Source organism: Ricinus communis, chromosome 2 (genome assembly GCF_019578655.1).
Source record: "Ricinus communis isolate WT05 ecotype wild-type chromosome 2, ASM1957865v1, whole genome shotgun sequence".
NCBI lineage: Eukaryota > Viridiplantae > Streptophyta > Magnoliopsida > Malpighiales > Euphorbiaceae > Ricinus > Ricinus communis.
In genome coordinates, this window is record NC_063257.1 from 12,355,392 (window position 1) to 12,424,425 (window position 69,034).

The 69,034-nt window shown below is 31.3% G+C and overlaps 5 protein-coding genes and 2 pseudogenes across 5 annotated transcripts; 5 read left to right on the plus strand and 2 right to left on the minus strand.

Annotated features, from left to right (window-relative positions):
* The first annotated feature begins 3,671 nt into the window (after positions 1-3,671).
* LOC8263240 (GDSL esterase/lipase At1g71691) lies at positions 3,672-6,963 on the plus strand. The gene is made up of 5 exons (XM_015723700.2): positions 3,672-4,055; positions 4,970-5,091; positions 5,645-5,884; positions 6,025-6,274; positions 6,476-6,963. The coding sequence occupies exons 1-5, from the start codon at positions 3,770-3,772 to the stop codon at positions 6,709-6,711; spliced, it is 1,134 nt and encodes a 377-aa protein (XP_015579186.1). The 5' UTR covers positions 3,672-3,769; the 3' UTR covers positions 6,712-6,963.
* Positions 6,964-11,176: 4,213 nt separating this feature from the next.
* LOC8263239 (GDSL esterase/lipase At1g33811) lies at positions 11,177-13,975 on the minus strand. The gene is made up of 5 exons (XM_002526365.3): positions 13,368-13,975; positions 12,840-12,964; positions 12,295-12,543; positions 11,939-12,197; positions 11,177-11,544 (listed from the first exon to the last, which is right to left on the minus strand). Exons 1-5 carry the CDS (start codon positions 13,615-13,617, stop codon positions 11,327-11,329), a joined length of 1,101 nt encoding a protein of 366 aa, XP_002526411.2. The 5' UTR covers positions 13,618-13,975; the 3' UTR covers positions 11,177-11,326.
* Positions 13,976-23,555: 9,580 nt separating this feature from the next.
* Positions 23,556-27,947, minus strand: LOC8263236 (protein ACCELERATED CELL DEATH 6-like). Its single transcript, XM_048371128.1, has 6 exons — positions 26,926-27,947; positions 26,643-26,792; positions 25,965-26,081; positions 24,833-24,877; positions 24,209-24,738; positions 23,556-24,129 (listed from the first exon to the last, which is right to left on the minus strand). Exons 1-6 carry the CDS (start codon positions 27,572-27,574, stop codon positions 23,653-23,655), a joined length of 1,968 nt encoding a protein of 655 aa, XP_048227085.1. The 5' UTR covers positions 27,575-27,947; the 3' UTR covers positions 23,556-23,652.
* A 6,171-nt stretch (positions 27,948-34,118) lies between these two features.
* Positions 34,119-35,882, plus strand: LOC112533710 (annotated as a pseudogene).
* Positions 35,883-36,627: 745 nt separating this feature from the next.
* Positions 36,628-38,368, plus strand: LOC8263235 (annotated as a pseudogene).
* A 21,623-nt stretch (positions 38,369-59,991) lies between these two features.
* LOC8263231 (glucuronoxylan 4-O-methyltransferase 3) lies at positions 59,992-61,295 on the plus strand. The gene has a single exon (XM_002526357.4). The coding sequence runs from the start codon at positions 60,185-60,187 to the stop codon at positions 61,088-61,090; it is 906 nt and encodes a 301-aa protein (XP_002526403.1). The 5' UTR covers positions 59,992-60,184; the 3' UTR covers positions 61,091-61,295.
* Positions 61,296-65,128: 3,833 nt separating this feature from the next.
* Positions 65,129-67,524, plus strand: LOC8263230. Its single transcript, XM_002526356.4, has 3 exons — positions 65,129-65,467; positions 65,557-65,671; positions 67,204-67,524. The coding sequence occupies exons 1-3, from the start codon at positions 65,234-65,236 to the stop codon at positions 67,275-67,277; spliced, it is 423 nt and encodes a 140-aa protein (XP_002526402.1). The 5' UTR covers positions 65,129-65,233; the 3' UTR covers positions 67,278-67,524.
* The last annotated feature ends 1,510 nt before the right edge of the window (positions 67,525-69,034 follow it).

The window sequence follows — 69,034 nt, forward strand, 5'->3', positions numbered from 1 at the left end:
CTAATTAATATAAAGCGTGGACAGATGGTAAAGCATTACATTAAGAATTTTAAATATAGTTGCATATTCAAGAATCGAATTGGAGATCTTAGTTAAGCTAGAAAAAATCCTTATCATCATGATTTTTAAAAATAATTTTATCAAAAAGATTACATGCAAAAATCATCATAATTTAAATTTTTTAGTTGCTGAATAATATTAAAAAAATTAAAATATATACTTATGAAAAATACGAAAGAATTAGATAAAATCATGTTTAGTGCAAGCTTAAAATTTTTTCAAGTAATTAAGCCTAAAAAAGAAAAAGAAATACATAGTTTGCCTTTTCTTTAATAGTCATGAGAATAAGACTTAACTTCTCTGCTTGTAGTATAGAATTTCTAGTATTAATGCCTGTCTAGCTATGCAGTCTGGACAAAAGTAACATTCCAAATTGTTAAACCTTCCCCACTTCTCCTCTTTCACAACGCCCATAGCTTCAAAGGGATTGAAGTGCTGTTTCTTCTCCCTTACAACAAGTTGGGCAGAGGGTAGAGTCAACAGAAGGTGCATCCATGGTGATTCATATTTGTCTTTAACTTGGTATAGCATCCTACCCATACTCAGATTAAGATTATGATTAACACCCTACCCATTATGTTCTAATAGTTAATTATAGATTGGCCACTACAAGAAAAACCAGTATTTAGCGACAGACAAATCCATAGGTATTCAGTCGCTAAATTAAAATAGCGACGAATTCCATTCGCTGCTATTTTACTTGTCGTTATTTCTTTTATGACGAAAAAATTGTCCGTCCCTAAGTTTAGCTACGATAAATCTGTAGCTAAATTTAGCGACAAATATTAATCCGTCGCTAAATTAATGAAATTATTTTATTTTTATTTTAAAAATTCATTGCTAAAAATTAATATATTTTCTAGATATTATTAATTAAATTTTTTTGTATAAATTTTGTTTTAATGTCTAATTATTTTATAAATTAATTTTCTATATTTTAAATTTTAATGTCCAATTAATTTATAATAATAACAATAATAATAATACGAAAGAAGAAGAAAAAATGAAAAAGAGATAAATTAGAAGAGAAGAAATAATTAAATAGAAGTAAGAATCAATATAATGGTGAATGAAAAAAATTAAATGAAGAGAGAAATCAATACAAAAGAGAGAAGAATAATAAAGAAAGAAAAGATAATAAAAAAATGATTAAAAAAAGAAAAAGAGAATAAAGCAATTTGAAGGAGAAACATCAAAGAAGAAAGATAGAGGAAAAAATAAAAAGAGAAAAAAGATATAGAAAAAGGTAAGAAATGGAAGAAATGAAAAAAAGAAAAATAGTGAAAGAAAATGTACATAAAGTAAGAATGAAAAAAAAAAAAAAGAAAAAAAAGTGGTAGTGAAAAAAATACGTAGATAGAGAATAAGAAAGAAAAAAAAAGAAAGAAGAAAAAATGACAGTGATAATAAGTAAGGAGAGATGGAAGGAAATAAAGGATATGTAGTAAAGATAAAATGAGGGGATAAAAAGAAAATTAAAATTCATAATGGCTTAAAATTAGCGACGAAAAAATCCATCGCTAAATTTAAAAAAATACGGTAATTAAAAAAATTTAAAAATTCGTCGCTGATCCATCGTTAAAGTTAAGAAAAATAAGCAAGAAAATTAAAAAAAGAGCAGAAAATAGCAAAAGTGCAAGCAATAAAAAAAATTTAAAAACCTGTCAGTAAATTCGTAGCTAAAGTCGCTAAATCCATAGCTAAATCCGTCGCTAAAATTGACTAAAAAGTAAAGTATCCATATTTTAGTTATAGATTTCAAATCCAACGGTAAAACCTGCCGTAAATCTGTTGCAAATCTAGCGCCAAAATATAGCTTCAAACTTAATGTTAATTTAGCTACGGATTTTGGCCGTTGCTAAATGTCGTCATTATTCCGTTGTTAAAGCTTAGATGTCTTTTGTTTGCTTTTTCTATCACTATGTTGTCGTTATTCCGTCGGTATTTAATGACGGATGCTATCCGTCCCTAAACGCAGAATTTCTTGTAGTGGGCCAAATGCATATCTATGCTCTAAACTTTGACCATTTATGAATTTAATACTTTAATTTTTGATATAACTTAATAGACATCTGAAGCTATTTTTTACGATATCTTAATGTTTATTGATATGTACATCTTTATTTGATACATACATATGTATTACACAGAAGTGTGTAAACATTAATTAAAGGTAAATTTCAGATTTATGTTAAGTTAAATTTAAAATTAAAAGTATTAAATATTAAAAAAATAAAATTTAAATACCTATTAAGTTAAATCAAAAGTTATTAAAGTATTGAACCAATAAGTCTTATAAATTCGAAGCAACAAAATATTTCAACACAATATTTTTCCTTACGAAATACAATTAAATATCAAAACTAGGAGAAGAAGAAGAAATTGTAATAAAAATGCTAAAGATCGAATGCTGGGATATGCTGATTAAAGTCTTAGAATAATAATGAAAAGATGGCGTTTTAAGGGCACACCAAAACTGCAGAGATGCTGCATAAATTCATATGATCTTTGCATTGAATGGATATCACCTACTGCAGCAATATGCCCAACTGAAATTTATTTTATTTTATTTCCTAAGTTTACTTAGAATTTCTATCTTCTACCATTGAAATTTTAAAGTTTGAAGACATTAAATATTGTAATGTATGATCTCTAAGTGTTTCTTGCGCTGACCTTTAGCTAGCAGCCTTGGAAACAGTACCCTCCAAATAATACTAATGGGGATTTCTTTCAGTAGCAGCAGTGCAACTGAAGTATAAAGTTCTTTTATTTTTGCTTTTAGGAGATGACTTGCGATTCAGCTCACAATGCTAAGAATTGAAGGGTTATAAAAACTTATAATTTTGATAATAAAAGAAAGACTGATGTATAGATGTTGTTTTATTTCTTGAGAACAAGTTACTGTAATTGGTGTGTTTTTTCGTGGGGTATTTTTATTTATTTTTTGAAAACTGAATTTGTTTTTATTTTTTTATAAAAATAGTGACGAAATAAAGTTGATATGCAACTTAATGTGTATTTCTCGCATAATTATAATTTATCGCTATGTAATTTGGTTAAGAATCATTAAAAATAAATCTTTTTCATGAAACTTATTTTAATTCTTTTGGTATGTTTCTCCTAAAAAGATTATGAATATTCAAAAATTTAGCTCATATCAACATTAAAAATAGAAAATTCACAATTACCTCAAGAGTACTTAACAATTTTCCTTATATATTATATCATCCATTATTGTTTAGAAGAGGAAAAGAAGTTAGAAGATAACATTAACATGTGTCCGCCGACTAAACAAGAAATGGAATTAATTCAAGATTGGCTAGAGAGTTCCCCATCTTCACTAAGACCCATTAATGGTGGCATTGGCGGGCTAAAAATGGGAAAAGAATGAAAGTCTGGAAAATTTCAAGAGATCATGCAAATTCAATGTTTATTTAATGTTTTTGCAAGAAAAATAAGGCTTTTTTATTTTATCTTTGCCTTGTTCTTGGGTTAGCACAAGTGCATACAACAGATGATCAGTGTAATTACTGCAATGGAGAGAACAGATGACTGCATTTACTTCAACTCAACTACCCACCTTAACCTCTCCTCTCTATTAAAACCCTAATTCCCCTTTTTCACAGTCACACACCACAACTTGATCCTCCTCCTCCACATCATCATCATTATTTATCTTCACTACCCCATTTCTCTCTTTTGGTTTCCAATGGCTGCCTTGATGAAGTTTTCATGGCTGGTGGTGTCGTTGGTGATGGTTTTGATCATGGAAGTAGGGTTAGGGCAAAATGTAGATCCATTTGGGCCAGTAGGAGGATTTAGAAGAAGAGAAATGGTGCCTGCTATGTTTATATTTGGAGATTCTCTTATCGATAATGGGAATAATAACAATCTTCCTTCTTTTGCTAAGGCTAATTATTTTCCTTATGGTATTGATTTCAATGGTGGCCCTACTGGTCGTTTCTCTAATGGTTACACCATGGTTGATCAAATAGGTTTATCTCTCTCTCCCTCTCTCTCTCTCTCTCTCAATCTTTGTTTTTGGCCCTCTATTTATTTATATCATTATTATTATTATTATTATTCTATGCATTTTAGTTTGCATGCAAGCTTTGAACAAAGAGTTAGCAACTAGGAAACCTTGATTTAACATCTTGTCTATGTCCTTTTCATGGACCCTGAAAGAAATCTATTTGAAAGGGAATTTTGCCACCTAAACCTGCACTTTTCTTTTCTTAATTTTATTACCAATTCCTTTTTAGGTGGTTCAGTATCTAATGAAATAGAACATCTTTGTCCTACCTTTATTTTTCCCCCTTAAAACATCAACTAGGAGACTCCACTTTGAAATTTTATTTATTTATTGCCAAATAAATTTATTTTCTTAAATTAAAAAGACAGAAAAGAAAATGTTTTTTTCATTTATAATCTAATTTTAAAAATAATAAAAATTATCAACAAATCTAAAGTATAACTACTTGTGTCAACTAAGAGCTTTTTTTTCTATTTTTATGCAGGAAAGTTCACTTTTTACCTCAGTTTTATTTCATCTTTGCATCTGATGTAGCTTTTTGGGTCCTTTTTGTTTTTTTCCCCTATATTTTCTATTTTTTTCCCAATACTTTGATTCCTTTTTAAAGCTTAAATAAAGGCATCCATAGGAGGCTTTTAGATAAAAAAACTAAGCAAAAAACTAAAAAGAAATTCTTATTTGTTAGTGCATGTGATCTGCAATGATGACAGGCAACCTTCAACGCAAAGTTACATTTTTAAGAAGGAAGAACAAACATTATGGATTCATATGATAGGAATTGCGCACTTAATATTTTGATCTGAAATCTTTGTTAATATATGGCAATAGTAGATTTATCTTTATTTGGGTTTAAAAACTGTGCATGCATATATGCAGCTGAAATGCTAGGACTTCCTCTGATTCCTGCATATTCTGAGGCATCCGGAGATGATGTGCTTCATGGAGTGAACTATGCCTCTGCTGCTGCTGGAATCCTTGATATCACTGGCAGAAATTTTGTAAGCACCAAACCATTCTCTTATTAAAACTTTGTAATCGATCAGACTTATATATGTTACCTCAGCTTTGGCTCGATTGACTTAGAAGTCGTTTTCAGGACTAATTAAGTCTCGAATTCGAACCTTTATCAGAGCCTATTTAACTCAAAAAACTATAAATTTGATGGGCCTATCCTTTCCCTAGGTTGCACTTGGAACAGGATTAAAGAAATTTTATGCTCCATTATTGTATTTATGTAATTTAATCCTCCCAATTAAGTAGTAGCATTTCTCTTGATCTACTGCAACAACTTCATGTGCACTTACAGCAGTTGTTGTCTTAAATGCAATTCAACATTGTGTACTGTGGCAGACAGGCGTAATTAATATTTGAATGACCCTTTTACATTCATTCCCATCACAAGAAGAAGAAGCAAATGAAGATGTCTAGCTGGCCACAACCTAAGGCCAAGAAAATGACCAAAGTAACTGTGCATTCATTACTATGCATTTATTATTGGCTAATACATATATATATATATATATATATTTTTTTTTTTTTTGCATTAATCAGGTGGGTCGCATACCATTCAACCAACAGATACGCAACTTCCAGAACACACTTGATCAGATCACAGATAATCTTGGGGCAGTTGATGTAGCTAGGGCTATTGGAAAGAGCATGTTCTTTGTGGGTATGGGTAGCAATGACTACCTTAATAACTATCTCATGCCCAACTACCCTACCAAGAATCAATACAATGGACCGCAATATGCCAATCTTTTGGTGCAACAATACACTCAGCAACTCAACGTAATTTTCCATTCCTACCTTTTCTTCTGTCTGTGTTGGGTCAAAATATTGTTGACCTTTATAGAGCATGCACATTATGCAATCTCTAAATAATTAAAACCAAGTCTTATTTTTTGTTTATGTGATGAAAATATGGACAGACCCTTTACAATCTTGGAGCAAGGAAATTCATACTAGCAGGATTAGGAGTAATGGGGTGCATTCCAAGCATCCTTGCTCAAAGCCCTGCAGGACTTTGCTCTGAAGAGGTTAATCAACTAGTCATGCCTTTCAATGAAAATGTTAAGACAATGATGAACAACTTCAACAACAATCTACCAGGTGCAAAATTCATCTTCCTTGATGTTGCTCGAATGTTTCGAGATATCCTCACCAACGCTCCAGCATATGGTATGTAACTGCTTTGTTATAGTACCTGTCAGTAATTAAGAAATCCATACATCAAGTTTGTTACAGGGGCAATTTGTATTCCAGTTGAACACCGTCTGACCTTAGATTCTTTGGCTTTACCGGGTCGATGGTCAGGCTGGGTTTCAGGAGTTGTGAAAAAACTTGTAATTAACCATTGGCTGCATTATGAAATATATGCAGGATTTAGTGTAATAAATCGAGGATGCTGTGGCATAGGCAGGAATAGAGGACAGGTAACATGCCTACCATTCCAAACACCCTGTCCGAACAGGGAACAATACATCTTCTGGGATGCATTCCACCCAACTGAAGCTGTTAACATCCTGATGGGAAAAAGGGCATTCAATGGAGATACCAGCATTGTGTATCCTATGAACATAGAGCAGCTTGCCAATCTTGATTTAGAGACAAACTAATAATGGAAATTGAAACTTAGCCAATCATGCCAATCTGTACTTTGTTACAGCTGATCTTCAGCTAACTAGAGGAAAAAGACCAGAGAGTAGTACTATATATATATATATATATGATTATATGGAAATCAAAGAGCAGTTGTTTTGGTGTATTGCTACCTTTGCTGCAACTATACTTTGATTTAGTTTTGATGATTGAGTGATGAAAGGTATTGCTATTTTAAAGCCTGATTTTAATCTGTTGTTTGGATGCTTCATCAATTTTATAGTTTTAATTATCAGATTCTGAGTGAGGTAAGGTAAGAACAGGGGAATGCTAACCCCGTTTCGCTGGTAAAAGCTTGTTGACCTGTCAATATTGGCAAATGGAAAGTTCTTGGCTACTTCCTGTGTATTGCAACCAAACCATAAATATGGAAGTCTAAACCTGTCAATGTGGAAAGATGAAAAATACTTAAGAAAATCATGCTTTCTAAATATTAAAAGAATGGAATGGAATGGAATGAAATAATGCTATTTTCTAAATCCTGAACAAAAGTAAATCTGATCAAAAATTTCTATGTAATGTTAATATTAGGAACATGTGACTGACAGTTGCTATTGACTGACGGAATTCAGTTTTTACTGATAAACAGGATTCATAGTTTAGAAATTTTAGGACTTGATTATATATAAAGGGACTTTAAGAACTTAATTGTAAAAAGACTTAATTGCTAAAAAAATCCTGAATTTTACATTTATTATCAGATCTAGCACGTAGTTTTAATTTTTTAATTTCAACACCATACTTTGACAGTGATTTCAATTATAGCATTTAATAAAATTATCTGTCAAATATGCTAGCTTGGCATGACCTCCGACAATAATAAAAAAGAACTGAGTCAACGTAGAGTTGTTGATTCGTTCCATTACTAAAATATTATTATTTAAGTATATAAATTATATTTTTTTCTTTTATTAACTTTAAAGTTTTATTAATTTTTATGTGTTTAAATGATAATATTTTAATAGTGAGGGTGCTGACTCAATTCCTCATTTTTATTGTTATTGCCGGAGTTCATGCCACGTCAACAAATTTTGTTGATAACTTCACCGGATGTTAAAATCGAAATCAATGTTAAAGTTTGATGCTAAAATTGAATATTTGAATAGTACATACTAGATTTGATAACAAGTGTAAAGTATATGATTCTTTTGACATTAATTGTACTTTTAGAATTACTTATACCACTATTGGCAAAATTCATTATTAAGCTCCTGAACCTTTCTATTTTATTTTATTAAGAGCTTAAAATCTTAATTTATTTTATTAAGCTCTTGCAGTTTTGTTTTAGTTTTATTAAAGACTTTTTATATATATTGTATAAGGCATTTATTTGTTTTATTGAGCTATTGTAAATTTATTTTTTCTTTGATTAAGAAATAAAAGTAAAAATAAAAGTATAAAAGCTTAATGAAAAAAATAAAAATTAAAAGACTCAATAAAATAAAAAAAATTTAAAAATTAGTGGAATTTAAATTCAAACTCAATCCGTTACTCCTTATAAAGTGATTATAACAAGAAGGATTAAAAGAAAAGATGAATTGTCCCAAACTCTAAATGTTTTGTCTTAATTACCAAAGGTAGGCTTGTTGAATGTTCCCACCTATACACCAAACTGATAGATAATTGACACATATTTATTATTTTTAAATGATGGAGTATGGATCAATCATCAAATATCAAAGTATAAAACATCCATACATACATATCATCTTTCTATTATTTGTGGTGTATACACCAAGCTTAGGTAAGAACATCTTATTATTAAATTATTTTTCTTAATCCTAGGGATGAAATTGTCATTTATTAATCCTTAAAATAGTAGAGGCAAAAAGAAAATTAATTTTTTTAAAAAACATTCTACAATTAAAAACACTAAACTTTTTTTATTAATTCTTTGAAATAATATATATATATATATATATATATATATATTTTAAGAGATAAAAATATTTTGATATGTGCTATTATATTTTAACATATAAAATTTTTGTATTAATTTATCTAATTATTTTTTATATATGAGATTTAAGCTTATATAAAGATGGTAGAGTCTTATCCGAATCCAGAAATTTGACCCAACTCACCTAAAACTCGATCCGCCTAAATCTAAATTTTAATACAAAATTAAAGACTCAAACTCAAAATAATCAGAAACTGAAATGACTCGGACCCGAAGAATCCGAGACCGAAATGATCTAAAATTGGAGTGATCCAAGTCCAAAACAGTAAAAAGACTGAAAAAAAAAATCCGAACCCAAAATGATCCAAGATACCTTTTAATTAAAATAAAAATAGTATTTTGGTAGCATTTAATTATTATGTAAAACTAGTTTTAATACTTATTTTTTTATTTCTAATTAGAATCTTAAAAATATTTTTTCTAATATTATCTCTAAATTTTTAATCTCTTAAAATTATTGCTTATAAATTGTTAATCATTAAATAAAATAATTAACTTGAAATTTATATATATAATATCAAAAATTAAAAATATTAAGAAGTGATCCGATAAAGTAATTGAAGTTAAGAATCTTGTAACTTAGTTTAATTTTCATTTAAATTTTTTTATAAAAAGATGAAATTATTTTATGTTATATTTATAAGAAAAATAATATTTGAGACTGAAAATAAAATTATACTTTGAGTAAAAAAATTACATTATTAATATTAGGTTAAAAGTTAAGAAACTGAATTGATAATTAAATAATTTTAATATTGATACCATATTAAAATTAAATTATTTTAATTTACATTACTTTCATAAATAAATTAAATAATTAAGTTAATTATTTTTAAAATTAATAAAACGTGTCTTCTCTTTTTTTTTTTTAATTTTTAAAGAAAAATACAAGAAAAATAAAAATAATAGTTCAACAAAGAGGCGATCATGCAGATATAAGGTAGAAGATGGTCCACCATAATATAGAAACTTAAACTTCAAATCTTCAACTAGAAAACTTTAAGGAAATTAAATATAAAGAAATTTATTGGATAAGATTCTAGAGATCAAAAAATAAAATCAAATAAATTAATCCAAAAATTAACCTAAACTCGATAAACTAATATGAAAACTGACTTGAAATTCGAAGTAATTCGAACTAGATTTTATCTAAACCTGACTTGAATCAAATTCGTAATGATCCCTATGCAAAAAAAAAAAACCAGGGCTAAAAAGATCCGAACTCAAACCAATCTAAACTGGACTCAACCCAAACTTGGAACTAACAAAACCCGAAATTATCTGGATCCATGAAGATATGGATCCGAAATAATTTTAAACCCAAAACAATCTTACCCGAACCCGACTCTATCCACCCGTTTGCCATCTCTAAGCTTATGTATAGTTTTATCACTTTTTTATTAATTTATTAACTAATAAATTATATTTATAATTAAAGAATAATTCTAATTCTAAAAATAATATTTTAATTAAATCTATAATATTATATTAACTAATAAATTAGTTTTATAATTAGACAATGATTCTAATTTCAAATAGTAATATTTTTAATTTTTTAATTAATAAGTTAGTTTTCTAATTATACAATAATTTATAATCCTAAAATGATAATAACATTGATTATATTTATAATACTAATTTACATAATACTAAAAACCAATTAATAAATATTTTTAAAATATTCTTATATTAAAACACTAATAAAATCCTTTTCTTGAAACCAATATAATCTTAAAGTATTAAAAAATTAATAAAAAAATTTAAAATATTTAATTTATTATTATTTTTTAGAAATATCATAAATAATTATAAACTAATAATAAAAGTCCAAATCTTCTTTTTTTCATATCTCAATAACTATTAAAAAGTAATAAGTCGAAATCTATTTTTCTTTTCCATCTAATTCATTCGTGTCCTGCATAAATATAAGGTAGCTGTAACGACCCGGAATCAAATCACAGGAAATATTGTTTGTTTTGGCCCTCACTAGTCTCATATTTTTGTCCCCTTGGCGGATTCGAGAACTTTCAAGAAGTCACCCATCCTGGAATTTCCTCGAACCAAACACGTTTAGTTTTAGAGTTCCTAAAACCTCCACAGCCAAACAACCAAATGACATCTCATTTGATTAGTTCCAACTCTTTACATATATTTTATCAATCATTCTTCACCCTATTTTGATATGTAATTCAATTCATTCATGTAACTCCGTACCCTAGGTTGCTACTATTCTAAAAGCCTGCCAGAAGACACTCATTGTCTAGGCATTTTATCGTTGCCCCGACGTCCACTTCCCGCCTTCATCGAACCGTCCTCTAGGTCAGGCTATCACAATAGATATTTTTCTTGTTCATAAAATCTAACTTTCTTCTCATCTAACTTATTCACGCAGTATTTTGTTTAAAATTAACTCCGTGATATAATATTATTCATGATACTAATAAGAATACATCATCTCCATATATAAAATAACGAATCGAACCCCACACATTACATTAGAAATAATAGCTCATACAAAGATCAAAGTAAACAAATTACAAGAAATAAGGACTAATCAAAACCCTCCTCTTGCAGAAACAATCATAATTAGATTAAGGAGTTGAATTTCCCCTTCATAACATTGCCAGTTGTTGTATGTTAATGGGATAGGTGTATGATTGTGTTGTGTAGGTTGATTTAGCGAGCAATACATTTGCTAATTCAGTTGGATGAAAGGCATCCCAAAATAAGTATTTCCTTCGATCTTGGCAAGGCTGCTGAAGAGGAAGACATGTTATCTGGCCATTGTTCCTTCCCACTCCACAGCATCCTTTGTCTATCACTTCAAATCCTGTGCATACACAAAATATCTCATCACTTTCCAATGCATCTTAATGATAAATTTAATTAAGTTTAAATTAATTCATACTATAATTTGTTAAACAAATAGATAGTATCGTAGCATTTAATCAACTTGTTTTCTTTTACTAGAAATTAACTTTAAAATCTACTAATCAGGCCGAGCCTGATTGGTCTCGTCCCATTTGTGTAAAACGTGAAGAGTTGGGTATTTTTGTAACCGAGTAATTCATTGGCAGGAGTTATCACCCTTATAGTGAGTGATTTATAGAGAAAGAGGTACCCTATTATGTAATCTACAGATTTTTCTGACTATGTTTTAGAAAGACACAGCTAGAAAAGATAAAAAGAAAAACAAAATTGTAGAAAGTTGCATAGATAATTACCATAAGAGGAGCCATTGAGATATAGATCATTGGTACTTGTATAGGAATCAAGGTAAACAAACTTAGCTCCAGGAAGTTGGCCATTATTGAAACTTTGAACCAACTTGAAGAGTCCTGAATTGAAAAGTGAGATGGCCTTGTTTATATTTTCATTACATCTACTACTGTTGCCATTGTACCTTGCCAGCTGATAGGGTATGCACCCAATTGGCCCTACTGCTGTTACTATCACCTTGCGAGCCCCCAAAGCGTACAGTTGCTGAAAAATATTCATTAAAAACACTAAATCAGGTCTTCCAGGTAAACATGAATTAAGGACATGAAAATAGTTGATGGGTAAGTGGAAGTAATATTACCATTAGCTGACGATTGTAATCCTTAAGAAGTGCAGCAGCAAAAGCTTTGGTAGTGAAATCAGAGCTAGTGGTGTAGAAATTGGGCATGAAATAGTTGTTTAGGTAGTCATTACTTCCCATTCCAGAGTAGAAAATGCATTTGCTGAGATAGGTATTGAGTGAATTGGGATCCCTTCTGAAGAATCTCCTCATGTCTTGCACTGTATTAGCAAAGTTGGATACTTGTTGGTTCATGGATGTGTGATCTCCCTGCCAAAATAAAAACATGTATAAATATCTATAGGATGTGACCCTACATAATTAAATTTATTAGAATCACATTAGTAATTTACGAGTCCAGTGATATTTAAATTCGGACACTCACTTTTAAAATAGTTTCATCTCAACACTAAATTAAGCACAAAATTAATATTGTTATAATTGTGACAAAAAAAGAACATTTTTTTTCTAAATATATTTATCAATTTCGAATCACCTTACTTAATTATATAAAATCATACATAGGGCATTTCCAATTATATGATAGTGTTAAGATGAACTAGTACCAGATTGTTTCCAGTTTCATCCCTAATGCCAGCTGCTCCAGATGCATAATTCACTCCCCTCAGAATTGCAGGGCCTCTTGTTCTTGCAGATGGTGGAATGAAATTCCGAAATCCCAGAAGTTCAGCTGCAAAAAACAATTGTAATTTGTTAGTTGATATCTTCTTTCTCTGTATGTTATTATCATGAAGGCAAAAGAAGTAAAGTTCAATAATATGTTTGGTTGAAATTCATTAAAGAGTTCGTTTCATTTGAGAAAAAAAAATAAAAATAAAAAAGTAAAATGTAAATGATAAAATTGAAAGAATTCATTTAGAAATTCTACTTATTTTATTAGAATTTAGTTTAGCTATAATCAATTCCACACAAATTTGATTATGTAGAATTTTAAACTAACTTTCACTTCATTTAAAGCATATAAACTTTAGATCTGCAAATAAATTTCGTAATTTTATAAATTTCAACTTAACATAATGTATTTGCTTTATTCAACAAATATTCAATAATAATGATTTTAATTGTATTATTACCTAATGCATCGACATAGGTTCGACCATTAGTAAACCTGCCGGTGGTGCCTTGAGGAAAGTCTATACCGTAAGGCCTGTAATTTGCCCTAGCAAGTGTAACAATCCTGTTATTGTTACCATTGTCCACCAATGAGTCACCAAAGATGAAGAAACAGGGCACCTGTGACTCTTGTGGCTGTGTGTTAGCCCTATGGGTTACCCACATTATAACTAAAAAAACTAATAAAATCAACTCACTCTTGCTCCTCATTTTGTTTTAGCAAGAACCTTCACCCCTCCTTTTCGAAGTGTTTTTTTTTTTTTTTTGGTTATGGACTGAAGGTACCCTTGGGTCGTGATGCATTTTTATAGTCCTCTTCTTCACCATTAATTGGGTTGGTTTTGCTATTATTGGGTTCATGTGCTATACAGGTTTTAAGCCATTGGACATTATGATAAAGAGTTCACAAAAAAAGAAAGTGGGGAAATACTTTTATTTGTGGGTCATGTGTTCCTTTGGCACTGCAGTTAAGATGAGAGGAACAATCTTGTGACGTATATTCGTATGTATAATAGGCCAACGTCCTTCCAACTCTCAACTGCTGTGCCTCTACATGTATATCCATAGAATTAATGGCTGCTCCCAACGCAAATTGTAAAGATGCCTAAAACAAACTCACCTTCTCCTTCAACTAAAATTAAGCAGAAAAAGAATTTGGACAAATATATATTTGGATATTTTGAACTTTACTCATTTAGTCATTTTGACATCTTAACTTTCGATTTAACTTGATATATACTTCAATTTTCTTTTTGTTATATTTAAATACTTTTTGACATGACTCATTATTCAATGTTTCGATATGTATTATGAGTAGATACTTTAATGAAACAATGCATAGCTAAACACTTGTACTTGTACCAAATAATCAACTAGCACCTCATACTTCACTATTTATATATTATATATACCTCTACTTGCTAAATTAACTATATACAAACACCGGAGTGCTGACTTGGCACATATATAATTCACAGTAGACTCAAAAAGTTAAAAAAAAAATAGAGGCACGTCATCGTTATTGTAATAAAAATTCATCTAATCCTCATTTTTTCTACAATGTATCTTTTGATCTCTCTAAATATATTTTTTATTCCATGACCCCTATAATTGTTTTCTAATATTTTTATATTTTTATAAAATAACATTTTTCCTTTTAATTTTTTTTTAAAGTATATTTATTTAGGTGTAGGATTTTGAATAATAAGTTTATTTGTAGAAAACTAAATAGGATAACAAAATATTTCTTACTTGTTTGTTTACTTGTTTAATAATAAACACATTTTATTCAAATTTATACGTAAACAAATATAATATTGGAAAGTTCAAAGTGTTAAGAAAATAATTTAGAAAATATAAAATATTAAAAAACATTATAAGGATTAAAATTTTTTTTTATGTAAATTATAAAATAGTAAAAGATATTAAAAGGACCAAAAAAGATTTTGAAAAACTATTAGGATAAAATTAGATTCTTATTATAATAAAGCTGACTACGTCAGCTTTTTATTTATGATCTTTTGAGTATGCGTGAGTTACACGTATGTCAAGTCAGCACTCAAGTGTTTACATGTTACAAATTTAGCAAGTATAAATGTCTAATAGGTAAATTATAAAGTATGATGCGCTAGTTGATTATTTCATAGAAGTACATATGTTTGGTGATGCATTTTGCCTACTTTAATATTATCATAAAATAAAGTTCAGATGTCTGTTAGGTTAAATCGAAATTAAAAATATGTAAGAGATTATAAAATAGAGTTTTAATGTTTATTAGGTTCAATCAAAAGATAACATGTTAAAGTGACTAAATAATCAAAGTTCAAGTGTCTAAATATGCATTATGGATTTATTGATGGTTAAAGTAACTAAGGGTGTGTTTGGAATTGTTGTTTGGTGTTTCTAATTTCTTATAAATTATTTTTTCAAACCTGATTTTTGGAAAAATATAAATTTACCTACTTGTAAAAATAATTTTCAAAATTTAAGAAATAATATAAAATAAAAATTTAAGTTGGAAAAGCACTTTTCCAACCTTAATGCCAAATAGAGCTTAAATGCATTATGGATTAGTTGATGGTTTATATAACTCTACATTAAATTTGAGGATTTTCTTTGGTTCAACTAATTCTAATAAAGCTAAGATGTTATATCAGATTTTACGGAAAATTGAAGTGTTCGTTAAGATAAATTAATCGTCAAAATATTAAAATGGCTAAAAGACTAAAATTTAGATATCTAAATATTCATTTTACTTATATTTTATTAATAACTTTTTCATTTAAGTTTAATTTTATCCATCACTTTATTTTTTTTATTTATAAAAAGAAACTAAGAAATGATTAATGCTTTTTAGTTTTTTTTTTAAATAATTTCTTATTTAATTTCATGTAGAAATGTAATGAGAGAGAAAAAATAGAAAAGAGATAAATTGTGGATATTGAAAAGTGAAAAGCCAATAAGAATGAAAAACATTAAGGAAAAAAATAGAAAAAATATAAAACAAACATTTAGTGGTTTATTGAAAATAGATTCTATTTTTTAAATATTGTTTAAATAATTTTTTTAAAAAAAAAAGCAATTTTAACAAACACATTTTATTTTTTTATTTGAAAAAATAAATAAAAAACATAAAAAAAACAAACACCTTAAATGCTACGTTTTCAATTTTAGCCATTAAAATTCATTAGATGAACTAAAATTAATAAATGAATAAAAATAAAAAAATAGAAAATAATGTATCAAATTAATAATTAAATTTTAAATAATATTTTATAGCATATATATATGATGATTACATAGCCCAATAACATGCTTACAATTATGATTCCAAATTGCAAAGTGAAAAGAGCATATGTATTAAAAAATGGTTGCAAACTAGTATTATAAATAGGATTAATTTGTTTGTACTCTAACAAAGAGGAGGGGCAATCAGGGATTGGCTGGTGGAGAAGCTTGCTGAGAGATAGTGCAGGTAAACTTGTTCTTTTGTTATTGCAGAACCTTGGGCCGTCTTGCAAGTGAAATTCAGCAGCTGGTACTGGAAGTGGACTCTCTGGTTGTTTCATGTCCTGTGGCTGTTGCTTAAGCAAGGAGCATCTCAACGACTCCATGGTGCTCTCCTTGAGGAAATGCTGGTGTTTGAACTGAAGGTGAAGCACGTGAGGGTAATAAATAGTAAACAAGCTTGCAGATTTAAGCTTTACTCTTGATTTGGGATGACCCGCCTCTGCAAATTAGAGGATGAACAATTAGGTAAACATGAAAGGACCTTAATTCTCTAGGTATTGGCCGGTCAAGATTGATTTCTGTGTAAAAAGGACAAAAAAGGATAAAAACAAAGTCATGACTCGAACATTGGTACATTCCCTTCTATTAAGTGTCATTTGCCTTTGGACAAAATGACACAATCCATCTTAACTTTAATACATACTAGTAGTGATCCGTGCGATGCACGGTGCTATTATTATTTCGATTATAACATTAAATTGATAAATATAATTTAAATTTTTTTAATATTTGATAATAATCTATCATATTTTAAAAAGTAATAACAAACTAACTATATTTAAATTTTTTAAAAAGATTTTAATTTTATTAATACAATAATATAAAATTATTTTAAAAATATTTATGAATTAATTTTAATATTCTATAAATTAATACTATCAATATAATTGATATTATTATTTTTTAAAATTAAATTTATTATATAATTAAAAATAAATTTATTATTGAATATAATATTAAAAATATGATTTAATAGGTTATTTTCTAAAATTAAAATTGTTATCTAATTACAAAACTAATATATTAGTTAATATAATATTAAAATATAATTAATATGTTATTTCTTAAAATAGAATTAGTAGTATTATCTTATTAGAAAACTATTTATCAGTTGATATAATATTAAAATATAATTAATTATATTATTTTTTAGGATTAGAGTCAGTGTTTAAGTAGGAAGATAACTTATGAATCAATGAATTAATAAATAAATTATAAAATTGCACATAAATTTGAATCCCATGCATAAAGAATAAATACACATGTCAAAACAAAAATTTATATGTTAAAAATTAAATATACATATTAAAAAATTTAGATATAAAAAATTAACATATATATATATATAGATTCAACAGGTGGTTATATATCAAGTTACTTTGATTTGATACAACATGTAGACAATAAGTCATATATATCAGGTCATAAATTTAATTTTTTGAAAAAAAATAATTAAATTCTTTCCATATTATACATGCTAACTGTATAATTATTGTATTTATAATACTCAAGTAATTTTATAATTATAATTTCTCAAATTAAATAATTGATATTTACTAAAAAGAGTATTTCTTTAATATGTATTGTTTATATTATAATAAGTTATTTAATTTATTATACTAATTTATATTTAAAAAATTAATTTCAAATTTAATAATAATATATTAATATTCTATATCACAAAATGATAAAATTAACATATACCATTTACATATTCTCCTGAATAAAGCCAATAAACTACTGTAATACTATTGTTTTTGAAAAAATAAAAAAGTACCTATATTTTTTATAAGATTTATAGTTTTTTTTAATTTCCATTTTTATTGTGTTAAAATTTTTAAAAAAATTAATATAGTAAAAATAATATTTTTTTATTGATTTTAATATATTAATTTTCATTTTTTTTTATTGTTAGAGCCCAATATGGCTTGTAAGCTTAGTCCAACTTTTGTTTTATTTTACCTGATCTATAGCATATGTGCATTGTTATAAAGCTTTTGTGCATTAACTTTTTGATTTAGTTACCAAATAATTCCTGAACTTTCAATTTCTCATTTTTAACTAATCGTTTCAAAAGTTGTATTTAAATACCCAAGCTTCTAATTTATCCAATTTCACTACTCTGGCGGTATTTCAAATTAACCAGTGAGAGTTGCTTATGGGGCAGTCGAACCTAAAAAAGAGAATTGCTTTTATGAGTCAGCAAATAACTAAGTTGACTCATTAAAACGGTGTATTTTGAACTGAAAACATAAACAAATTACATGATTTCTATTGAACCCTAACTTCAACAAATACATAGAAAAGTTGAAACTGAAAAGTGGGAGCTTATTTGCACTCGAGTGAAAATGTTGTTATGGTTCCCTAAGGTAACATTAGTCGTTCGATTGAAGCTTAGGGTTTTGTTGGTATAGTGGTAATTGTTGGATCAAAAGCTAGGGTTTATGTAGGTATTGTGGTAGTTGTTGGATTCAAATCTGACATTCCATTGCTGACAACCACAGGTACGATCCATGTTACTTGCATTTTTAAATTTATTTTCTATTAATGAAACCAAGTAACTGGATTTTTGAAATTCTGGATTAAAAATATTTTAATAAAATTATTTGTAAAATAATAGTTAGTTGCATGCCTTAATATAGTTTATGTGATAATGCAACATGGATCAGTTCGATATTGAAATTCACCATGGAAGGGTTTTTACTCAGAATGACATGGATATTGAATATGTTAGGAGAGAGATTGAAAATATGAAGGGTTTAGACATAGATAGGATGGGCTATTTTGATATTAAGTTTTATTTGCAAGATTTAGACTATGCTAAGATATTAAAGATTGCTTATATGGACACAAATGGTGTTGGGTATTGTTTCTTTCATGATGATAGGGGTGTTATGAATATGCTAAGTTGTATTAGGAATGGTTATTTGTCAGTGTACTGTGAAGCTGAGTTAGTAGTTCAGTATATTGGTAATAATACAGTTGATGTGGAAAGAGATAAAATTAAGAATAAAGGGGATGGTGAAGTTATGAAAGCAAGTTTTATTAAGAATAATGATGGAGTTCACTTAGAGGATATTATTAAGGCTTCTAGAATAAGGGGTGATTTGCATGTGAATATAGAGAATGATATGCAAGAAGGGCATGGCAATGAAAGTAAAGAAGACCTAAACTATCATCGTGTTAAAGTATTTGATATTGATGATGGCAATGGATGATGGTGTTTTCAGCTCTGATGATGAAGAGCACATTTAAGTTAGAAGGAATTTGAGATGGGCAAGGATACACGAAGTTAAATCTGATAATGATGGCAACCAAACAACCAGTATATGGAAAAGGATCCTAGCTACCAGAAAAAAGAAGGTTAGAGCTAGTAAAAGAAGAATTAATAAGGGAGTTGCAGTAATTACAAAACCTCCACAACCTAAGTTAGCAACTCCAATTTAGGAGATAAAGCAAGAAGAAAGTGGGTATAAAAGTGAATATGCTAGCTCTGATGATTCAATGATTTCTATAGTGTCTAGTAAAGAAGGAGATCTAAGTCCATATAGGTTTAGAAAAGTGAAAGTAAATGTGTATATGCCCCTAACTGTGACTATAAGAATTCAATACCGGGAATAGAGTTAAGATTCAAAGATGCCAATAAGTGCAAATATACCAATCGAACTTAGATCATTTTCAATGGACATAACATTACATAAAATAGAAGTGATAGAGAGAAACTGGATGGAAGGTGTATTGATGGTTTTAATTAGAGGATGTATGGAAGTAAGCTATAAGATGAAGACACCTTTGTGATTAAAACCTATATTGATGAGCATAACTATCCTAGAGCACCAACCAATAGACAAGCAACAAGTGAATGGCTGATTAAGGAGTCCCTAGGTATATTTAAGAGGAACTCAAACTATTCTGCTAAGCTGATGAAGGAGGATGTACAATTAACTTATGATGTCTCGGTATCCCTCATGACCTATTATAGAGCCAAGTGGAAGTCTCTAAACAAACTCAGAGAATCATTTGAATAACATTATGCAAAGTTGAAGTCCTATTAAGCTGAGCTGAAAAAATGGACAAAGATAAAGATTTGGGTTGAAGACCGAATTAGATGTTGCTAGTAAACCATGTTTCTAGAGGTTCTACATTATGTTTAGTTCCTTTAGGAAGGGGATACTTAGCTGGGTGTAGAATTCTCTTAGGTTTTGAAGGGCAAATGCACATGAATGACCAACCATCAGCTAGCAGAAATAATAGATAATTGTTTTCTACACAAGTTAATGAAGTGAACCTGGGAAGTCAAAGATTAGTGGCTACAAAATAGTGTAATCTAGGAGGACCAAATATCCAATGATCAATGGCCTACATAAGATTTACCCATGACTAACTTCATTTTGAAAAACATTTAATGACTTCATTTTACTATATTAGCCTAGGTCATATGGATGGAAAGCAAATACTGTGATTTTGTGCAATTCTATATGCTTTTTTTTGGTAGGCCTAGCTTAAAGCATTGTAATTAGACAATCCTTATCAAAGCGATATTCCAAGTATTGGCTTTTTGTATAAATCATTAATAATTGAACAATTCTGGTAAAGAATTTAGCAACAGATTTACATGAGAAACACCAACTTTTTATTACTCATAAGAATGCATTAATACATTGTTCACATTTCTTTATTTCCTTCCAACTAGCAAATATATGAATACAAATAATAATGTCAAAATCAAGAATCTTCCCATACAAAGGATCCTTTTTAGTTCCTTCTTTTTCCACCATTAATTTATTTTTATCCACCTCCAAAGCCGCTTTCACCTCATTCATACTATACAATTCACTTGACAATCCATGAATTTCAGCTTATCTATATCTTCTGTTGAAGAACACCATTGATAGCATCTTCAGTTTTCAGTTTTTCCTTTAACAATAGTTTCTAGTTTATTATCTTGAGCAAGACTTCCCTCACTTTCCCATAATAAGGTTCTTTGATCCATTCAAAGTGTTTGCAATCTCCAAGCTAGATAAAAAGGACAAGAAAATCATACAAAGAATTATATATTGCAAATTCACATGTCAAGATTTGCATAAGTAATTAGTAAACCTTTTGCCTCAATCGACAACAATGAAACCTTTGACCTGGGTTTTTAAGCGTAAATGATGTCATCATCAAACAGTGTTCATGTCTGCAAAACTCCCTAGGCATCGAAGATACAGTGTCCTTACTCGACTCATCTTTACCTCGCGTTCGATGGAATTCCCACAACCTAAAACTGTTCCTAGCAGCGACAAAAGGATTTCAATTTTGGAGTTGTTGTCTGCCTCAATTTATCTTTTTCCTTCTCATAATTAGTAAAACACATCATTTTTTATGAGTCAGCTTAGTTATTTGTTGACTCATCGAAGCAATTCTTCTTTTTAGCTTAGTTATTTGTTGACTCATCGAAGTAATTCTTTGTCTTAAGATCCGACTGCCACATAAGCAATTCTCACTAGTGGATTTGAAAAAACACTGTCGGAATAGTGAAACTGAAAAAAACAAATGAAAAGCTTGGGTGTTTAAATGCAACTTTTGAAACAATTAGTTAAAAGTGAAAAAAAAGTTGAAAGTTCACTAATTATTTAGTATTTAGTCCTAATTTTATCTTATAAGATATAGTTTTATCTTTAAGTGGGTATATAAATTTTTTGCAGAAATTCTCTCATGTGGACCATCCATTTATAATCACACCCGATTAATTTTTTATGAAAAATATTATATTGTTTTAGAAAAGAATATTTAAGTCAATTTATTATTAAAAATAGTCATATAAATATTTTAATATGTAAAATCTGCTAGTGATACTATGATGAATATTTTAATAGATTTAAACATTTAATTGAATAAAAATTATTTTAGATAATAAATTAGAAAAATAAAAAAGTTAAAACACTAAGTTTATAAATTTTTCCTATTTTCAAAGAACATTGATTTATCTATTTTTCTTTAAATTTAGTTTTCTCAAAAATTTATTTTTTTAAAAATGCTTTTGTGGAACAATCCCAAACACACAACAAAAAATTACACTAATGGTGTTTGCACTTTTTAATTTTAGTTATTTTAGTGGTTGAACCTTTTTTTTTTTTTTATCAAAACGGTTACTAGTCTCTAAAAAAATATCTAAATCAGTTATGTCCGATTTGTCTTCACCAAACTGTTGAGTTGGCTTGAGTGGGCCTTATTTTCACTTACATGTCTTGCTAAGTTAACTTTCTATGTTTTCAAATAAATGAAATTGATAAAATTACCCCCTTGGTTTTCTTACTAACAATTGGGTGTTTAGAAATTTGGAGATTTTTGAAAGAAGCAAAAAACCCAAAAGAAGAGGAAGACAAAACAAAAAAAAGAAGAAATAAAAAAAAAAAAAAGAAATTTGATCTAGAGTATAGAGGCAAATCAAGAAAAAAAGAAACTCTAAACACTTAATTATTAAATAAAAAAGCCAATGAGTAATTTTGTCAATCTCATTTATTGGAACTCGTAGGAAATTAATGTGGCGAGAAATGTAAGCGAAAACAAAACCTATTAAAACCAACTATATAGTCCGGTGAAGCAAATCAAACAAAAAATTGATTTAAATATTCTTTTAAAATCTAATAATTGTTTTGAACAAAAAAATATTCGTTAGTAATTTTTATGAAAAGTTGAAACACCACTAGTGTAATTTTTCCAACACACAACAGAGTTAAATTCGTTAGTAAAGAATGAGTATAATAACACAATATTTTGTGAAATCGGGTCAGATTTGGATTAAAAAAAACATAAATTAAAATCTAATTTTAGGAGTATATTTTATTATAAGTAGGGTGAGAAAAAAATTTAAGACTATATATCACATATAAATCTTTATATAAGTTATTATACCTCTTAATAATTAAAAAAAATTATCAACATTAAATACATTACTGCGAAATAAGTAAATAATTTATCTATATATAAGTATTTAATATTTTAATATTAAATGTTTGATAAATATATAATTTATAATTAACAAAATTTATTGTATAAATAAAAGAATTATAACCGGAAGAGATAAAAGAAATAAAAAATAAATAAGAAATTTTCTTTATTATATTACTGAAAGTTATTATATGAACTTGATCTATTCCGTCGTTAAAACATTCATCCAATAAAATAATTACATTATATTTATTTTTTTATATCAGACTCTAAATAACTTTCTATTTAATATGTATTTGTCAAGATGAAGAAAAAAAGCAAGAACTCTTGTACTTCTAATGATCCATCTTCTTAAATAATTTAGTTCGGCTCCACAAACCAGAAATGAAACTCCAGGGGAGAGCTTTCCTGAAGACTTTGAGTGAGCTCTTGATAGCACCAGTAAAAGCCAAATATAAAGGAAATTGCATCAGTGCAAACGCAGTGACCGGAAGGAAAGCAACAGTGTAAATGAGACTTCTAGACCACTGTTCCTTCAAATGAATTTCCAGCATAATTGTTACAGCAAATGCAAGCATGGTAGCTGCCGGAGAAGAAGAGAAACGTAAACCCAAGTGTTAGTTTTCGAGGGAGAGAGATGCGGAAATCCTGAAGCTGAAATGGAGAGGTGAGGATCGAGAGGAACATCACAACTGAAGTTAAAGAACTGGCGAGGGAAATTATATCCAAAATTGTGAAAACAGAGAAGAATGGGTAGCGGAGAAGAACAGGAAGACCAGTCTTGTCATCATTGCCTCCTGGAACAGTGTAGATGGCAGTGAAAGCAACAGTGGCAATTAGAACAGCAATGACAGAACATGATTCAGACGTCCGCTTTAGCCATTCTTGTGCATCCTTGTGCAGCTTCGAATGTGTCTCCTCAAATAATTCAAGGGCAGTCTGACCATATCCGTTGTGGTGCATTATATAGTGAGAAGGTATTATCTTCTTCACCCGCTGCAGAGGTATTTACTGTAATTAGACATGTCAACTAACATGTAACCTAAACATAAGAGAAGATGATCTTCAGACGTACCTCGTACCACCGTAGCTCCTCCTGTAATTGCAGAACAGGACTAGGTTTGTATCCTCCAAAATAATTATGCATGTCAGCAGCATGGTGCAACAAGGTGTAGCCGTTAATATCCATTTTGCGGACTAAAATAGCCATTGGAATCTTCATCTTCTTTACGCGACGAAAGATCTCCTTTTTGCGATGTTTGACAGCCACATGTAATATGTTTTGGCCCTGATCGCTGACATGCTCAACAGCCTGCGGATACTCTTGAAGTATCTCCTCGACGATCTCAATTATACCATTGCTGGAGGCAATCAGCAATGGAGTAAGAGGTGGTACAATTGTCTTTCCTGCTGATGTATTCTGCACTGTGCCTCTCTCTGTTGCTCTTGCTCTTTCAGCTACTTCTCCAAAAGAAATTGTACCAATATCAGGGTTTGCAGAACTCGCCTCCCATGAAGTATCTTTACTCACTAGCAACTTTGTGAATTTCATAACTGATTCATGCCTTCTCTTTTCTTTCCAGACTCTATCCAAAACTGGCCATCCTGTTTATAAGGTTATCAAATTTCAGATACAAATACGTATGCCATATTGAAATATGAATAGTAAATGAATTGTGTAGTTAAAATCAGGGAAGACCTTGAGCCAGGCATCTCCAAATGATAAAACACGTCCTTGCGAATGCTGCAGTTCATGTGACTTTGTTAGATGTAGCACAATTGATATAGAATACTAATTGTTAAATCAGAAATGGCATTATCTTAAGAAGAAGAAATGGCATTATTTGGTAGACTTGGACATATTACAATTATACCATGTACCATATTTTACGATGTGTTGCATTTAGTGGTTAATGCTAACTACCAATTATTCTAAAAAGGGAATAATTACCCCTTTAATGTCTGAACTTGTCAAAAAATGACAATCGAGTAGTTAAATTACTAAAATTAATAAATGAGTACGGCAACCTGTAGCAAAATAATAAAATAGTATTTTTACCAGGTAATTTTTAGAATCAGATCCTTTTTAGAATAGAGTTGGACTACTTTAATTGGGAAAAATGGACACTAGTTTTAATTTGATTTATTTATTATAAAAATTAGACAATTTTAAAAAAAAATACTCCTTTTAAACACTAAATATAAAAAGTTTACACTTCCTATAACCTAAATAGAAGAAATCCTTCTACTAAAAGAAAAATCATTCTCTCCAAATATAATTTTAAAAGAAAAGTAAGAGTTAAGTAAGAGTTTTTCTTTCGGAATCTGAAGGTTTTGAGAGCTTAGATTTCTTTATTTTCTTTCTTTATTTTCATAAATATTTATTTTACACTTGATTTGAAAGGTTATATTTTTATTGTTGAATATAATATTTAACCATTTTATGGTGCTGATAATTTAAATCGGAAAAATTAACGTATATGTATATATTTTAAAATTTAGTTTTGTTGTAAAATTTTAATTTTTTTTTTTAATTTATTTCTGATTCCGCACAATAGATCGCTTCCGCTCTCTAACATTTTATTAAAAAAATAAAGTCATAGATAGCCCAATGTGGGCAAATAAAGCAACCAAAAAGAAGGGAAAAAGAAGTAAAAAAGAACACAAGAACCAGAATAAGTCTTAAAACAATGATAAGGAAGGCCAGAAGGATAATATGGTCTACTTATGTAGATGTTTAGCTTTTTGAGTAAGCGTAGCATTTTCCATAAAAGCTGGAAAAGAGTAATATGTTTATGCTGATGAACATAAAGATTGAACACATTGAGTACCTTTACGAATCCTTGAATAGCTTGACAAATAATTCCCATAAACTCCACTCTCCAAGTCACCCTTTCTATTGCAAGATACCACATGCTTGTCATGGCAACGGTCGCCATCCGGAAGACCTGAATCAATCAGGCTTCAATTTTAATTATACTAATTGTTTATTCGTACATTACACTATTGTTATTATTGTTCTGATTATAAAATTAAATTGACAGATATAATTTAATAAAATTTTTAATATTTAATTTTAATTTATAAAATTTTAAAAAATGATAGCAAACTAATTATTTTTAATTTTTTTAAAATTCTTCAGTAATATAAAAATTATTTATTAATTAATTTTAATATTATATAAATTAATTTATCAATTATATTGATATTACTATTTTTAAGATTAAAAATTTTAAAAAAATTAAAGTTGAAATGTTTTTCACCCTTAATGTCAAACTATCGTGAATTGTTACAAAAGTCGGATTTTCTTTGTTCTTTTTTATTTTAGTATTTGATATTTATAGAGAAATTTTTTATTTAAATTTGATATATAAACTATAATAAATAGAAGAGTGACACATATATATAAATTATGATATTAAATAATTAACACATATTATATTATTTAGAACTAATAAAATACAAATTGATATTTGGTTGAAAAATACATTAGTAGATTTTCCACTTACAGTTGTAGAAAAGTCCCATTAACTTTCCCATGGGCTGGCCGCTTTTATAAGCTGAGCGCATGTTTGCTAGCAGATGAAGGCAAGTCCTCCCGTTTTCATCCTTCAACTCTCCAAGTGCTTCGTCTGTTCTCTGCAGGTACAAAGCTGTTTCTGTTGTACCAGGAAAACAATTCATCGTGACATAAATTTCTAAAGTACAAAAAATGGAGAAGCATTTTAAATGGATTTGCAATGTGTATAGTAAATTCATATCCGTTAATTTAACCGAGTAAGAAAAGACTACCAAAATGTTCGGCATGAACAGAAATATGAAGAATTGAGGTTGCATCATTTCTCAGGCCATGGATGCTCATAAAAGGACCCTTCTGCCTGTGAGTTCGGACAACTACTTCTGTGTCCTTCATAACTTCGCCAGCCAGGAACTTGACCATTTCAGTCATGCCAAATGCTGCAGCTCTGTAAATCGGGGTTTCGCCTAACTTGTTCTTAATCTCTAGCAATGACCTTTCACAGGCCAACAATTGCTTTGCTGCTCTAAGATTTCCTGAGGCAGCTGCCTCATGGAGAGCAGTATTCCCATACTCATTGTCAATCAGAAAGGGACTCCGAGTCAGGTTTCGTGCTACTTGCTTTGTAATTTCGATCATACTCTCGATCAGCCTGGTGCTTCCGCTGTAAATTGCAATATGGAGGGCGGTATCCTTGTTAACTGTCAATGGAGACACCACTGCATCTGGGTTTTCTTCAAAGTACATTTTCAACCTTTCCCAGTCTCCTCGTATGAATGCTTGATAAGGCACCGCCATACCTGCAATGCTCACATCTCGAACGGCTGCATCAATTCCTTGCACCACCTTACCTGCAACACTCACCTTCTCTGTAGGTGATTGGACTGCCTGCATGATAGCTGTTGCCCCATTATCAATTAACATGTTCCAAGATTATATACAGTTAGAAAGAGAAGAAAAAATTAAAATGAAAAAAAATAAAAGAAAATAAAAGCAATCTATCTTCTTTGCTTAATTAAGGTTAAAAAAAGCTGCCTTGATTGTCACAAGAAGAATTAAGCATCACAACTAAATTCATCTAGAAAGTGTTAAAGATTCTTTCCCCTGAACATGAAGTATCCGAAGGAATTGTTTTGCTAAATAATCAACTTGACAACCGAAATAGCAAAGTGCTGTGAATTATGGTATAAAAGACATTAGCATAATAATTGGTGGAATTGCTTTTATAAGTATTGATCCATGGTACTACTTACTAGGAAAAACAGATACAAGACATGTAAAAGGAGTAAACTTTCATTCTGGGCATGCCTATTAAGTCTTAGCACAACATATATATATATATATATATATAAATAAAGAAAACCAAATTTTCTTTCCCGGTAACATTTTATAAAACCATATTATATAAAATTTCAATAAAAAATATATATAGCTTTGATGTCGTTATATAATAATTTATTATAATGTTAAATACCAATCAAATAAAATGATCTAACTAAGTGCTTATTAAAATAAAATATAGCTAAATACAATGATTTTCTTATAATATGATTTATTTATTATTAAAATGAGATACTTTATACTAAAAATTTAAATCGTAAGATTATTAATAATTGTGCATTTGCACAAATAAATAAATTGATATTACTAAATACTTATTAAAATAATATAGTAGCTAAATATAATAAAATATTAACAATTACATAATAACACTAATTTACTATATATCTATTATGAATTCTCTAATTATCTTTTATAACTACTAAATTTTAGAGTTATATAAGTAAAATAATAATATTAAGTGCTATTAAAATAAAATAGTAACTAAATAAGATTATTTTTTAAAATGTGATATTTTTTAATTAAAATAAGATATTTCAGATTAAAAATTTATATCATGAATTTTCAATAATTGTACATTAGTGCAAACATATTGCTAGTATATATATATAACCATATCACTTACTAGATTTAATGTAATAATTTACAATTATTATTAATGATGTGGAACTAAAGAATGACTAGTCATTTTCCAATGTCATATTTTAATGTCATATTATTTAAATGTGCCGAAAAAATTCACTAGTATTATTAAATTAAAATTTACTAACCGTTTTAGCTAAAATAAAAATTTTGCTATCTTTTTAATTACAAAGTATAAAATGTAGTAATTATTTATGTAATTGATTCTCATATTTGCAAAAAAGAAAATTCATTGAAATTTTTAAAACTAAAACTCAGTAACTATTTAGTTATAAATTAAAAAATTAACCTGTAAGAATGATAAAAAATTTTTATAATGTAGATCTAATTATATTTCTTATTCTAATAATAAACTATAAATTTAATTAGAATGATACAACTTGATTTCAATTTATTTAAATTAAAATTCTAATTTATTAGACTAAATAGTTATATTAATTAAGATATTAATAAAAATAAGAGATGAACTAATAGGAAAGAGATATGAGCTATCTATAAAGAGATAGTTATAAAAATAATTCTAATTATCAGAAATAATAAAAGATAAGATAAACTATATATATATATCAGTAACAACTTATTAATCATAGAAATATTCATTAGGATGTTAGTCAAATTATATATTTTATAGGTAGAATTCAAATCTTAATATATATATATTAAAGCTCAAAATAAAGAGAATGATTTAACTATAACTTGCCATAATTACTGAAAAATAACATTTGTCACTTTTTTTATAAATACTAATTTATAAAAGGTTTTTTTTTTTTTATCTTTGAATCTATAATTGTGATAATAATAACTTCTTTTAAATTCTAATTCTTATATTTACTGTTTTTGTTATTATTTTTATTTATTTTATTTTCATATGGTATTTTTTTCTATATATGTTATTAGATTTGATATATTTTTTATTTTTTATTTTTCTTTATTTACTTATATACTCTCTTTTCTTTTCTGTACTTTAGTTATTCTTCTCATTTCTACTTTTACTCATTTTAATCTATTTTTCTTTTTTCTTTTTTCTTTTTCAATGGTTTGTCTTTTCTTTTTCTTTTTTTTTTATTGTAGAAAAAGTCTAACAATGGTATAATTTTGTAATATTTTATGATTTCTACCTACAACAGCCTTATAAAATAAAATAAAAATTTTATTTTAATAAAAAATATTAAAATCATTTACATTTTTCTTAAACTGCATCAACTTCTTTTCTCTCTATGCTTCTACACTTCAATTTTAATTTTTTTATTTTATTTCTAAGTAATAATAAATTTAAAATTTAAGTATGATTTTATTTTACTTCTGATACATTTCATAGATTCTAACATTATTTATATTAATTTTTAACATTCAGATCAAGAATTTATAAGTTAGATAAATAGAATTGGACTGGCAAAAAGAAAATAACCAAATTAAGAATTTTAGTTAACCACATTTTAAAATTCAGATAAAGAATTTACCCACATTTTAATTAATTTTTATTTCTTAAAAATTGGTTGGAACCGACTGAACTGAAACCAGCTGGCTCCATTGCCATAACATCTATTTTTATATATAATAGGATGGTTATTATATTTATATTTGATATACAAATTAACATCAATAAAAAATATTTAATCTAACTCTATTGACTATTTGAGTTATATTATAACTCATAAAAATTTGAATAAAAATTACTACTATAATTATTATATAAAGTATAATAATTTTAGCCATAAAATATAAATATAAAATTAATTTATAAATACAATATGTATAATTTATTAATAAAATATTTATTTAAATTCCGCATAAAGGAATGTATTAAAACTAATTTAATTACACAAAGCATGTGAACTTAAAGCTTCCTTGTGTACTAAGTAAGGGTTAAGGGTTTATAAAAACACTTAAACTTTATTATTCTTTATTTGTTTTTTGAAATTTGGCACCTGATTACTTTAAAAATAAATTAATACAGAATTCTCTTCAGGGAAATTGAATCCCGATTAAAAAGGACTCAAAACTAATCAGTCATTTAGTTCATTGTCTGTGGCAGGTTTGATTTGTAATAACGAAAGAATATATGAGAAAGATGTAAATGGTACTTTCAAGCAAGGATTATTCTGCCTGAAAAACATCAAGAATCGATAAAGCCTGGAGTTCTTGCTTTTCCTAAACTGCCAATTAAAATAACTCCTCTATTGCATGCACTTTAATTTACTATTTCGATAAATTATTTTATTTTATCGTCTCATCCGTAAAATAATAATATTTAATTCTATTTTTACATATATATTTAGTTAAAATTAATAAAACAGTTAAAAATTAATAAAATAATTTATTTTTAAAAATAAGACCGATATAAAAAGATGAATAAAATATTATAATTTCATTATATGAGTTTTTTAATAATATGATAAATCAAATTTAGAAAATAATATCTCTACTACTTAAAGGTTGATTTTTCCTCCTTTCAATAATAATAATAATAGATACTTATTCGGAGAAAATAATAAAATAACAAAATAACAAATTATAGGATAGATTGCTCGGTTAGTCACTTAATTTTGATCTTTGTTTCAAGGTTGATGATATGTATATTCTAGTATATTCTCGTATATTCTAGTATATTCTCCTATTATCTAATTAGGCATTAATTAGGCACTATTCTCCTATTGCCTAATTAGGCACTAATTAGGTACTAATTTAGTTTTCCTATTTTAACTAAAGATTTGTATATAAATAGACACTAGCACCCTCATTGTAAAATACATTTTAGAATATAAATTCAGTCTTATTATTATCTTCGACATGGTATCAGAGCCTCCCTTTTAAGGGTGGTTATATTTTCTGCCTATTCAGCTGCCTGCAGTTTTTGATTCCTGGTTTGTAGCTGTCCGGTTCAATCAAACCAGTTCACTTTGGTTAGTCCGGTTCATCCATTTTCTGGTCAATTTGTTTTCCAACTCGGAACGGTTCCTAAGGTTTTTGACCCTTCTGAATCCTTTTTTGAGGTCTGTCTTGTCAAAATCAAACTTTCTATCTCCGTCGTCTTCATCGGATACACCAACAACCTCGTCAGACTATTCAGTTACATTTCATAGTTACAGATTGTATGGGATCAATTGGCAGTTTGTGATCCTGTTTGGCCCGATATAGCTTCTGCAGCAATTTATGATGCTCTTCGTGATCGTCAACGTGTATGGCATTTTCTTATGACTCTTCGTATTGAGTTTGAGTCTGTTTCTATCTCTCTACTACATCGGAGTCCACTACCAAAACTTGATATAATCATTCGAGAGGTACTTTTTGAAGAAACTCGAATTAATACCATTCGTGCTAAACAATCTATCCTTTCCACAGATACTATTCTTGCTGTCTCATCATCTAAAAAGGGATCTTGCAAATACTGCAAATTATCCGAGCATCATATTTCTGCTTGTCCAAAACTTGATGCCAAACATAAGAATTATGGTCAAGGGACTTCAGTTAAATCTCACACCTCCAGGTCATTTCATACTTTTGTCACTACTGCTGCAACCGAGGGTTCTTTTTCTAAGGATATTTCTCCTCGTTACTCTTTAAAGGAGATACAAGGTCTGCTTCAACAATTTCAGCCTAACTTTGGTATTTCAACTTCTCATTTCTTGTCTATTACTCCAGGTAAATCATCTTCTTGGTTTTTTTATTTTACTTGTTGTAATCATATGACCTCTGACTCTACATTGTTCCATATTATTTCTACTCCCTCACATACACCAGTTGTTCACACGGCTAATAATTCTATTTTATAAATTAAGAATGTCAGAAATATTTCCAATTCTTCTTTATCTCTGGTCAATGCCTTTCATGTTCCAAAATTATCACTTAATCTTATTTCCGTTGGTCAACTATGTGAAGTTGGTGCTGATGTAACTTTTCGAGTTGTGGTTGTATTGTACAGGATACACAGGCGGGGAAGGTTCTTAGGACAGGGCGTAAAGTTGGACAACTGTTTGAGCTTGTTCGCTTCAACTGCTATCTAATGTTGTTGCTGTTGTTACCTCTTCCATTTGGCATTCACATCTTGGTCATATTTCCTCCTCTAGATTAGGATCTTTAATTTCCAATGGATGTTTAGGCTCTATTAAAAATGATCATTTTAATTGTGTCCCATGTCAACTTTCTAAACATCATGCCTTGCCGTTTAATCTTAGTAATTCTGTTTCTTCTGCACCATTTGATCTTATTCATTCTGATATTTGGGGACCTACTCTTACTGCTACTATGGGTGGTTCTAGATATTTTGTTATATTTGTTGATGATTACTCTCGTTATACATGGATTTATCTTATGAAAAATCATTTTGAATTGCCTCAAATTTATATCAAGTTTGCTAATATGATTAAAACTCAGTTTTCTTGTAATATCAAAGTTTTTCGTACAGATAATACTATGGAATACAAAGACACTATCTTTTGTTAATTTTTTGCCAGTTGTGGCATAATTGTACAACGTTCTTGTCCTGGTACCTCTCAACAGAATGGTCATGCAGAAAGAAAACATCGGCATATTTTAGACATTGTTCGATCTTTTTTGTTGTCATATTCTTGTCCTGAATCCTTATAGGGAGAAGCATCTCTTACTGTTTTACACTATTAATCGGATTCCTTCTCTTGTTATCAATAATATCTCTCCTTATGAACGTCTTCATGGCCATTATCCTGATTATCATAATCTTCGTGTTTTTAGTTGTGCTTATTTTGTCCATCTCCAATCTCATGAATACACCAAATTGGAGTCTCGAGCTAAGTTGTGTTATTTTTTAGGGTATGGTATTGAACATAAAGGTTATCGACGTTGGGATCCCATTTCTCAACATCTTCACATATCTCGTCGTGTGACTCTTTGGGAACATAAATCGTTCTCTTTATTATCCGCCTTCAAAGTTCCATTGTCTCCTTCATTTTTATCTGACCCCACTATTCCTTTATTTCATGATGATTCTTCTACAGGTTCAGTTAGCTCCAACAATTCTATGGCACCTCCGCTTGCGCTTAATGACCTTCCCTCTATGGATCCTCAGACTCCTTCTACTATTCAATCTTCCAACGAGTCCACACTTTATCGTTCTAACCGTGTAAGTCAACCAAATGTCATTCTTCGTGATTATCATTGTTATTCTGCTCTTGTTTCTCTATATGAGCCTCGCACTTACAAGGAGGCTAGTACTAACCCTTTATGGCAGCAAGCAATGGCAGAAGAACTCAAGGCACTTACTTCCTCTCATACGTGGGACATGGTTGATTTACCCTCAAACAAGTCTAGGGTTGGTTGTAAATGGGTCTACAAAATAAAGACCAAGGTTGATGGGTCAGTAGAATGATACAAAGCTTGGCTTGTGGCAAAAGGTTTTACTCCGGAATATGGGATAGATTATGAAGAAACGTTTGCCCTTGTAGCTCTTATTACTTCTGTTCGTACTCTTGTAGCCATTGCAGTCATGAAGTGTTGGACTTTATTTCAAATGGATGTCCAAAATGCCTTCTTGAATGGAGATCTTACTGCGGAAGTATACATGCAACCTTCTCCCGGCTATGATCATCCACCAAACAAAGTATGTATTCTTCGCAAGACCTTGTATGGACTGAAACAGGCTCCTCGTGCTTGGTTTACGAAATTTAATTCCACCATTTGTCGATATGGTTTTCAATCTTGTCCTCATGATCATGCCTTATTTCTTCGCACAACTAAGCATGGTACTATACTGTTGCTCCTATATGTTGATGACATGATTATTACTGGTGATGATACACAGGGTATTCAAGATCTCAAGAACTTTCTCAGTCGTCAATTTGAAATGAAAGACCTTAGTTGCTTGAGCTATTTTTTAGATATTGAGGTTACTTCTGATTCTACTGGTTATTATCTATCTCAAGCTAAGTATGCTACAAATCTTATATCTCGTGCTGGACTTACTGATGATAAGATTGCCAACACTCCTATTGAGGCTAATGCTCATTTCTCTGCTTTAGATGGCTTTACTCTTCCCGATTGTACTTTGTACCGCCAACTTGTTGGCAGTCTTATTTATCTTACTGTCACTCGGCCTGATATTTCTTATACTGTCCATGTTGTTAGTCAGTTCATGGCAGCTCCTCGTACCACACATTATGCAACAGTTATTCGTATACTCTACTACATTAAAGGGACTCTATTTCATGGACTTCATTATTCCAGTTCATCCTCTCTTCAATTGCAAGGGTATTCAGATGCTGATTGGGCAGGTGATCCCACTAATTGACGATCTACTACTGGCTATTGTTTCTTCCTTGGCGATTCACTAATTTCTTAGTGTTGTAAGAAGCAAATTGTTATCTCTCGCTCTAGTACTGAAGTAGAGTATCGAGCCCTTGCAGATACGACTTCCGAGCTTCTATGGCTCTGTTGGTTACTTCAGAGTAAACCTATTCATGGGCCGGGCCTAGGCGGGCTCAGGCCGGGCCTGACCGGGCTTGACTTTATTTTGAACAAGCCCGAGCCCGCCCAAGCCCGAGAATTTTTTAATATCTCTCAGCCCAAGCCCGAGCCTGAAATTTTTTAAAAAGCCCAGCCCGGCCCGACCAATGGTTAAACCTGTAAATACGGATCGGGTCTGGGCGGGTTCGGGTCGGGCTTGAGTTTAGTTTTATTTAAATATATTACTAATAACAATAAAATTATAAATAGAAATAATAGGTAGCTAAGTGGTATGTAACACTTAATTATAAGTTGAAGGTCACAGGTTCGAATGCTAGGTATGATATTTTTTTTTTCTAACTAAACTAAACATCGGGCCAGGCCGGGCCGAGCTTGGATTTTTATGGAAATCCCAAGCCCGGACCGAAAAGTTCGGGCTTTTTATGGGTTCGGGCCGGGCTGGGCTTGTACACAAAAATTGTTGTCCAAGCCTGACCCGAAGAGTGCGGGCCTGGGCGGGCCGGGCAGGTACCCAGGCCCATGAACAGGTCTACTTCAGAGTATGGGAATTTCTTCTCCATCTGCTACTCCTTTGCACTGTGATAATCGAAGTGCTATACAGATTGCCCATAATGATGTATTTCATGAACGGACAAAGCACATCAAGATTGATTGCCGCTTTGTTCGTCATCATATTCAAAATTACACAATTGAGCTTGTTCCCATGTCCTCTCAAAATCAGACTACTGACATATTCACTAAGGCGCATTCTGCTCCTCGGTTTTGCAATCTTATTTCCAAACTCAAGCTTTTTTATTCTCATCCATCTTAAGTTTGAGGGGGGATGATGATATGTATATTCTAGTATATTCTCATATATACTAGTATATTTTCCTATTGCTTAATTAGGCACTATTCTCCTATTGCCTAATTAGGCACTAATTTAATTTTCCTATTTTAGTTAAAGATGTGTATATAAATAGACACTAGCACTCTCACTGTAAAATACAATTTAGAATACAAGTTCAATCTTATTATTCTCTTCTACAAAGATAATTTCAGATTTTTCTTTTCTATTCAGATACATAATTTCTATTTTTATTTCAGGTTAAAGTTATCTAAAATGTTTAAAGCTATTTTTATATAGCACATGAATAAAAGTATTTTTAAAACTAACACCAAATATCACATCAGTGTTTATATAAGATATATATCTTAAGAATATATTCCTTATTAAATATCACATTAATGTCTATAAAAGAGACTCGTGTAACATTTGACATGAAATATATAACTAGAAAATTCTAGTTCGAAAATCATATATATTAGCAAAAATAAGTCTAAATTTATAAATAAACTTGGTTTGAAACAAAAATTAAAGTTCTATTACTAAAAGAAAACTAAAATTACAGTATCATTTTGAAACAAAGACCAAAATTACGTGACTAATGATGCGATTACCTATAATTGTTATTTTATTGCTTCCTATGCAATAATCTTCTCTTTCAAAAGCCATTTACAAGATTCTCCTCTCCCCCTTTAACTTTTAGTTACTGTCACTCATGATGTGTTCTACCATGGAAGAAGTCGATTCCAAACAGAGAATGAATGGAGCATTGTACCGTGCTCTAATGGCAGGTGACAGGAAGAAGGTGGCAGAACTGTTTCAAATGCTGCTGCATTTCAGCCTGGAGGATGAAGCTTAAGAGGGAGAAGGAAAACTTCAGAATAGCTGGTGACCTTGCCAAGTTCTTAGTTGAAAGAGATACATCATGGGAGATTTCTTATTCTGCTGCAGATAGGAGCAAGCCTAAGTCGACTAGTAGCAGTCAAGGGCAAATAGAAGACCTTGGAGAAACTCCTTTGGTTTTAGCCACAAATTCAGGCTGCGTGGAGACTATGGAAGAGATACTCAATATATATCCTGAGGCAGTTGAGCATGATGATGATGAAGGGCGAAATATATTGCATGTAGCAATCAAATACCTGCAGTTAAAGATTTCTGAGAGCTTATGACTCAACTGAGAAGTGCCCATGAAGAGACTGGTTAGAAAAATTGACAACAATGGGAACACTATGTTGCATACTGTCGGATTGAAAAACAGGAATTTCGTAGCTGAAAAGGTGGGAGGACCTGCATTGCTATTGCAACAGGAGTTGCAATTGTTTGAGGTGACATTTTTGGACCTTTATGCCTAATCATGCTCTCATCTATCACACTTAATAAATATTATTATCATCGTATTTCATTTTTTTTAAAAAAAATTATCTATTTTATGAGTGTTATTTATATTTATATACTAATATGATATGATAGATGAATGATAAATTTCACTTAATTTAAATAATTAAATATTTATCAATTTTTCAATGTCAAATTATCAAATATTTATATATATAAATGATTGTTGAGAGATAGACTTGAAAGATTCCACCCCAAAGTATTCATTGATATAATTTTTTTTATATATATTAAAATCAAAGTCTCACGATTGCTAAGAAATTTAAAAAAATAATAATAAAATTAAAGGATATATAATTATGGAGTGAACTAAATCAAATTAGCTTAGACTATTTTAATTGGAAATGAGCCCATTTATAAGTCTAATTTTAATTAATAAATCTCATTTCATTTGAACTAATTTCAATTTAATTTGCACCAACAATCTTTTAAATTAAAGGACAATTTAAAAATTCAACAATACATGAAGGGTGCAGAGGGTGAAAGAGATCATAACTCCACCTCATTTCGTGTATCACCAAAACAATGTGAAGCTGGCTGCGGATGAGTTTTACAACACTGTAAATTCTGAGCTTCGAAGCTCAGCAAAGAATGGCTGACGGGCACAGCAGAAGGATGTGCAATTTGTCGCAGTTCTGACAGCCACAGTTGCATTTTGCTTCAGCTTACACTGTACCTGGCGGTAATAAGAGCAGTGGCTTTGTCCTCTCTTTAACCTTTGCCTTGACAGCAGTTGTTACATTTCTCTCAATCCTCTCTTCCCCATTCAGATTTACAGACTTCAAGCACTCACTTCCTAAGAAACTGATGCTGGGGTTCACCTTTTTGTTCCTATCAGTGGCAATGACAATGATGGAGGAACAATCTTCATGATGATACATAGTAAAGAAAGCTGGACTAAAATCACTCTGTACGCACTTTCCTTCATACCAGTTGGCATCTTTGCCTGTCTTTATTTTCCCATTTATTCATTGTTGTCAAAAATTTTACAAGCAATTCCTTTCAGCAGTTGTGATTCAGCCTGGCGCCTCTCAGAAGATCTCCAACATGGTTGTACCATCATCAACAACTTCTAGTTTACGGGTCTCTGAGAGCTTGTTGAGAAGAATTCTATTTCCCCTCACTCCTAGTGAAACCAAAACAACAAATATATATGACCACACTTCTACTCTACTACAACATATACATATCAAACAGTATACCTATACACAGTACAGTATGTATCTCATAACACCCCCCTCAAGTTGGCGCGTGCAAATCTCGGACGCCCAACTTAGCCAACAAAAATTCAAACTGTGACTTTCCCAAGGCTTTCGTGAATATGTCCGCTAACTGAACCTTCGTAGAAACATACGATGGATCAATCAAGCCCTCTAAAATTGCATCTCTAACAAAGTGACAATCGGCTTCTATGTGTTTACTGCGCTCATGAAAAACTGGATTGTGAGCAATATACAAAGCCGACTGACTGTCACAATAGAGTCCCATTCCCTTCTTATGCTGCACTCCTAAATCTCCTAGCAGTTGCATTAACCATTTTAATTCACACGTAATAGACGCCATTGAATGATATTCCGCCTCTGCCGATGATCGAGACACAGTATATTGCTTCTTGGTTTTCCAGGAGATTGGTGAATGACCGAGCAACACAAACAATCCACTCAGCAATCTGCGGGACACCGGGCAACTAGCCCAATCAGAGTCACACCATCCTTCCAAACTCAGCTCACTATCTGCCCTTAGTAACATACCTTGCCCCGGGTTCTTCTTCAAATAACGGACAACTCTCAAAGAAGCTTCCCAATGTTCTTCCCGTGGATCCTGCAGAAACTGAGACAGAATGTGTACAGAGTACGCTAAATCCGGCCTAGTCATGCCGAGATAAATAAGTTGACCCACCAACCGCCTGTATCACTCTGCATTTCCGAGCAGTTTCCCACTAGCTAAAGACAATCTGTGATTAGATTCCATAGGAAATTCTGCTGGCTTTGACCCCAACAGACCCGACTCAGATATAATATCCAATGCATACTTCCATTGACACATGAAAATACCTTCCTTATTCCGTGCTACCTCTAACCCCATAAAATATCTCAAAGGTCCCAAATCCTTCATTTTAAAGCACTTCCCAAGATAATCCTTGAACACTGCTAATGCCACTTTATCATTTCCTGCAATTATTATATCATCCATATACACAAGAACATTGATCTAGAATTTACCCTTAGTCATCGTAAACAAAGAGTAATCTGAATAAGACTGTTTAAAGCCATAACTCTTTAGAGCTAATGCTAGTTTAGCAAACCAACATCTAGGCGCCTGTTTTAATCCATACAACAACTTCTTCATTCTACACACCACATTCTTGTTGTCACTTTTTTCAAATCCTGGAGGTATCCTCATGTAAACTTCCTCTTTTAGATCACCGTGTAGAAAGGCGTTGTGAACATCCATCTGATGTACTTCCCAATTCTTGATTGCTGCAACTGCCAGATATGTCCGTACAGTCACCATTTTGGCCACAGGGGCAAAAGTCTCGGTATAGTCAATACCCTCTACCTGATGGTTTCCGAAAACCACAAGCCTTGCCTTTAATCTTACTAAATTTCCGTTTGCATCTCGTTTCTCCGTATATATCCATTCACTACCTAGAGCTTTCTTCCCATGAGGTAACTCTTGTAGCACCCATGTTTCTTGATCTTCTAATGCTCTAATTTCCTCTGCCATAGCTTGTCTCCAACCTTCATGTTTCACTGCTTCTCTAAATGTTTTAGGTGGTATGCCTGCACTCACAGCTGCTACAAATTTTTTATAATTATTTGAAAACCGTTCACAAGATACATAATGTGAAATAGGATAAGGAGTTCCTGAGGTAGTCGACGAAGGGAGCGATCGTTCAGACGGACTTTTCCTTTTCACAATTATATGTGTAACGAAACCTTGGTAGCGAGAATTTGGAATCTTAACTCGCTTCCCTTTTCCCATATCTGCCTCTATACTAAATTCATATGTACATACCGCCACCGCCTCAAGACCAGTACTGTCACTGCCAGAATCCGGTAGTACACTAACCTCATCTGCATTGCCTCCCGTTACACCACCTCCTGCTGTTCCCATCTCCACACTGCTGCCAACAGGGTCATCATGAACTGCCCTACCAATACTCACGTTATCCTCACAGTCCACTGCTTCATCAAGCTCATCATATTGCAAGCTCGCATCACTTCCTATAGTATGAGAATCCTGGTCCACATTACTGCCGGCCAAAGGAAAGACATGTTCATAGAAATCAACATCACGTGAAATAAGTAACTCTATTTTTCTAAATCATACAACAATCATCCCTTTTTAGCAAACGAGTAACCTAGAAAGATGCATCTACGACTCCTACTCTCAAATTTGTCCCCTTTCAATTTTTGGTTATGAGCATAACACAAGCATCCCATCACTCGCATTACACTTAAATCAGGTTTCTTCCCAAACAAACATTCATAACGAGTTTTAAAATCCAATACACTGGAAGGCGTACGATTAATTAAATGACATGCCGCCATCACACATTCCCCCTAAAATTTCATCGGCAAGTGTCCTTGGAAACGTAAAGCGCATGCTACACTCAAGATATGTTTATGTTTACGTTCTACCCAGCCATTCTGTTGTGGGGTACCCACACATGACGTCTTAAAAATCATGCCATTCTTCACAAAGTAATTTGTTAAACAGTTAAACTCTATTCCATTATCACTACGATTTCGTTTGATTTTCCGATCAAACTGTCATTCTACCAAGGCCACAAAATTCATAAATGATAATTCAACTTCTAATTTATTAAACAACAAATAAACACAAACTGCTCTCAAACAGTCATAAACAATAGTAAAAAAATAATATGCCCCACAAGTGGACGGAGTTTTATATGGTCCCCACAAATCACAATGTACGAGTTCAAAAATTCTACCAGCTCTACTGTTACTAATTGAAAAACTCTTTCTAGGCTATTTTGCACGATAACAGACATCATAACCATCTTTATTCAACCTACTAGATAGACTCACATTAGGAACCTTTTTAAGCACAATCTCTGATGGATGTCCCAACCGCTGGTGCCACAACTCCATTGAGCTTCCACAACAAAGAGCTAGAGTCTGAGCTTGAGGCACACCCCAAAAAAAGAAAAGTCCATCTTCGTGTTCACCCACTCCAATCAACCGCCTCGAGGTTCGGTCCTGTATAACGCATAATGTGTTAGTTATTTGAACAGTACAATTCTTTTGATCTAGCAATTGTGTAACAGAAATTACATCACAATCAAATTTGGGAACAAACAACACATTGTCAATTTTGAGAATCCCTGGCAACACCACACTCCCTTCATGAGTAGTTTGTGAACTACTACCATCTGGCAAGCTTACAGGGCAGCAGCTAATTTTCCGCACATCGATCATCCAATCTAATCTCCCTGTTACATGGTGCATTGTCCCCGTATCAAAAATCCAAGAATACTCACCAGAGAGTCGATCCTTAGGTGTCAGCAGATTGAGAAGATCAAGAATGTTTTGCCATTATTCCAGAGTTATGTTTGACAATCCAGCCTACTCTACGGTGCTAGACAGGTGTCCCTAGGTCTGTTGCGGTTGTGTCGAGGTGCTAGCAGTGGCTTTGTTTGCCCTGGCAACCATGCCTCCTCGCCCTCTCCCCACCATGACATCACGTCCTCCTCTGCCACCACGACCAAGCCCACGACCACCACGAGGGCGATCCCCCCACCAATCCGGAAATCCATGAATTTGAAAACACGTGCTTTTATCATGTCTATCACGATTGCAATTAGCCTAAAATTTTTCGGAATGAGTAGTAAGTTTTGGTTTACCTCTGGGGTCAGATTGAACCCTAAAAGCCATGACCGTCTCACGATCGTCCTTATGACCACCACGCAGACGTTCTTCTTGAGCCACAATTTGGTACGCACGGTCCACGGAAGGCAGAGGATCATGATTCAAAATTTGAGACCGTACTGAAGCATATGTACCATCTAAACCAACAAGGAACCACTGAAGCTGATCCTCCCGCAAGAGGGTCTGGTATTGAGTGGCCAGACGACACCTGCAGTCGCCACAAGTGCACCCACTACACATACACCGGGGCAATACCACATACAGCAACAACTCGTCAAAGATTTTACTCAGCCGCCCAAAATACGAAGCCACCGATTCTGTTTTGCCTTGCTTGCACTCAGCCAGAGACGTCTTCAATTGACAAATACAGGTGCCATTAACGACATAAAATTGCCTCTCTAAAGTAACCCACAACTCACGAGCATCTTCATAGAATGAAAGCGTCGTCCGAATCGAAGGCTCGATCGTGTTCATAAGCCAAGCCACCAGCATCGAGTGCACAGTATACCAGTCATCCAGTTTGACATCGTGTTCCGCTGGCTTTTCGACGCTGCCATCCAAGAACCCAAACTTGTGCTTCACTCGTAAAGCTGTGCGTACAGCCCTTGCCCATTCGTCGTAGTTGTATCCATTCAATTGAATCGAAGTAATGAGATTACCAAGATTATCCGAGGATCCTAAGAAGAAGACATCGATCTTCCTATCACTGCCAATGGCACGACTAGAGGACGATTTTTCGCTGCCGTCAGCCATGTCCCCAAAATCGCAGAAAAGAAAGAGGAAAAAAACTTAGGGTTTGGAGAGAGCTACGCGTCTCGAAAAAAATATTTTCTTGGACCCCGAAATAAACTGTATTTCCTTTGGATCGATCCTTTGACCTGTGGATTAAGCATCCACCATGCTTCTGTTGCGCCGCTCACCTAGCTCTGATACCATGTTGAGAAGAATTCTATTTCCCCTCACTCCCAATAAAACCATAACAACAAATATATATGACCACACTTCTACCCTACTACACCGTATACATATCAAACAGTATACTTATACAATACCTATACACAGTATAGTATGTATCTCGTAACAGAGCTCATTTTTCCGCAGATTCTTAGTTGTTATATGATGCTGAGACTTCGAAATAATAGTCAGAACTGCTGCAACTGAACATAGTTTTCTATATTCACTGCAAGAAAGGCTAGAATTGTTAATTCCATCTTATAATCTCTAATAAAACTAAGTTAATCTTTAGAAATGCATAAATGTTTTCACTTACCTTTTTCAATTCATAAAAGATATTGTTTCTTCGAATTCATCTATAATTTAATTTAGGGATAAACGCATAAAAGTACCATGTGGTTTTATCATTTGACAAATTTAAGTATGTGGTTTTTTTCGGACAAAAAAAGACATGTGGTTATAAATCGTGACAAAGAAAAGTATCTCATTGTTAAAAATTTCAATTGGTAAGGATTTAGTCATTTTCACTCCAATCAGCCATCATTATCATATTTCTCGTGTTTGATAATATGGGTTTAGAGCTTAACAACTCAAGACGTTATTGTCTGACTGTTAAACCGATATCATCGGATTAATGATTTTCAAATCGCGATTTAACGGTCAAATATTAAATTATGAGTTGTTAAGCTCCAAACTCACGTTATCAACACACATACAATATTATAATGATAGCTGATCAGCGTAAAGGTGGCTAAGTCCTTGCAAATCAAGAGTTTTTAACAATAAGATATCTTTTTTTGCCACGATTTGTAACTACTTACATCTTTTATTTGGAAAAATATCACATACTGAAAATTGTCAAATGATAAAATCACATAGTACTTTTGTGTACTTATCTTTTTAATTTATTCAATTTGCATTTGTTCTTACTGAAAAAAAAATTTCTTTTAGGGAGAGCTACTAATATTTCATTTATAAAGATAGATAAATATATCTTAACATAAAAGATATATATTAATCATCAATATTATATATATATATATATATATATATATATATATTTCTTTTTTTTAGGTTCTACTAGAGTACCATTCCGGTATTCTACCATTATAGTTTTTTTTTAATTATAGACAATTAATTGGTATTATTTTAAATAATTTATTAGTTATGTACATCTTTCTATTAATTTAGATCGTCAATGAAGTCATTTATAATTTTTAGTTATTTTTTTAAAATAAAAATAATATAACTTCATTAATTTAAATCCACTTCAAGAACATCAGAAATAAAAGGAGGGGTATAGACACCCAGGTCCCTAAACCAAACATAGAACCAACAGCTTTTGCTAAGAAATGTGCTACATGGTTCGCTAATCTTCGAGCAAACAAAAAACGGCAATCCTCAAAATCTCGTACAAGGATTTTACAATAATTAACAACCATACTAAAGTAAGAAGAATCAGGAAGAACACTATTTAATACATTGATTAACAATTGACAATCAGATTCCACAAGAACCTTTTCCTTTCCTGTAGTCTTCAGCCAATTAAGTGCTTCTTGGCAACTCAAAGCCTCTCCAATGATGGATCCAGAACAGCATTGATCAATCTATTTCTTGCTTCTAAAAATCGACCATCTACATCTCTAGTAACCAACAAATGTTATCTTTCCTTGGGTCAAACAAATCAAGGAATTCACATTACATTTGACATAATTAAGCCTAGGTTTTTGCCATTTAGGACCGTCGAAGAATCATTTGTATGTTGCTGACGAACTCCATTAACCTGAACAACTAGCCATTGATCTAAAAAACTTAGTGAGTTTTCTACTATCGCAACATCCGTCATACACTTGCCTTCCCACACTAAGAGATTTCTATTATTCCAAATATACCAAAGAACCATTGCAGCAACAACATCTTCTACAGAACATCTTTGGTTCAGTTTGATCCACCACTCCTCAAAACTTCATGAAGAGCAACTAGTATCACCTATAGAAGTGCGGCACCAAACCTGTTTCACTATAGGCCGAGTAACTAACGCATGAAAATCAGTCTATGTCTCCAAATTACACATTGGACACATAGCAGACATATAAACATGCCTTGAACAGAGGGTCGTCATAGTTGGAAGGCTTTTAGTACATGTACGCCAAATGACGTTCTTAACTTTGGTAGGTATGTGAAGCTTCCATAGGCTATTCCAGTTAGTTTAAAACTAGTGTTAATGCACATGAACATTATTAGTCATGAGCTTCCTATAGCCACTTTTAACAGAATAAACATTGCCTCTCTCCCCTAACCAAGACCACACATCATTTGTCAACATGCTACTTAGGGGCACTTTACTTATCAACTTGATATCTCTCGCAAAGAATAAGTCCCTCCGAATATCAAGATCCTATTCACCGTTCGGAGATTTACGGAGGGAACTCATCTTTGCATTTTCCAATACTTGTGCTGGTGGTGTCTCAATGAAAGGCTTGTCATCATCCGATAGCCACGGCTCCTTCCAAATATCAATGTTCAAACCAAAACCTACTCAACGCCTAGCCCCACTTCGAATCTGAATTTGAGCTGCAGAAAAGCGACTCTTGTAAACACTACTCTAAATGAAGCTAGGATTCGCCCCTAATTTAGCCTCTAAGAAATTCCTATCTGAAAAATAGCGACTCTTATAAACATGGGCTATAAGAGAATCAAGAACCGTTAACATTCACCACACATGCTTTGCAACCATCGCCAAATTGAATTCATGTAGCTTCTTAAAACCCAAACCTCCTAACTTCTTCGGAACACACATCATGTTCCAAGATTACCAGCTTATCCCTTTTCCACCTTTTTCCCCTTTTTCCCACCAATATCATGTTATCAACATCTCGATATATCGACACAAACTTTTAGGATGAGAAAAACACTCATCACAAAATATGGAACAGCCTACACTACCGATTTTTAGCAAAATTTCTTTCCCCGCTCTTGAAATAGGTTTACGCTTCCATTTTTGAATCTTGGTTGAAGCCCTATCTTTAACATATGAAAAGAATTCGTATTTGTTCTTACCCACCAAAGACGGAACCCTAAGTATTTTCCTTTCTCATATGCTTCAGGAATTGAGAGAAATCCATAAATTTCTGATCTCACGCTAGTCTCAACATTAGAGCTAAAAGTGAATGATGACTTCTGGAAATTAACCATCTGGCTAGATGCCTTTTCGTACAATTTCAGACACTGATGCACCATTCGACTCTCCTGGATATTAGCTCTAAAGAAAATAAGACTATCATCGGTAAAAAAATAGATGAGACACCTCTAGGCAAATCTAGCAACACGGCAGCCATGAATTAAATCATTAGCAATATACCCATGAATCAAATTTGATAAACCCTCTGCACATATTATAAGGAGGTAGGGGCTAATTGGGTCCCCTTGTCTTAATCCTCTTTGAGGGATTATTGGACCAAACTCAAAAACCATTGTAAACCACATTGTATTCCACCATCTTCACACACAACATAGCAAAATTCACTCACTTCTCATGAAATCCCAAATGCAACAGCATTTTTTATAGAAATTCCCACTCCGGCCGGTTGTAAGCTTTTTATATGTCAAGCTTCAATGTTGCATATCCATTCTGACCCTATCTTTTCCGTCTTAAGTAATGCCCAACTTCGTATGCACCATCATATTGTCTGAAATCATTTGGTGGGGGACAAATGCTCTATGTGTATCTGAGATAATCGAAGGCAATACCCACTTCATACCGTTTGCAATAGCTTTTGACATAATCTTGTACAAAACATTGCAAAGAGAGATCGGACGGAGCTCAGACATCTTCTCTGAATTTTTAACTTTTGAGATTAAGACAATAGAAATCTTATTCAATTCAAAAGGGAACACATTGCTATTTAGATACTCACGACAAGATTCCACTACCTGAGGTCCTGTAATCTCCCAAAAATACTGGTAAAAACCAGGATTTAACCCGTTTGGCCCCGTGTCCTTATCAGCATGCATCAAAAAAATGGCTTCCTTAGTCTCTATTTCATCAAAAGGGCGAAGAAGCTCCATGTTCTGTTCATCAGTTACCTTCCTACTAACATGCCTTAAAATAGCATAACACTCATACCCACCAGGTGTAAATAAACTCGAGAAATAACCAACATGAGATCTTTAAGACTTGACTCCTACATACACCACTGGCCTGAATCATCCTTTAATTTAACCACAGTATTCTTTTGACAATGAGCTGAAGCAAACTGATAAGAGTAATGAGATTTCATATCACCATACTCAGCTAATAATGTTTTGCATGCTATCTCCAGTACATGTCTCGTTGTTGAAATAGCACTCCTAACTCTTTCTGCACCTCCTTCCTCCTTACTACTGATTCACTATCATAAGCTCTGTGTAGGCAATTAATTTTGTCGTGATATAGCTTAATCTTTTCACGAAACTTGGCATTGACATCCTTTCCCCCCTCTTTGGCGGCCCTTACCACATATTCTTATTCAAGTTTGGATATTGCATCCTTCTCCCCTACTCCAAAATTATTGAACTATCTCATTGCAATTATCCTCTCTAATCCACGAATTCTCAAAGTAAAAGATTTTCTTAGGACTGAAATGCTTTATTGCAAAATCCAGAAAAATCAAAGAGTGATCAGAAGTAACAGTCAGCAAGTTGTAAACCACCGCATTTTGGAACACTTCCATCCAGCTTTGAGAAGCAAATACCCTGTCAAAACGTTCTTCCAACTAATTTTTATCTCTAGGCTTTTTTCCCATGTGAAAGGATGGCCTTGCATACCTAAGTCCAGGAGACCACTGTTGTCAACAGCTGGCCTAAAGCCCTCAATCAAGTAATTTGGGGGTTCAAATTACCTTTCTTCTCAGATTGTTGAAGGATATCATTAAAATCCCCAATTGTGTATCGTGGAAGAATGGACTTGATCTTCAACGATACCAACAGGTCCAAGCATCCCTTCTGCATTCCCTCCCCGGATAACCATAAAAGCTAGTAAGACGCCATGGAGGCATCCCATCCACAGACACCATTATGTCTATATGATTGCTCGAGTAACTCAACAGATAAGCCATGTGTTTTCCTTTCCAAAATAGACCTATAACTCCCCTAATACCAACTGGATCCACCATGAATAAAGCTTTATACCCTAACAATCTCCTAAATTCAACCTGGGCCCACCCCACTTAATCTCTATCAAAAATATAAACTTGGTTTCTTAGACATAAAGTCCAGCAATTTTTGAACTGTATGTCGGTTACCCAACCCACAACAATTCCAGCTGAATGTACTCATTGGGCTAGGCAGGCCTGCTTTACAGGATCCGCCCACTGCACATTTTCTAAATTGTTCTAGCCCAGTTTAGGAGACGACTCCTCAAGCCCCTTGATTCACTCTATCAAACAACTCACTTTTCTTCTATGTTCGCCTCCTTTTAAGATCACGAAAAATAATTCCTTCTTTCTGGTCAATTTTTTTAAATGGAATTTTTCCATCACCAGCATAATGATCAGATTTTTCACTTGTATGATCACCACTACCAATATTACCATCCTTTACTGACTCATAGAGGAGGCCATTATTACCGGGCATTTCCATATCCACTACCATTTCATCTCACTGACTAGAATCACCACTAGTGCCATTGTTCAAACCCCAATTTCTTAACCACCATTCACCAGCCTGATTGGAGAGCTTACGTTCATGAGTTTTCAAGAAGGGACCATAAGGCTTCACAACATTCCTATTCCCTTTCTTAAAAATTAATGTACAAAAGGAATCGGTGTGCCCATGGTACCACAAAATAGTAGAAAATAGGCAATTTTCATACTTAAAGTTGACCCAGGACCAATTGCCTCTAGCTTTCTTTACCTTCATACATCATTTCAAGGGTTTTCTAATATCTACTAACACCCTAATATGCATATATGATTGCCACATCCCATAAAAATTATTTGGATCAGTTTTCACAAACGTATCCACAATTTGCCTATCTCGTGACTGACCATCTTAGAAATGAACCCACACGGTAAATCGCACACTTGCACCCACAACTTAGTGTGGAATAGAGCCACATGATTCGGTTGTTGTCCCACATCCGACTGTTGGGTTTTTTTTTCTTTCTTTATTTTTTTTTGACCCATGAGGAAAGCCCAACCATTGAGCATATTAAAGTCTTATTTAGACTTTCTATTTTGGGAGCATATTATTATAAAAACGTCTAGGGCTAGGGTTTTTTTTTTACCAAGACTTCATATATTAAAAGAAAAAAGAGAGGTGAAGAGAGGAGAATACACAGCAGCAGAAAAGTTCCATTTCCCGTAGATTGAACCGTTGGATCGTCGTGATTTTTGGACAGCAGCTACACAGCATCTGGGCCAATATTTTGGACGGTGGAGATCGGTTTTTGAGGTCCGGAGGTCGGGTTTCGTTGGTCTGGACAGTAGCTAATTTTCTAGTGATATATTTCTTATCTTGGCTCTATTTTGATTCCATACACCTTCATGTGCTTACTTCCAAGGATATGATGATTTTGTATGCCTCTAGTATTATCTAGAGAAGACTTTGTATTGCTCCTTTGATGATGATACTGGATTTAAGCGGCCAAAATGGTCCCGTGGTTCTTCCCTAGTTTATAGGTTTTCCACGCTAAAATTTCGGTGTCTTTGTGTTGTTGCGTGCTTACTGTTTTAGCTCAATATCTTAGTGCATAGCAGTGATATTGTGTGTGTTCTAATTGCATTAAGAACATCCTATTTGTTTGCATCCTCGGGGTTCATTCAAGTTGGGAAAGTTTAGACAAACAGAGATTAATTCCGCATTTATTTGTTTACCGTTTGTGGCTGTTTTTCCCATCAAATTGGTATCAGAGCCTGGTTCTTCTATATTGGGTTAAACTTGTTTGAATGATGGAAGCTAACACAAGTAGGATGATTAATTTGAATGGTTCTAATTATCATATTTGGAAAGGCAAGATGGAAGACCTACTTTATGTGAAGGATTATTATTTGCTTATGTTTAATACTGATAAACCTGAGAGTAAAACAGATGCAGAGTGGAATATTTTGCATAGACAGGTTTGTGGGTATATTCGTCAATGGGTTGATGATAATGTTTTGAACCATATCAGCGGAGAGACTCATGCTCGCACTTTGTGGAACAAGCTTGAACAGTTGTATGCTAGAAAGACCGGAAACAATAAATTGTTCTTAATAAAACAGATGATGAGCTTGAAATACCATGATGGAACTCCACATCGATCATTTGAATTCTTTTCAGGGAATCATAAATCAACTTGCAGGAATGGGTATCAAGTTTGAAGATGAGATACAAGGCTTGTGGCTCCTGGGCACTTTACCGGACTCATGGAAAACTTTTAGGACATCATTGTCCAACTCTGCAGCAGATGGTATTATCACCATGGAATTAGCTAAAGGCAGTGTTTTAAATGAAGAGATGAGAAGAAAGTCACAAGGTTCCTCTTCACATTCCGATGTCTTAGTTACGAGCGGGGAGAAGTCGGAGTAGAGGTCCAGGTAACAAAGGGAAGCATCAAGTAAATCCAAAGGAAAGTTTGCTGATTTTGAATGCTATCATTGTGGTAGAAAAGGGCACACAATACTGCAGGCAATTGAAAAGGAGAAGAAGAAGAGAGATTACAGCAATCAAAAGAACCATAAGAAAGATGAGGATGGTAATGGCAATGCTGAAGTTAACATTACTACCGATGAGTTCCTTATTTGTTCCGATCTTGATATGATCAATATTGCACATGATGATTCGAGTTTGGGTTGTTGATAGTGGTGCTACATGTCATGTAACATCACAGAGAGATTTTTATTCATCTTATACTCCAGGTAACTTTGGTAATGTTAGGATGGGTAATAATGGACTATCAAAGATTGCAGGCATCGGAGATATTTGTTTGAAGTTTGACACTCGGGATAGAGTTGGTTTTACATAATGTAAAACATGTTCCGGATATGAGACTTAATTTGATCTCCGCGGGCCTACTTGATGACGATGGTTACAGCAACAACTTTGGTAATGGAATATGGAAACTCACTTGTGGTTCTTTGATCGTGGCTAGAGGTAAAAGATGCTCAAAGTTGTACATGCCACATCCGAAGATCTTCAAGGATAGGGTCAATCTGTGGTGAATCGACATGATTTATGGCATAAGAGACTTGGTCACATGAGTGAAAAGGGATGTCTCTTTTGTTGAAGAGAAATGTGTTACCGGGTGTGCATGATATTCATCTAAAGAAGTGTTCTCACCGCTTTGTGTGTAATGGTTTCCTTTAAGAGCCATCCTCCTTCCAGGAAGGAGAGTATACTTGATCTGGTGCACTCTGATGTTTGTGGTCCTATGAAGACTAGGACACTTGGTGGTTGCTCCTACTTTGTCACATTCATTGATGATCACTCTAGAAAGGTATGGGTTTATACCTTGAAATCTAAAGATCAAGTATTTGAAGTGTTTAAGCAGTTTCATGCCTCGGTTGAGAGAATTTGGAAAGAAGCTTAAGTGTATTCGGACAGATAATGGAGGTGAATACGTTGGCCCATTTGATGCTTATTGTAGAGATCATGGTATTCGACATCAAAAGAGTCCTCCCAAGACACCACAGTTGAACGGATTAGCAGAGCGGATGAACAGAACTTTGATGGAGCGTGTCAGATGTTTGTTGTCACATGCAGGGCTGCCAAGTTCATTCCGGGAGAAGCTTTGAATGACATGTTATTAATCTAAATCCTTGTGTTCCTTTGTCTTTTGATGTACCGAAGGGTTTGGAGTGGCAAAGATGTTTCTTACGGTCACTTAAGGGTCTTTGGATGCAAAGCTTTTGTGCACATTCCTAAAGATGAAAGATCAAAGCTTGATGTGAAGTCAAAACCATGTATTTTCTTGGGTTATGGCCAAGATGAGTTTGGTTACAGATTATATGATCCTGTCTACAAGAAACTTATTCGAAGCCGAGATGTTGTGTTTGTTGAAGATCAGACCTTGAAAGATGTTGAGAAGAAAGAGACAGTTCCTCAACATAATGATGATATTACTGATTTGGATCCAGTGCCTCCTCAGCATGTAGAACCACCTCTTGACGATGATGTTCAGGATGATGAACAACATGATCGATGATATTGATGCTCCGAACAGCGGTAGATGAAGAATTTCATTCGGAATGCAGACGTGCCACCATTTGTCCCACTTAGGCGGTCTACAAGAGATCGTCATCCTTCCACTCGTTTTTCAGCTAATGAGTATGTCTTACTCATTGATGGGGGAGAGCCTGAGTGTTATGCAGAGGCCATGGAAGATGAGCACAAAAGGGAGTGGGTTGAAGCCATGCAAGATGAGATGAATTCCTTACATGAGAATAATACTTTTGAGTTGGTGAAGTTGCCTAAAGGCAAGAGAGCTTTGAAGAACAAGTGGGTCTACAAAGTGAAGACTAAAGAGCACACCGCACAACCTAGGTACAAGGCTAGATTGGTGGTCAAAGGGTTCGGTCGGAGAAAGGGTATTGACTTTGATGAGATTTTCTCTCCCGGTCGTGAAGATGGGATCTATTCGTGTTGTTCTTGGTTTGGCGGCCTTGATCTTGAAGTTGAACAGATGGATGTCAAAACAGCTTTTCTTCATGGTGACTTGGATAAAGAAATCTACATGGAGCAACCTGAAGGTTTTCAGTTAAGGGAAAAGAAGGCTATGTGTGTAGACTTCAAAAGAGTCTTTATGGGTTGAAGCAAGCACCAGTGGTACAAGAAGTTTGAGTCAGTTATGGGGGAGCAAAATTACCGAAAGACTACTTTAGACCATTGTGTTTTCTTCCAGAGGTTTGGTGATGATGATTTCATCATTTTATTGTTATATGTTGATGACATGTTAATTGTTGGCAAGAATGCAGAAAGAATTACTCAAATTTGAAGATACAATTGAGCAAGTCTTTTGCTATGAAAGACTTGGGGCCAAAGTGAAACATATTCTTGGCATTCGGATCACTCGAGATAGAGCTTTGAAAAAGCTACACATGTCACAGGAGCAATACATCGAGAAGGTGCTTCGCAGATTCAACATGGATAAAGCTAAAGAGGGTAGTTCTCCTCTTACTACTAACTTCAGTTGACAGGATAAAGATTGTCCATCTTCTGAGAAGAAGATTGAAGAGATGGATAGAGTCCCTTATGCCTCAACTGTAGGGAGCTTGATGTATGCTATGGTGTGCACACGACCTGATATTGCTCATGTAGTAGGTGTTGTTAGTCGTTTTCTGTCAAATCCAGGTAAGAAGCATTGGGAAGCAGTGAAGTGGATTCTCGGATATCTACGTGGTACTTCCAAATTAGGTATAACATTTGGAAATGGAAAGCCGATACTTGTTGGTTATACTGATTCGATATGGCGGGAAATAAGGACAACATGAAATCCACTTGGATATTTGATGACTTTTGCGGGGGAGGCTGTCATGGCAATCGAGATCGTAAAAGTGTGTGGTTTTATCCACCACCGAGGGCTGAGTATGTGGGCTGCAATGAAGCATGTAAGGAGCTATTATGGCTCAAAAGATTTATGCAAGAGATTGGCTTTGTGCAACAGCTCACGTGGTTCTTTGTGATAATCAAAGTACTATTCACCTTGCTAAAAATTCTATGTTTCACAAACGAACCAAGCATATTGATGTGAGGTATCATTGGATTAGAGATGCACTTGAAGATAAACTATTTGAACTTGATAAAGTTTATACTGATGATAATGGTGCCGATATGTTGACAAAGGTTCTAGCAAGGGAAAAGTTGAAGGTATGTTGCTCCATCGCCGGTATGGCGAACTCTTCCTCATAAGTCAAAAAGGGGGAGATTTGTTGGGTTTTTTTTTCTTTCTTTGTTTTTTTTGACCCATGAGGAAAGCCCAACCATTGAGCATATTAAAGTCTTATTTAGACTTTCTATTTTGGGAGCATATTATTATAAAAACGTCTAGGGCTAGGGTTTTTTTTTTACCAAGACTTCATATATTAAAAGAAAAGAGAGAGGTGAAGAGAGGAGAATACACAGCAGCATAAAAGTTCCGTTTCCCATAGATTGAACCGTTGGATCGTCGTGATTTTTGGACAGCAGCTACACAGCATCTGGGCCAATATTTTGGACGGTGCAGATCGGTTTTTGAGGTCCGGAGGTCGGGTTTCGTTGGTCTGGACAGTAGCTAATTTTCTAGTGATATATTTCTTATCTTGGCTTTATTTTGATTCCATACACCTTCATGTGCTTACTTCCAAGGATATGATGATTTTGTATGCCTCTAGTATTATCTAGAGAAGACTTTGTATTGGTCCTTTGATGATGATAGTGGATTTAAGCGGACAAAATGGTCCCGTGGTTTTTCCCTAGTTTATAGGTTTTCCACGCTAAAATTTCGGTGTCTTTGTGTTGTTGCGTGCTTACTGTTTTAGCTCAATATCTTGGTGCATAGCAGTGATATTGTGTGTGTTCTAATTGCATTAAGAACATCCTATTTGTTTGCATCCTCGGGGTTCATTCAAGTTGGGAAAGTTTAGACAAACAGAAATTAATTCCGCATTTATTTGTTTACCGTTTGTGGCTGTTTTTCCCATCACCGACTTGCTCCAAACTAATAAATGTTGTTCAAATGTCCAAGGTCCTCTAGAAAACACACAGTTAAAATCAAACTCATGATAAAATTGGAATAAAAGTAAGCCTAAGATCCTTTATGCTCACTCCCTTCACTAAGCGCTAAAGAGATGCCATCTTACTTCTTAGGGATGGAAGATTAATGGCTTTGTCAGTTAACAATCTCCCTAACAATCGCCACTATAGACTAGCTCCATCAGCAAATTCTTTAATCACATTCTCATCAACCTCTAATCCTCCCTCTTCCTCATCATCAATCATAATATTGGGACAAAATTCATCCATTTCGTTAACGTACGAGTTCGATGATGTCGTGCGGACACACAGAAAAATCAAATGTGAAGAAACACAATCAATAGAGTGTAGAAAGAAACCAAGGAAAAAGAAGAAAAGATGAAATAAAAGTATGTCACAAAGGACAAGACAAGACCACTTTCTCAAATCAGTCTTACATAATCGTAGAGTGCAAATTTTTAATTATTTATACAAATCAAAATTATGTAAATGAATCTCTGTAAAATAACACTCGTTAAATTTTAAAAAAATAAATTCTTCTATAAATAAAAATACATATTTGGTTCATCAATAAATGAGTATTACATATAAGTAACTAATATAATGTATAATTATGTTAATAAATTATTAAGATAAAAATAAAATTAATTTTTATAAATTTTTATAATACCGTACACTTATGGTATATTAAAATAACTCGACTTTTTGTAATAAAAAATAGCTTTCTCTAATAATCTTTAATCGTTTTAATGGAACGATTACAGATTGTAATTAAATTTATACATATATTTAAGCAAATCTCATTATTTAAAATTGGATTCAACTGTATCTTCATGGAAAAAAAAATATTTTAGATTTAATATTTTTTCACATGTATGCTTATATTTTAAAATATAACATTTTTATTTTGACATATGTATATATTTTTAATATATTAGATTCAAACTTATGTGTAATTTTATAATTTTTTCTATTAATTTCTTTTTAAGTTGCATTCCTAATTAAATACTAGTTCTATTAAGTTCTATTCTTGATAGCTAGAATATTAATTATATTTTAATATTAGATTAATTAATAAATTAGTTTCTTAATTAGATAATGATTCTAATTTTATTCTAAGAACTAGTATATTAATTATATATTAATATTATATTAACTAATGTATTAATTTTTTCTAATATAATAATTCTAATTTTAGAAAATAATATTTTAAATAATATTTTTAATATTATATTCACTAATAAATTAAATTTTAACTAAATAATAATTTCTAGTCTTAAAAATAGTGATATCAATTATATTAATATTAAAATTAATTAATAAATATTCTTAAACAATTTTTATATTATTACACTAATGAAATTCTAAAATATTAAAATTAAAAGATATTTAAAAATATTTAATTTTCTATAATCTCTTAAAATATTATAAATAGATATTAAATATTAAATATTTTATTAAATTTTATTTATAAATTTATTTTTATAATTAAAATAATAACTACAATTGTGGGACGCATATAGTATTATATAATTCCATAAAATAAAATAAAAATTAAGAAGGAACAAAGGCCACCAACGATAGCAATGACCAACAAAAATAGGGATTTAAAATTATAATGTGACGAGACTTGTCTTTAGAGAAAGCAAAGAGGGAAGACAGCAGTGAATTTCTTTAGAATAAGAAAAAGAAAAGTTACTTCATAATTTAGAAATCTCAGCCCATTTAAATTCAGTCCAGTAACAATTCTAAATTTGTAATTCTGGACTAAATAAACCTAATTTTAGCTGTACTTTAATAAATAAGTTCAGAATTTTTAATTAAGGATCAAATAAATTTAAATTTAAGAAAAAAAAGTTATGAGTGTGTTTATCTTACTATTTATTTAAATTAATTAAGTAAAATAAAATTTAGAAAATATTAATTTTTAATGTTAAAATTAAACTTCTTAACTTTTATATATTAAAAATATTCTCCTATTTTACTAAAAATTAAAATTTACAATTACTGTCGAATTTGTCAAGCTATTATCAACTGTTACCATCAATTTGTTATAATTTAGTTTATTTAGTTTTTAAATGAAAATTATAATTCTATTTATTAAAACAATTAAAATTAAACTCATTTAATTTTGAAATACAAATTTAGAAAGGTATTTAATCCATTTCTTCAAATCCAAAGAATAATAATAATAATAAATTAACGGACAGTCTGACCCTGAGGCACACATTCAAGGTGCTCTAAACGAACCTCTTATGCAACAAAACACTCATAGGAAAATCGATGATGTCATTAAACAAGTGCTCCACAAACTTAACATAATTTGATCAAAAGAGCATGCAACAAATATGCTGCCTAAGGACTGAAACGAACTCCCAAAAATAAAAAAAAACTATTGAAACTAAATAAAAAAAATTAATTGAAATTTACCCGTTCAATTTAAATTCTAAAATTAATTAAATTAATCAATCCATTTATGTATTATTCATAAAATTGATAATTAACTAACTAGATCGATGTTACAATTTTTATTGTAATTTTTATATATTTTCAAAGGTATAAATTCTTTACAAATGGTTTATAAGATTTTTATTGTTTAACTGAAAAACTGGTGAATTAATGATTATTCTTTATATTAATAAAAAATTGATAATTAGTCGGTTGAATATTCTAATTAACCAGATCAATAATTTTATTGTTTTAATCGAGTGTTTTTAAAGTAAAAATAAGTTAAACTTCTGCAAATTGAATTATTAGAGGTAGCTTTTCATTTTACTGTTTATATTTTTAAAAAAAATAAATAAATATTTATAAATCATAATAAAAAATATTATTATTATTAAAATAAATTTGGTGACAGGATAGTACAAAAAGAGATAGCTTTTCATTTCACTGCTTATGTCTTTTTTAAAAGAGAAAAAATATAAATTCTTATAAATCATGATAAAAAATATATTTTATTATTAAAAAATTTAATTTGTAAAGACATAATCGTTTTATTCTAATTAATTATTATTATCATATTATATGTGTTTAATAATATAATTTTAGACTATATAATAATTTTTAATTTGTTTATTTAATCATCAAGTTAAAAATTATTATATTCTACACTCATGTTATTAAATGCGAATAAAATTATGATGGTCAAATGGGGTGAAAATAGCTAAATTCCGGCGAATTAAAATATTTTAATATTAAGACATTTTTTTATTATAATTTATAATCATATATTTTTATTTTTTTTCGAAGAAATATAATATCGAAAATTATAAACAATGAAACTATGCTTTTTGTAATTATCCTTCATAATATTAAAAAACATGGAAGAAAAGAAGTAAATTATAAATGCTTGCTGTTTCCATCCTTACACGAGGATTACATGAATTGTAACAAATACAAACAATTATAGGGAAATGGAGTTCCACATTCAACAGAAGCAATTAAGGAAGACCGAACGGTTGTCCAAAAGTAAACATGACAAAAAGAAAAAAAAAAAAAAAGATAGAATTTTATATTTAATTATAAAATTTATTTTATTTTATTTTAATTATTTAATTATAATTATATAATAACTTAGTCGTTTACAAATAAAAAATTGATACATAATAAAAGATTAATAAAATAATAATTAAGAATATAGTATATTAATTTTTTTATTAGTAAGATGAGTAAACTGTAACTAAAATTAAAATTAAATAATTAAAATGATACATAATTAAAATAAAACTATATGCTAAAAATAAGATTTTACTCCAATTTCATAATAAAATTAATTTTGAACGAGTTTGATATTTAATAATAAATTTAAGAATCAAATTATAATTTAAATTACTAATTTAGTCATTCGACTAACACAGAAAGAAGTAATAGTTAGATTTATTAGAACTCAAAAAAAAAATTATATAATACAAAAAATACAGAGAGTCATATACTATACTAAAATTTTGGATTAAAATGATTCAAAAGATTAAAAGAAAGGCAAAATTAACCCTCACCATAAAATTTGAAGGCCAGAAATGTAACCTTATTCCTTTATTATATTATCTCAAAAACAAAAGAACAGTCTGGTCTATAAATTCATGATTACAGTATTAATAATTTAAGAAATAAAAAACAAAAAAGTTGTAACCAACAGAACATATGATATTCCTTTTCAGTACACTTTTTCTTTCTTTTTTTTTCTTATAGGATAAAAATCATGGCAACAACTCCTTTTGTTTATTTTATTCAGAAAAGAAAATATCAAACATAATAATTATATGATAATTCATGCACCCATATTGACAGGTTCACCAACCATTTTGTTTCTACCAATCATAACCTAAGTTGCTTTCTTGTCCCATCAACTTCCTTTCTTTTTTATTTTTTTTCCCTTTGTAATCTTACTTGCTTCATTCTTAAGATCAAATATTCAATACAATAAATAATTGCTTCATTTTTAAGATCAGATGTTGCAAGGATCCAAAAGAATAATAATAATTTGCTTCATTTCTAAGATTTTGGGTTTTTAATTGTTTAGTTTCTTTTCTTTTAGTGTTTTTTTTTTCTTTATAATTTCTTTTAATATATCAAGAATTTTGATCTAATTTTACTAAACATTTTTTTATCCATTTAATAAGAGACTAATAATTTACAAGTAAGATGTCCTTTTCATAACTCTGCCACATAGTAGGAAGCATAAATGCTGTATGTTTATCAACCATGCTAGCCTTCATTATTATTAAAAAGAACCAGTTTAATGTTTTATTGAACTGCCATTCACATAATTTGCACTCATAGCCATTTAGTTTTCATCAATTAAAAAGAAGGATTAAACCATTCAAATTAGTCAATTAAAAAGAGAAGAATTAAATCATTCAAATTAATCGATATAGCTCAATTAGTACTAGAATCATTTTCTGTGACATTTCGAGTCCGATAATAAAAAATAAAAAATAAGAGATCATACTTGCATAGTGAGGAGTAGGTACTTGTGGCCCAATAAGTAGTGTTATTTGTAGATCTACCCTTCACCATTGTAGTTGTTAAAACTTTTTATTTGGTCCACTGTCACTTTCAAGATGAGAGCTGATAATGCATTGAGATTGCCACTGTTTAAAACTTCAAGTAAAATTCAATTACCAATCCTTTGTTATACTTTGTTTTATAAGAGAACAAAGAAAATAATAATTACAATAATTATAATTATAATGTCTTTGTCTCCTTTCCTTCCTCATGCCCTCCACCTTTTCTTTGTAAAGACCAAATTCAACTTCTGAAACTGAACTCACAATCAGTCCCTTCCCTCTTATCCCTCTCTCTCTCTCTCTCTCTCTCTCTCTCTGAAAGGATCATCAGACTCATTCAGGATCCATGAGGTCCAAAACTCAGTCTTCTCCCATTAACATCAAGCTCATTATCCTCTGTTTTTTCTTCCTCTCCATTTTTCTCCTGGTTGTTTGGTCTAATTTATCTTCTCAATCATCGAAATCATCACCTGTACCAGAAGCCCACCTATCAAATTCAACAATCTTGGACACTGATCAAGAACAAGAATCATCATCGACAGCAGCTCCTTCCTGCCCGTCAATTCCCTTGACTTGCACCAAAACCCCACCTTCCTTAGCCAATGCTTTAGTTCACTATGTTACAACAAACATCACTCCACAACAAACTCTTAAAGAAATCTCCGTCACATTAAGAGTCCTGGAGAAAAAATCACCATGCAACTTCCTGGTCTTTGGTCTAGGCCATGACAGCCTCATGTGGACATCTCTCAACCATGGTGGCCGTACAGTTTTTCTTGAAGAAGACAAGTCATGGATTGAACAGATCAAAGCAAAACAACCCAGTTTAGAATCTTACCATGTGACTTACGAAACAAAAGTGCATCAAGCAGATGGGCTAATGGAGACGGGAATGGGAGAGGAATGTAAAGCTGTAAGTGATCCCAGACTCTCTTCCTGTCAACTCGCGCTCAAAAGTTTCCCTAGTGATGTGTACGACACAGAATGGGACTTGATAATGGTGGATGCGCCAACTGGGTATCACGATGAGGCGCCGGGGAGGATGACGGCGATTTACACGGCGGGATTAATGGCTAGGAACAGAGAAAATGGAGAAACTGATGTGTTTGTTCATGATGTTGATAGAGTTGTGGAAGATAAATTTTCTAAAGCGTTTCTTTGTGAAGGGTACTTAGTTGAGCAAGAAGGAAGGTTAAGGCATTTCACTATTCCTAGCCATAGGGCTCGTTTGGGTAGACCCTTTTGTCCTTAGAGTTTGCCTTCATTCCTCTCCAAAAAACCCACAATTTCCGTCCTTTTTCTTTCCAACTTTTTTTGGGTATTAATATTTTTTATTTTCTCATATAAACTACAAGGGTAAAGGGTGAATTTTTTTAATTTTTTTTTTTTATATTGGTACCTAATTTCTCCTTTGGATCATGAGCATGACTATAGTGAGTTTCATTACTCTTTTTTTATGCTAGGAGTAAGAGTCTTTTCTTTTTATATATATAATTTTTATGATGGAAGATGCATGCATCCATATAAAAGTTATATAGGGATTCATCATAATTAAAGTTATTCTATTAATGAGAAATAGGTTGAGATTGAATAGGAGTTTATTAGAAAATTCTACTTATTTCTCAAGTAAATTTGTTTGAGATAGCATGCAAGTTTAGTAGACAATTTCACTTATTGGTGAAGAAAATGACATACATCCACCTAAAATTTCAAGGAATTGATTTTTCTTTCCTACTTCTGGATCACTAATATTGAATGTGATAGGTATAAAGTAATTATATAATTTAAAATAAGTACTTTTTATTATTTAAATATAAATATTCAAAATATATTTATTTAATGGCCGAGTGCAATACATTGAAAGTAGTATAAAGCCATTTAATCTTATTTATATAAGCTATTGACTAATACATAAGTGATTAATGGTAAATCAATTAATATAAATATAATAATTAGTAACTAATATCATGTATTGTTATTATATAATCAATTTTATCTATAAATGAGGTGGTAGAATCAACCTATCTAAAAGGTTATGAAATAAAATGGTATTACATTATTTAATTAAGCCAAATTAGGCTTTAGTTTAGGCTTGAGCATATGTGTTAGATAGCCCTGAGACTAAATATAAAATTTTTGAAAAAATAACAAATATATATATTTTATTTTTTTATCAAATTTATAATATATTTTTAGTTTTTTTATTTTTACTGTATTAAAATATAAAAAATACGATTTTTAATTTTTGTAAAGTTACGATTTTGGTTTTTCTTTTGTTGTTTTTAGGTACAACAACAGAAAAACAACTAAAAAACAATAAAAAACAACTGAAAAATCACACTATAAATTTAAAAAAAAAAAAAAAGAGTTGAAAAAACAATACCTTTTCAAAAAAGTTATATTTAAAAAAAACTCACAGTAAAAACTTTTTTATTAAACTTTTGAAGCCAAATCCGACTTGCTGGCAAGCCCAATAAGTGATCCAAACAACTGCCTCCTTTTCATACCTTTATGATCGATGCAAAGTCTTATTGGACTTAAATAGTACAAACTTTTGTTTCAAAATAGTCCCTTGAGATAGAAGTTATGGTTCGGACCATAATTTTGTTGCTCCCTACTATTCTCCCTAGTAATTTTTATTTGGGTAATGCTATATACTTATTTTAATTTGTTCTAATTCTTATCACTTGATATAATATATAATACTTTACAAAACTGTGAAATTGCTCTTTTAATTAACAAAGTAATTCTGTAAACGTATTATATTGCTATGTCAAGTGAGCAAGAATTGAGACAAATTAAAGTGAGACTTTTTGTATTTTTTCTTATTTTGTATATCTTATAATACAGCCGTTGTTGGACACTGTTAGTTATTTTGGTAAATAATATTTATAATTGTTTATTGTACTTTGATCCTCTTATTATTATTATTATTTTGATATAATTTATAAATCATATTTTAGTTTAATTCTCTAAAATTATAAAATAAAACTTAAAAAATTATGAAGTAATTCATTTGTAATAATCTTATCAATAAAGTATTATAACAATAATAGTAAATACATAAATTAATATATGAATATAAATAAAATTAAAAGTATTATATATTCTTTTTATGTGCAAAAATTTATATTGAATTATTTGAATTCTATTATAAATACATATAGCGCGATATATTAATTTATCAATTTAGGAATGTATATGAAAATATGATAAGATTAAAATTGAATTAGACTAATCACTAATTAATAATATCATGATTAAATAATTAAATTAATTATATATAAAATTAGAATAAAATTAGTAATTCCCGACTAATTCTAGAAATATTTTAGTCAGTTCAAAAAGTTTTCCCTTCGTGCTTTTATATATATCATAAATTAATAAAAAAGATTTCAATCATTAAAAAATTTATTAAATTTAATATAAATTATAAGTTTTAAAAATTTAAATATTTTATTATTAAATTTTAACAATTACGCGAACTATTTTTGTTATTATTCTTCCTATCAGCTCTTTCTCTAACTTCCTAAGCATGATGTCTACTTCCTTCTTAGCATAGAAAGAACTCTCCTTCGGCCACTCCTAAAACCTGCAAGGCTTTGTCTCCTATCATAGGAACTTCATTAGCTTCACTGGTATCAATATGAGACAGAGAACCGCTACCCTCTGTCACAACAACTAACTATAAAGTTGCAGCTGCATGGATCAAGGAATTGCAATTTTGGATTTTGGGTATCACTTCATCTCCAGCAAAGCATCATGTTGTGTACTATAATCCCCATAGTTGCACAACAACATAGATATACAGCTATCATCGACACACTCAATTCGAAAAAAATATGTAATGTAGTCTTAGAGATTAGAATATCATATTAACTAATTTGGTAGAGGGATTTAAAATGGATTGGAAGTAGTCTACAACTCTAGTTTAAACGGTCAAAGTATTTACTCTTGGGTGTAAGAGCTTTCAAGTTTGAGTTATTTCCTCTATACTATGTGAATTTTTACTTTTATGACGAATATAAAAAGATGGCTAACTATGTTGTATAGTACATGATTTGTTGACTTTCTCATGAATTAAAAAAAATATTGAAAATAACAAGTGAATAAATAATTACATTTCAATTATCAGACATGTATATGAATATAATAATTTGGCAGGTTAAGGCGGATTTGGCTTCTCTATCCCCGTCTCATCAAGGATCGGGGCGAATATAGGGTATAATTTTTTTTTTAAGCGGAGTCGGATCCTCCAGAGTGGTCTCAGACTCAAGATTCATCTCTTCTCCTTCTCCAATTGTAATAACTTTAAGAAAGAAAAGAAAATAATTACATTTAATTTAAAAAAAAAAAAAGAGAGACAAAAATGTAATTAAGGTTAAAGACAAGGAGAAGGAAATTATGGGCATATTTACTTATAGAGAACTTTTTTCATTTTTATTTTTTAAATTTTAAGAAATATCATTTTCATAAAAAAAATTATAAAATATGTTTATTTTATAAAAAAAAAAATATTTCTTATTTAGATAATATTTTAAGTATAAATAATAAAATTAAAATAAATAAAATAAAAACTCATTGTTTTCATTTGAAAACAACTGTCTTTTTATATAAAGAAAAATATTGAAAACATTTCAAAAAACTCTTTACTTGTATAGAAATTTTTGTTATTTTTATTTTCTATTTTTAAGAAAAATAAAAAAATTATTTTTATAAAAAATTTATAAAATTTGTAAAACTTGTTTACTTTATAAATTGAAAACTATTTGTTTTCAAATGAAAACAAGTGATTTCTTATATAAATAAAAGTATTGAAAAATATATTAAACTTATTTTTAAATTTTTTTCAAATTTAATTATAATTTTGGAAACATCAAAAGTTACTTTTTTTTATTTTCATTTTTAAAAAATAATACAAATAAATACAAAATTTTATTTTTCATTTTCATTTAAAGAATTTTCTAAAAAACTAATATATTTTTCTATAAGTAAATAGGCCCTAAACATTAGCTATGTTTCTAAAAAAAATTTAAAGTTTAATTATAATTTTAAAATCATAAAAATATACTTTTTATTTCATTTTATAAAAATAGCACAAATAAATACAAAATTTTATTTATTTTTTTTATTTAAAAAATTTTCTAGAAAACAAACATAATTTTCTATGAGTTCTCAAATCCTATAATTTTCTATTTGTTAAAACTTTGATCTCAGGGCATTATAGTCATACACCTTAAACCTTGAGGAGCTAATTATAACTTTGGCTGTTGAAGAGCCATCAGAAGTATCGAACTGGTACCATAAAAACTCGTATCTAAAGGCAACCAAGACCCTTATCTCTCTGTCACTCTAGTCCACATTCCAAAGTTTCCAGTATTACCCTATTCAGAAAATGGCAAAGGGGAAGAGAGAATTGCTATCAAAAGCTCCATGGAGAGGCGATGATGCTGATGAAGAAACCAACAAGTTCAAAGACGCAAAGCTGAAAGTGACCAATCAACCAGGCTCCACTCCTACTATGCACGTCCCTCGCAAAAAGAACAGAAACCCTGCTGACGACGACGACGAAGATGACCTTCTCGAACTGGACCCAGAGCTTCGCTACAGCTTTCAGCGCAATTTTCAGGTTTCTAAGTAATACCCTTTTGAGTTTACTCTGTTCTATTGAGGTTTTTTTTTTTTGGGTTTCTGATTGTGCGTTTTGCTTTCTAGTAGTTTCTTCAAAGAGTGTTTAGTATTGATACTGTTGTGAAGCCACTTCCACCTGCTATGCAATATAATGTTTCTCGCAATTTGAGCTTCTTTACCCGTATCTTTACTCAGTTCTTCGGTAAGTCTTTGTTTTATTTATTTAATCATATACCCATCTCTTTTTTCATTAAGAATTTATGTTTCTTTAAATTTGTATTCCCATTTTCAATTTCCAGTTAGTGGGTTTTGTAAGAATTCTTTTCTGATATTAAGGACATACACGTTGGTGTATGTGTTAAAAGTTTTTATGACAACATTTTGATTGTTAAGGCTCATGGGTAGCAATCCTAATTTTGCTTTTATAACAGCGGGTGTTAATTTCCCAAGTTAGGGCATAAATAAGTTTTTTGATTGACAAATGTGGGAAGGGGACTTGAAATTGAGACTTTGTCCAAATTGAGATGTGGACCTGTCGCCAGGTGATAGGCTAAGGCTGTGGGTGCAGAGTATTTAAACTTTTTATATAATCTAACTAATGGCTGTATAATCAGATCATGACTAATGTTTTGGGCCAATGCATTAATCAGCTAGTCCTAATTTAGTACTGTGTTGATTTTTGAGTCTCTCGTCTGTTAAACACAGACACCATTTTCCTTTTTAAGGTTCTTTCCACAATTTTGATGAAATGTATGTGTGGAGAATTCCATAGTTTATGTCTTCTAATGCAATGTATGTATATGTTTTTGAATTGTTTTGATAATGTAATCACTTCTTACATTAGAATTTTCCTTCTCAATAATTTTTTTTCCTAATAGTTGCTTTTGGTATATTCTACTTGCAAAGTCCTCATCAAAATACTTCATTCTCATCTCTTCATATTGCTTCTTGAAATAGATCAGGAAATGGAATTTGAACTGTAACTGATTTTGAAGCTTTTTCCTTCTGATGAAGAAGATTTTAAAGTAAATTTAGTATCTGCTCTATGTGGCCATTACATTAGCTTATTTAAGACCTCCTATGTTCCTTCATCTGGTTACCATGGTGTCCTTAAAGTTTTTGTTCAACTTAAAGTGACCCTCTCTTCTCGAAATCGCAGACGTAAGAGAATAATAGGAGCTAGTTTTTACTGCTTGTTGAATATGTTGGTGGAGCTAGTTAACCTTTTCATGTGGGCACATTTTGATGTTTCTAAATCTATTTTTATAGTCCTGGATTGAGTCTGTGAATGTGTTCAACTCTCTTCTGGGGTAAAAGTGGGAAATACTTGCATGAGTTTCTCCCTCTTTCTCTTGTGCGCATCTGTGCACCCGCCAGTTTGCTTGTATAGCTGCTCACATAGACACTTCAGAATCAACTAAAAGCTTGAAAGCATTATAGCTGAATAGTTGAGAACCAAAATTCATACATTTGTGTACATACTGTCATAGGAGGAGAAATACCAAGCTTTTAACTTAAAGATTAACTGAGTCAGTAGTTAGATGATTCTACTCCTCTTTGACAACTAATCAGAGTTGCACATCTTACATGATTTCTCTTGGCAACTAGTTGTTCCATGTAACAAATTTGTGGCAATGGTCATGAATTCTCAATGCTATCATTGCTGGATAATTTCTTTGTATAGTGCATTCTGTAGTTGGGTATATTGATTAATTATGATCTGTTATATTGCAGATCCTGAAGGTATTGCAAATGCGCAAAAATCACTTGGATTAGGCCAAGAAGAGAAAGACCGTCGGGTCCGTTGAGAAAGAATGATCCTCTGTAGCATTCTGTTGTAATTTTGACCTATTGTGATCTTTGTTTTCTTAAGAGTCCGCTCAGCATAATTTATTGTCTCCAAGATGAGAATTTTTATTCTAATCGGAAAATCCCAATGTTTTTCCATTATAATCCCTAAAATAACATTATCCACATTCCTATGTAATATGACTGCTCGGACTGCCTTTTGATTGGCTCTTATAAACTGATAGGAGGACCTGAAATATTCTTGTACTTTTCTTAAAGTTTTCTTCTATCCTGAGAGCTCCAGGGTTGAGAAGCCAGTTTAACATTACATGGTAACTCCCGTCAAATGCAATCTATAAGGCCAAAATCAGAATCTTGTACACTTTTACTCTTTTATAATACAGTGGAACTCTTCTATAGTGGTATGAATTATTTAATTCAATTTCTAATTTCTTACCGCCGAGTTATATCCCTCCTCTTGTCCCCATCAAGAAATAGAACTGACTAATTCTAAGGTAAAAGACCGAGAAACTCAATGCCACTTTTGTTGATCAACTTGGAATTGGGTCTTCTTTTCGCACTATTACGAATGTAAAAATAATAGTAAAAATTAAATTCAATTGTCAACTGCTCCTATTGAAAATAGGATTAACTACGGATTCGAGCCATAGCACATGGTTTTATAAAAGCGTATGATTTTCTTGATTTAAATAAAGCAGGTTTTACATGAAAAAGATTTAGCTCAACATATCCTATTAACTATTTCATTTATTAACTATTTATTTATGAATTTCATAGTAATAGAAATAAAATACATGTATATCTTACAGAGATAGAATTTGTAATTTGCTATCCTCTTACTTAGCGGATAAAGATTTACCTTCGTGGAAATGATGATTCATTCGGATCGACATGAGAGTCCAACTACATTGTATTGTCAAAATCCATGTTGTATATTTGAAAGAGGTTGACCTCGCGTATGTATAAGAGCGAATCCGTTCGATTTTTAAAAAGGATTATTAATCCTTAACTTTCCATTTGAGCTAGTTATAAATAGAAATAAACTCTCTTATAATAAGTTCTAAATTTTTTAAGTTTTTTTTAAAATAATATTTTTATATACAGTAATATTTATATATAATTTTAAAAAATATTTATTACGTTACGTTTTGTTTTACTGTAGTATTATTATTTCTTATTAATCTTATTTATATAATATGACAAGATATTAATATATCTTATTTCTGATTTTTATTATCTCACCAATAAGATTAATTATCAAGTCAAAAGAAAAAATACTCAAACTTCTATTAAGTTATAGTTTTTTTATAGTTATAAATTTTATTTGGTATAAAGTGTATGACTATAAAGAGATTTTACTATAATTGGTGAATTAAAAAAATTATTAAATATTAGAATTATTAATTTATTAATTTTAATTATATAAAGAGAATGAAATTAATTTTTCAAAAATTTATTAACTATTAGAGATTATTAATTTATTAAATATTATAAGATGATAGACCGTATTATTAACACGTAACGTGCTTTGAATCCCTTTGGTTGTTGGCAAATGACAACACCAGGGCCGACCGCATCCGATTAAATGAACATCCAATCCACATCATTTTCCAGACAGATTCCTTAAATGATTACAAAGATGAGACAGTATCCTGAATGCATCCATCAACGAACATTCAATCAGCATTAAATTTCAAGCTTCTTCCATCAGGTTTTTAATTTTTTCTGATATAAATTAGAAGAAAGGGACTCAAAC

Coding starts and splice junctions, on each gene's coding strand:
- LOC8263240 (XM_015723700.2), top strand. CDS start 3,770: ATGGCTGCCTTGATGAAGTTTTCATGGCTGGTGGTGTCGTTGGTGATG. Junction 5,092..5,644: donor ATATCACTGGCAGAAATTTT/GTAAGCACCAAA, acceptor TGCATTAATCAG/GTGGGTCGCATACCATTCAA. Junction 6,275..6,475: donor CACCAACGCTCCAGCATATG/GTATGTAACTGC, acceptor AAATATATGCAG/GATTTAGTGTAATAAATCGA.
- LOC8263230 (XM_002526356.4), top strand. CDS start 65,234: ATGGCAAAGGGGAAGAGAGAATTGCTATCAAAAGCTCCATGGAGAGGC. Junction 65,468..65,556: donor GCTTTCAGCGCAATTTTCAG/GTTTCTAAGTAA, acceptor GCTTTCTAGTAG/TTTCTTCAAAGAGTGTTTAG. Junction 65,672..67,203: donor TATCTTTACTCAGTTCTTCG/GTAAGTCTTTGT, acceptor GTTATATTGCAG/ATCCTGAAGGTATTGCAAAT.
- LOC8263231 (XM_002526357.4), top strand. CDS start 60,185: ATGAGGTCCAAAACTCAGTCTTCTCCCATTAACATCAAGCTCATTATC.
- LOC8263236 (XM_048371128.1), bottom strand. CDS start 27,574: ATGTTAATTGATAATGGGGCAACAGCTATCATGCAGGCAGTCCAATCA. Junction 24,878..25,964: donor CTATTCAAGGATTCGTAAAG/GTACTCAATGTG, acceptor CATGAACTGCAG/CATTCGCAAGGACGTGTTTT. Junction 24,130..24,208: donor AGGAGCTACGGTGGTACGAG/GTACGTCTGAAG, acceptor ATACCTCTGCAG/CGGGTGAAGAAGATAATACC.
- LOC8263239 (XM_002526365.3), bottom strand. CDS start 13,617: ATGAGGAGCAAGAGTGAGTTGATTTTATTAGTTTTTTTAGTTATAATG. Junction 12,544..12,839: donor ATGAAACTGGAAACAATCTG/GTACTAGTTCAT, acceptor TTATTTTGGCAG/GGAGATCACACATCCATGAA. Junction 12,198..12,294: donor ATTACAATCGTCAGCTAATG/GTAATATTACTT, acceptor AATATTTTTCAG/CAACTGTACGCTTTGGGGGC.